The sequence below is a fragment of the Dipodomys merriami genome, unplaced genomic scaffold (assembly GCF_024711535.1).
Source record: "Dipodomys merriami isolate MVZ:Mamm:240054 unplaced genomic scaffold, mDipMer1.0.p SCAF_323, whole genome shotgun sequence".
NCBI lineage: Eukaryota > Metazoa > Chordata > Mammalia > Rodentia > Heteromyidae > Dipodomys > Dipodomys merriami.
In genome coordinates this window covers 390232-462103 of record NW_027204749.1, presented here as the reverse complement: position 1 = coordinate 462103, position 71872 = coordinate 390232, and the positions used below count along the sequence as shown (strand labels likewise).

Below are 71872 nucleotides of genomic sequence, written 5' to 3'. Positions count from 1 at the left end.
CCTCAAATGGATCAGGAGCCCAAGTGGTAGAGTGCTAGTCCTGAATAAAACAGCTGAGGGACAGCACCCAGATCCTGTGTTCAAGCTCTAGTACTGGCACCAAAAAAAAAAAAGAAAAGAAAAAGATTTCTGACCATCCCCCAAGACAAATTCATAGTTTCTTGCCCCTTTGTCAGAACCTCCTTTGCTAGCAGCCAGGGAATAAGCCTGGCATCCTGTGTGACACCCCAGGCCTGACCCAGATCCTTGGTATATATTGACTTCCTACTAGGTGGCTTGAGCTCCTGGAGGGGCTGAGTATAAGGTCCACATGAAGGAAGAACAGCCAGTGTCTTTGATTTCTCTGGAAACAGAACCAAGATGTCATATATGTGTCATATGACAGTGACTCATGCCTATAGTTTGAGCTATTCAGGAGGCTGAGATTTGAGGATCATGGTTCAAAGCCAGAAAGTCTTATCTCCCACACACCAGTCAAAACCTGGAAATGAAGGTGTATTTCAAGAAGTACAGTACTAGTTTGAGGCAGAATAAGCTAAAGGGAAATTTACATATGCATGTGTATCATACATGTGTATATACATGCATGTGCATATATGTAGATTGGGGGATATCAGGCCTGATAGCTCAACAAGAACTCATGTTGCATCATTAATCTGTAGATTGGAAACGCAGGTAGAATTTCTACTTTGCAGCTAAGTGACAGAATTTGGGTAACTTCAACTTCCTTCTGAAATTTATCGAGTCATTGAGTAAAGGCCATTCCTTTTAGGAAAGGTAATCACTCTTCTTTACCCAAAGTTTAAAATTACTTGGACTTACCCATTTAAACTTTACCCATGTGATTAAAATGGTAATCACATCCAAAATATTTTCATAGCAACATATACTGATGTTTGCCTCAAAAATGAGGTACTACAGTCTAGCAGAACTAATATGTTAAAATTCATCATCACTAGCCAGGTGTTGGTGGCACATGCCTGTAATTCTAGCTACTCAGGAAGCTTAGATATGAGGGCTGTGATTATCCCCATTTTACAGATATAGAAATAGAGACAAACAAATTCAAATGACTTGTCTTTGATGTCACAAATTAGTATATGCCAGAGCTGGGTCTTTTATCCTGGTCTTTCCAATTTATCCTTTCCAATTTTATCCTGGCCTTTCCAATTTGCTCACCCTCAAATAATACTCCATTTGTGTGTGTAGCCTTTGTCATCCCCTACCCTCACCCTCCTTGCTTTCTTTTTTTTTTTTTTTTTGCCAGTCTTAGGGCTTGAACTCAGGGCCTGAGCTCTGTTCCTGAGCCTCTCTTTGCTCAAGGCTAGCACTCTCCCACTTGAGCCACAGTGCCACTTCTGTTTATGTGGTTCTGAGGAATCGAACCCAGTCCTTTATGCACACTAGGCAAGAATTCTACCACTAAGTCACATTCCCAGCCCCATACCCTCACATTCCTCTATCATGGAATCCACAACACCCACAGTTTTGTGATCTTGGCCCTGGGTGATCATTTTTTCTGTGTTCCAATGGCCAAGGTAATCATTACCTGTCTCTTGGGTCTGTTAGCAAGTTCACATAGCAAAAGGTGAGTTGGTTCCTGGCCTATATAGTCAGCAACCCATTAAAGTCAGCTGTTATATTGGGTAAAGATGGCAACCTATGGCTGGGTGTCTCATTTAGTGGTAAAGCCTATATTTGTTTAGCATGGTGAGGAGGAAGAGGGAGGGGAGGAGAGAGGAGGAAGAACCAAGAGGAAGAAGAAGAAGAGGTGGAAGGTAGCTAGGCTCAAACCTATAATCCTAGCTACTCAAGTGGCTAAGGTCTGAGGATGTGTTTCAAATCAGCCAGGAAGGGAAGTCTGTGAAACTCTTACTCTAATAAACTATTCAGGAAAAGCTGGAAATGGCACTGTGCCTCAAGTGGTAGAGCACTAACCTTGGTTGAGCCCAAAGAGGCTCAGGGCCAGTGCTCAGTAACTGAGTGCAAATCCCATAACTGGCAAAAATAAATAAATAAATAAATAAATAAATAAATAAATAAATAAATAGAAGGAAAAGAGGCAGATTAGGTTGTGTTAGTCATATGTTTTGATGTTGTTGCCATAACAAAATACTTGACCCAAATAAGGGAGAAAGGATTTATTTTGCTCAGTGTCAAGAGATTTCAGGCAATCAGGACAAAGCAGAACAACTCATGGAAGCCAGGGAGCACTGGGAGGGATAAGAGGGAAAGAGAATGCCTGGATTGCAGGCCCCTTTGAATTCCATATGGAACACCAGCCTAAAGGATGGTGCCACCCGCAAGCAGGAGCGATTTCTGCTTCAGTTAATCTGCTAGGGAAGGTCCCCTTCCCCAGATTGGTGCTTTACTAATCAGCTGGGTGCATCTAAATCCAATTAAATTGATTCCAATTAAGTTCAACCTCAAGGTTAACCACCGCAGAGGTCAACTTCATTTGTTTGTATATTTACCTTCCTTGTTCTTTCAAAACTCACCTATCATATGTCATTCTGGAGGGTTTTTTTTCACTATTAGACTACTTTATATGTGTATGTATGCATGCATGCATGCATGGACATGTGCTGATTCTGTGGCTTGAACTCAGGCTCTAAGACCTCTCCCTCAGCTTTTGTGTTTAGATAAGGTTGATGCCCTACCATTAGAGCTAGGCTTCCACTTCCGGCTTTTTGGTGGTTCATATGAGATAAGATAAGGCTATAATGGCTCACACTTGTAGCTACTCATTAGGCTGAGATCTGAGGATTGAGGCTCAAAGTCAACCAGAGCAAGCCTCTTATCTCCAATTAACCACCAGCTGTAATTGAAAGTGGTAGAGCACTAGCCTTGAGGAAAAGTTGTTCAAGGCAACACCCAGACCCTGATTTCAAACCCCATGATTGACAAAAAACTAAAAACTCACTAACTTTCCTACCTGAGCTGGCTTTGAACTCTGATCCATAGATCTTAGTCTCCTGTGTAGCTTGGATTATAGGTGTGAGTGAGCCACTGGCACCCAGCTTTCAGACTCTGAGATAATGGATGTTCCTAAAATTGCCAGAACTTTTTGTCTTTAATGGAGCCTGCAAGATGCAGAATAGGGTCAAAGCTGGGTGTGGAGTGGCTCTGCCCAGTGAAGAGGGTAGAGGGGAAAAAATAAAAGGTCAAAGACAGTTCAAAGAAAGGAACAAAAGAAACTGAATATATTAGTTATATACTTAGGGTTTCATTATGACATTTTCATATATGTTTATAATGTATTCTATTCCTTATTCTCTTCATCATGATGTAAAATAATTTGGACGTTTCATTGTTTTATTTTTTTTTATTTTTATTTTTTTGCGTATGTGGTGCTGAGGAATCGAACCCAGGGCCTCATGCATGCAAGGCAAGCACTCTACCACTGAGCCACCTTCCCAGCCCTCATTGTTTTATTCTTATACATGCAAATAATATGTTTATTCTCTTTCTGTCAAAGTATATAGAACCATTTACAAAAACAGTGCAATGAAGTAGGTTAAAATTATTTTAGGAAGGAGAGTGAATGAGGGAGAATGATTGAGTGGGGCTGATGAAGTAAATTATATTATTGTATTGAAATATCACCATGAAGCCAGGCACCAGTGGCTCATGCCTGTAATCCTAGCTACTCAGGAGGCTAAGACCTGAGGATCATGGTTCAAAGCCAGCATGGGCAGAAAAGCAAGAGCAGGAAAGTCCAAAGAGACTCTTATCTCCAATTAACCACCAGAAAACAGGAAGTGGTGCTGTGACTCTAGTGGTAGAGTGCTCACCTTGAGCTGAAGAGCTCAGGGACAGCGCCCAGGCCTAGAGTTAAGCCACATGACCGACCAAAAAAAAAAATGTTACCATGAAACTCCCTGCATAACTGATAGATGTTAGTAAAAATATTTGTTTTTTAAAAAGAACAGTTGATAGCCATACATAATGATACATAATGGTGAAACTACAAGTAGTAATATCCTAAAATAAATATATATACTCTCATCAATTTTAAGTTGCACTGTACTAGAGTTCCTTGTAAGGTCAATTTGACAATAGAAATGTAAGTATCTATGTAGAAAGGAAGGGGTGTAATTATCTTTTGTGCAGATAAAATTATCTTTTTATTTGTGCAATCCTGGACCTAAAACTCAGGGATAGTGTGTTATCCCCGAGATTTTTACTCAAGGCTAGAGTTTTCCCACTTGAGCTGTTGTTCCACTTCTGGTTTTTTGATGGTTAATTGGAGATAAATCTCATATACTTCTTTGTCCAGATTGGCTTTCACTGTAGTCCTCAGAAGTCAATCTTCTGAGAAACTCAGATTATAGGCAACAGCCACTGGTGCCTAAAGCTAACATTTTCTTTTATTTAGAAAATCACAAAACTCATTAAAAGTAATTATGGTCAATAACTGAATTCACTGAACTAACAGGGTATAATGTATGTATAAAAATAATGAACTTGCTGGGAAAGTGGCTCAGTGGTAGAGCGCTTGCCTTGCATGCATGAGGCCCTGAGTTTGATTCCTCAGCACCACATAAGCAAAAAGAAAAAGCCGGAAGCGTTGCTGTGGCTCAAGTGGTAGAGTGCTAGCCTTGAGCTGAAGAGCTGAGGGACAGTGCCCAGGCCCAGAGTTCAGGCCCCATGACCGGACCTCCCCCCAAAAATAATAATGAACTTTCCTTTGTGAGCAATGAACAATTTTAAAATAATGTAGGGAGTCAGTTCTGTTTATACTAGTATAAAAAATAAAACATTTTAAAATAAATTGATCTAAAATGTAATCTCGAAAAATGAAAACTGCACTGTATAGCTAGTCTTCAAAGCACCCTGTTTTTACCTGATCCTTGCCTCCTTGCCTCTCAGTAATTTACTTTTATAGAAGGAAATTATTCTTTCCTTTATATTAGTATAGATGCTCTCAATTTGAAGCTTATACTTACAAATATGCCCTATGATCTCCATTTTTATGAGGAATAGATAAGGTCCACAAAAGAGACATGGAGATCCCATACACTGGAGGACTGAATATCAGGCATGAACGTTTCCTATCCAGTCTTTCCAAATCATATTTTATCATCCAAAATCACAAGAAACCTTTAAGAGAGCAGCATGGAAACTCAGATATGAGGGAGGGAGACAGTAGATTTATTGCTGATTGATAAGGTCTGGGAAGACTAGTTAGAGGTCCCTTAGATATATAGCCTGGAGTTACTGAGTGGAACTTTTAGGATCAGACAAGAGGTAGGAATTCAAAACAAAGTAGGGCGTGCAAAACAAGACAAAAACAGACTGGATTGAGGCAAGTGATAAAACGTCACCACAACTCAGACCTACCCTAAACTTCATTCCTCTACTCAAACCCATATTCACCCTGATTACAGCAATCCAGCATTTCTTGAAGGGCAATAGAAGTAATATACCATGCTCTGAGAAACTCCTGTAGGAGTTTCACTAGTTAGCTGAAGAAATTAATGAAGAAAAGGCAAGTAGAACACAGCAAATTTGCCAAAGGTCTGAGTTCAAGCAACAGGACCAATAGCAACAAACACATTAAAGGAAAGTCAAAATTCAGAAACAACCAACCAAAAATGCCTTATTGTTTCATTGATGGAATTTGGTAGTTTCTGGGAAATTAATTAATAGATTTTTGAGAAATCTAACGACACAAGCATTGTGTTTTATATCTACCTAACAGTCATACCGTTTCATTCCAGTGTATACATTTGAGCAGTGGAAAATGATCCAAGAATCAATTTAGTGGCTGTGACTATCTTTACAGTGAGAGGGTAGTTATTCCAAAATTTAAGGCAAAACAGAGACATAACTTACATTCAGCAGAACATATGTGTTAAACAAAAATAGAAAATGGAAACAATAGTCTCATAACCTCAATTACATTATTAGAACAAAGAACTAAAATGCCAACTCATTTAATGCTCCCCAAACATTTCCTTTCTCTGTTTGGTCTTGGAATTTTTCAGGAAGCAAACTGATTTTTCAAGAAGAAATTCAACTTACAGTTGGGAGAGGAAGGTCCCCATGCATCTAAGCAAGCCTAGGGTCAAGCATTGGTCCAAGCTCTGCAAGGAGCCTACTTCCTCAAGGATGGCTCATCACTTTGTGGGAATTATCATCTCAATTGCACCTAGATAGTTTGAGAGGAGAGAGAGAGAGAGAGAGAGAGAGAGAGAGAGAGAGAGAGAGAGAGAGAGAGAGAGAGAGTGTAGATCCTTCTGCATGTGGGCCTCCCCACCCATGATTGGTGTTTTCCATTTATAAATTGTGGTTCCTGGCCCTTTGCATTGCTGTTGGAAGTGCTCTGAAGTGCAGTTTTGCATTCAGTAGGTGAAAGCCCCAAGGCAGGCACTCAGCCTCTCTTCAGTGGACTTTGGGAGTTGTACCTGTAAGGGATCTCAAGCTACAGATACGATGTCAGGCACTAACTGCAAGTTGGGCACAGGACCCGGTGATTCTACCTTGCAGGTGTTCCTATAGTCTGGGGTTGATGATTTGTTTGGGAGTCATGAACTTGTGCTGCCATTTGCCTGTGTGCTTCCAGACACCAGAATCTGGCTTCTGAAGCTCCAAGAGCAATTTGGGTGTTTCTCCAGACTAGGAGACCCTGGAACTTTATGTTTATTATTTATTATGACCTAGAGATTTTGTTGTTAACCCATGTGACTTTAATTCACTTTGCCCTGCTGTAACATGAGCATGGTAACAATTGCAGTAAAATTGTAAAGTGTGTGCCTTGAATCTTCTTATATTGCAGCTCTATTTTGGGGTTCTGTGTTGTTTATCTGAGAGGCATTTTTACTCTGCTTCTGTTTGTTAGCCTTCTTAGCACTTCTGGCTTGTTTACTCATGTTTGTACGTAACCTTGTTTTTAGAGAAAGGTCTACATGGGATATTGGAGTAGTGTGTGCTGGTCCTATAGTTTCAGGAATGAAGCCTAGCAAGGAGGGCACCCTACAAATAGAAATCTCCCTCCTAAAGAACAGAGGCAGAAAAGCACAGGAAGGTGAAGATGTTTTTAGCTTTCCTTCCCCTAAGCAATAATTGGTTCTACTTCTTAAAGCAATCACTTGATGCTTTGGAAAGGAGCAATCACTTGACGCTTTTGAAAGGTTTAGACCAACTTTCAGGAGGGAAGGTGAGCTGAGCTGAGGAATAAGCCAGAGCATAGTTATCAGAGGGTACAGGAGGGTATGGTTTAGGGTAGAAGGAAAACTATCACAACTGAAAGTATCAGTCTAGGTACTAACCCCTAATCCAATTCTCAATGATTTATTCAGCCTCTTTCCACAATTATTTATAGTATGTGATCTGTCATACTTATCTTCAGTGCCCCATCTGTGGATTTGCTGATGCTAGCTCTAACATGTTGGTACTTCCTGGCAGTTCAGGGAGTTGAAGAGACCTTTGGCCTTCTAAGAAAATTGTAGAAGAAACCTTGAGAAAATATATATTGCTTGAGGTTGTATGCTTTGTAGATGTTATATATCCTGAAGATTTAGCTAGTATTACCCATTTGTCACAATCTTCTTAAAAAAGTAATAATTAGGAAATTCCTTTTGGAAATTGAAGTTAATAAGGCATAAACATTCCTTAAAATACCTTATAGGAACATGTTGGTCCTATTTTTGTGCACTTCTTATGGCATTTGCAACTTTAAAATGTTACTAACATGGATATTCTCTACTTTCTGTTTTTTTTGTTTTTTGGGTTTTTTTTGTTGGGGGGGGGGGTTGGTCGTGGGGCCTGAACTCTGGGCCTGGGTGCTGTCCCTCAGCTCTTCAGCTCAAGGCTAGCATTCTACCACTTGAGCCACAGCGCCACTTCCAGCTTTTTTCTTTTTGCTTATGTGGTACTGAGGAATCTAGCCCAGGGCCTCATGCATGCAAGGCAAGCGCTCTACACTGAGCCATCTTCCCAGCTCCTCTACTTTCTGTTGTTGATAAATTACAATTTCTCCAAAAGAATAATGAGCATATTTTACACCACTTAAAATGAGAGAGTGCCTAAAAATATATTCCAAGACAATTGATAAACTATAATTAAAATACAACGCCCTCTTTTTGTGTGCTAGTCCCAGTTCTTGAGATCAAGGTCTAAACACTATGAACTTCTTTTGCTCAAGGGTAATGTTTGCCACTTAAGCCACATCTCTACTCCCAGCTATAATTGGTAGTAATATGTCTAATAAAATAATCTGAAATAGAAATTTTTTAATGAATATAAATTAAAGGTTTATTACAAAATGCAGAATGTTAATTTCTCATTGTCATTGATTCAAGAAAACAAAGTCATGACCCCTGGATGCAGCTGGGGCCAGTAGAGACCAGTGTGCAGGCTGGGAGTCAGAAGCCAAGCTTAAGAACGAGCTGACAGACACTGATTCACAACCTCTAGTAGGTGGGTGTTCTCCAGGGTAGCTGCTACTCGCTCCTTATCTGTAAGCTGTTTGTTCACTGCATGCTCCGAGGCGTGGGTTCCTGGGGTAATGTGCACATCCATCTTGAAACGCTGGGGAAGGGATCGCAGAAGCTTGACTTTGATAGACAAACCAATAAGGGTGGCCATGCTGCAGTGCAGAATGGTGGGCGTGAAGGCCACCGCCACTGTGATCTCAGGGTCACTAACCTGAACCCGAACTTGCTCTACTACGTTCAACTCCTCTAGGGTCAGGGGATGCCCTGGGTCATTGATGGAGCGAATAAGATCGAAGATCTCTGGTGCGTCAATTCTGTCAGAAACCTCCCCGTCCTCCTCCCCTGCAGTCATGGGCCGCTCCCCAGAGCGCTCATAGATGAGGGGGTTTGCATTCTCCAGCAGGCCACAGCCACCGCCTACCATCCAGCAACTGCGGCCAACCTGAAATAGAAATTTTTTAATGTTTAAGGAGTGATCTTCAGTCACTTATGTTTATGATGATAGTCCAAATCCCAAAAGAAAAAAAATGCCCACCCTGAAATATATTTCACTCCCGGTGTCAAGCATTGTGAATATAGACACATTGCCAATAATTAAATCTTTTAAAGTTTTTTAAAGTATGAAAGCATTCAGGTGATGCGGACAAAACCAGTAGTAAGATACAAACATTGCTTTAAAATGATTCATATTGTCTTTCCTAAAACATCCTCACTGAAATCTGCAGAGTAGATTCTCATTCTTGGCAAATATCACCGTAAAGTTCATTTTTTTTTCACCAATAGAGAATTCAACATAATTATCTCTAATTTTATTACCAAACATTTATATAGGTGATCAAGGACTTTGTAGGTCTATGTGTTTCTGTGTTTTCTCACACAGAGCAATTATGTATGGTCAGTAAGATGGTGTTTCAGATTTTACTTCCTTTTTTTTTTCCTTTTTTATTGTCAAGGTGATTTGCAGAGGGGTTGCAGTTACATAAGTAAGGTAATGAGTACATTTCTTTTCAAACTTGTTCTTCCTTCCCTCAATTTTCTTTTACTTTCCCTCCCCTACAACCCAGTTCATGTTATTTTAGATTAGCAAATTTCCATTCTAAGTAATTGTGTAAAAAAAAAAAAACCAGAACTGTGGATAATAGCAATTCCTATGTGATAAACCAACAAGTATAAGCAAAAGTTCACAGCTATTTAATTCATTATATTTAACTTTTATGAATCTAAAATTTGGGGTGTCCTCAGCTTAGTATTTAGAGTTAATGTTGTTTAAGTAACATAGAAAACTTTAATATTCTGTGTCCTTTGCTGAGGGTTGTTGGTTGGATTGTGTCACTCCTATGAGCAGTATTTTAGGTTGCATCTTTATTAGGCCCTGTATCTCCAGCAGGATGGCCAAGGTTCTTTTTTTGGGGGGGGGGCGGTTGTGGGGCCTAAACTCTGGGCCTGAGCGCTGTCCCTCAGCTCTTCAGCTCCAGGCTAGTGCTCTACCACTTGAGCCACAGTGCCACTTCCAGCTTTTTTCTTTTTCTTTTTTTTTTTTGAGACTAGAATTCTGTTTTATTTAAAGATAGGATTTTAAAGGATTGGGACTTCTGGGTGTGTTTTTTTCTTTCTTTCTTTTTTTTAACTGTAAAATGGGGTCAAAGTTAGTTTCATATTGAGCTGGAAGATTTTCCTCCTATGAACCTAATGCAGGCTGAGTTCTCTGTTACCTCCTGACCAAGCAATTCTGACGTGGTTGCTGTTCCATGGCTTCATGGAAGGACGTGTATGCATGCATGCATGTATGTATGTATGCATGTATGTATGCATGTACGTATGTATGTATATGTATTTATTTTTGTGCCAGTCCTGGGCTGAAACTCATGCACTGTCCCTGAGCTTTTTTGCTCAAGGCTAGTACCACTTGAGCCACAGCACCACTCCCAGCTGTGTGTGTGTATGTGTGTGTGTGTGATTAATTGGAGATATGAGTCTGAGTTTTCTACTCAGGCTGACTTTGAACTGAAATCTTCAGATCTCAGTCTCCTAAGTAGCTAGGATTATAGGCCTGAACCATAGGCTCCTGGCTTTACTTTTTTTTTTTTTTTTTTTTGGGTCCGGTCATGAGGCCTGAACTCTGGGCCTGGGCACTGTCCCTCAGCTCTTCAGCTCAAGGCTAGTGCTCTACCTCTTGAGCCACAGCATCACTTCCGGCTTTTTTCTTTTTGCTTATGTGGTGCTGAGGAATTGAACTCAGGGCCTCAGGCATGCAAGGCAAGCGCTCTACCACTGAGCCACCTTCCCAGTCCCCACTTTTTTTTTTTTTTATCTACAAATGGGGTGACATTTTTGTTCTTTGTCTACAAACATTTCCTCTTTCTGCCTATGTTTACAACATGTGTCTCATCGAAGGCCTGCTACCTGGAGTTGTCCTATAGACATGCTATGTTACAATCCCTTGTATCCTATTTCACAACCCTTAGAGGATGCCCCAAACCACAAACGGAACTGAGCCTTGAAGGACCAATGGTTTTCCTATCCATGTACACCTAGGATAATGTTTCGTTTCTAAACTAGACACAATAAGGGATTGGCAAAAACAACAATCACAACAACATACTGTAAGAAGTTAGTTAATTTTTGGAATCTTCCACTTAGTATTTTCAGACTGCGTTTGCTTGTAGAAGCCGAGAAATGAGGTCATGTGCTCTAGGGGCTGCTTCCAGCCAATAGCTGACCATTAAAACATTCTTCCAGTTCCTTCCATTTTCATCCCCAAATTGAAAGCAATGGTAACAGCCTCAGGTAGTTGACCACATTTTCCTTTGCTCTGCTTATTGAATCAGTTGGGGAATCTCTAAATTCAATAGAGTATTAAAAGGAAGAGTGACAGCCAGGAACTTCTCACTGATGAGTAACAGACAGACCAATTTCACTCGTAAGTCTTCATTCACAACATCCACCAGATCTTGTAGCCAATGCAACTTCATCTACAAACTGCTGGCCCATGATAGGTGCTGTTGCGGTTTGAATGTGCAGTGGAAACTTAAATCCCCAAATGGTTTCATGCTCATTATTAAAGAGCTTGACGTTGTGAGTTCAAGCTCTTTCTCTCTCATTGTCCCTTCCTCTTCTGCTTTCTGCTATGAGATGATGCAGCATGAAGGGCCCCTCTATCTTGCATTTCCCAGCTTAACTCCACGGCTGGTCTTCAAAACCCCAGGGCCTGCTTCCAATCCGGGCTTTGACAGCATGAGCCATTGACAGGCTGAAGGCCTTGTCATTGCTCCCTTTCCACTTTGGACATGTTACTTCTCCAGGACTTGAAATGTGCAACTTAGAATCTCTTTCCAAATAGGGAGCATCCTCAGTGCTGGTAAGTAGTTTGCAGGGTCCCTAAGAATGTTCACTTCAGCAGGACCAAGGCTTTGGCGGTCAGTGGCACTTACCCCAGGCCCTTCTGCATACCCAGATGACAAACATACAACCAGTCTAATGGAACTGTAGGGTGTCAGGGAAGCTATCCCAGGGAGGTGTCACACCTTGGAATCCACCACAAAGTCCAACAGGAGGTGCTGGAGGAAGCACTGCTTTCTGGAGACTACATCCCACTGCCCGCTGCAGAAATCAGGGTACTGGGGAGTGCGCGCGGCCTTTTGGGCCGGGAGGTGAGGCGAGGCCGGGGCTGGGCGGGGCCGTGCTCCAGGCCCCGGAGTTCTCTGAGTTCTCTGTGGCCAGGCCCCCCCGCATCCCGCTGCTGCCGGTGGCAGGGGTCGCCCCAGCTTTTTTCTTTTTGCTTATGTGGTGCTGAGGAATCAAACCTAGGGCCTCATGCATGCAAGGCAAGCGCTCTACCACTGAGCCACCTTCCCAGCCCCCAAGGTTCTTAATTTTACTGTTTAGGAAAGAGAATTAGGAGCTTCTCAAACCTGTGTTTGCATCATCTTTACTGGTGTCAAGCAGGTTCAATGGCAAATAGCAAGTCATTGCACAAGGGTGCTCTGAGTATTTCGATACAGGGAATTAGGCCATTTGGCAACCATTATTGGAACACTATAACATTAGAAAAACCAATTGTATATATTTTTTCCGGTATAACTCTGGGTGAGAAAAATTAAGTTATAACATACATGCATTCCATGGTGTCTAAGTATGTATGAGGTAGAGCACAAATGGTCACTGGAGTCCTAAGATGGATACCTGTGCATTAATAGATTAATAGCTCATGTGTCCCTAAGTGTATTTCAGTAATAACTAGTTTTAGTAAAAATGTGATATAATTTTTTTTGGTTTCAATTATTCAATTATTTTGTGGGAACATTAGTTTTTATGAATTCTACATGTATATTAAACATAGACATGAATTGCTTTTATACTATACCAACTAATGGACTGTGGATTTGTCTTTAGTGTTCAATGCTTTACTTCACACTTGAAACAATCTTCCCTTATAAGAAGGCTTTATGCTTTTCCAGCTTATGTATAATGGTTTGAGCAGGAAAATCTGGGGCAAAATCACACAGGTTTTTTCCTGACTCTGTAATTTGGCTTATCTTCCAGCCATGCTTCCAGAATCATCTGTTCATTGTCAACAGCAAGAAAGAATGAACGGATCTCTGGTGAGTTGCTTTTTATTCCTCTTTACTGTACATTCCATTTTATGAACCTAAGTATGTCTAAGATTTAAAAACAGAAAAAACAGGTCCAGCTTGAGGAACATGTTCATAAATTAATTAAAAATTGCTTATAGATTTAGTAGTTTATAAAATCTCACCTTTTGTCTTGAGTGCAGATTTGCTTGTTTCCAATGTTTTAAAATTTATTTATTGAGATGAAGTGATTACTTAAATTTCCACAATATTTTGGGATAGTTAGCCAAAGTCAAAACACATTTTTAACTTTACAAGGCTAATTGTCATCATCATGGTCTATGAAGCTTGTGAACTCTACAAACTTTGACAATACAACTATCTCTTCCATGTCGGGTGATATGCACATTTCTTTCTTTGTGCTTAGTGTAAGCTATTCCCTCTTTCTCTCTCATTCCCTCCCTTGCACCACTGCCCTTGAGTTGTGTATGTAGTTCACTTTCATGGATGTCCAGGGCAGCTGATAGACCCCTTTGCTGTATTTTATCACTTGTTTCTTTCTGATTCTATACCCTCCTCCTAGATTTCCTCATATGTGCACTTGTATATCAGGGAGACCATATGTCAGCTTGGCTTATTTTGCTCAACATGATTTGTTCTAGTTCTATTTTCCTACAAATGTCATTATTTTGTCCTTTCTAATGGCTACATAAAAAATTCCATTGTATATAGGTACCACAATTTTGGATCCATTCATCTGTAGTGGGCATCTGTGTTGTTTCCATATCTTGGCTATTGTGAAAAGTGCAGCAATGAACATGGAGGTGCATGTGTCCTTGTATCCTGGTTCCTGTTGCTCAGGGTAGATACCTAGGAGTGATATAGCTGGGTCATAGGTAAGGTGTATGTTTAGTTTTCTGAGGAACCTCCAGACTGCTTTTTCCAGAGTGGTTGCATTAGTTACATTCCCACTGCTAATGCATTCCCACCACTAATCTTTCTCCACATCCCCACCTTCATTTGTTGTTGTTTGAATTTAGGATCTAAGCCATTCTGACTATGGTAAGGTGGTACCTCAGGGTTGTTTTTATTTGCATTTCCTTTATGCCCTGGGATGATGAACATTTCCTGTGTTTAATTGCCATTTTTATCTCTTCTTCTGAGAAATTTCCCTTTAGATCCCTTTCCCATTTAATTATTGGTTTGTTAGATTTGGGAGAGATTAGTTTCTTGAGTTCCCTGTATATAGTGGATATTAGGCCTTTGTCTGGTATATTGCTGGTAAATATCTTTTCCCAGTTGTTTGGCTGTCTTTCTAGTTTGGTAGCTATGTCTGTAGCTGTGCAGAAACTTTATTTTAAGGTAGTCCCAGTTGTCGAGTCTCTCTCCAATTGTTGTGACCCTGGGACTCTCTGTTCAAGAAGGTACTGCTTGTGTCTTTAAGTTCCAGTGTCTCTCCTACTCTGTCCTGCGGTAGTTTCAGAGTTTGAGGTTTGATGTTAAGATCTTTAATCCATTTTGAGTTGATATTAGTGCATGGTATTAGGCTGGGGTCCACTATAGTTTTCTGCATGTGGCTGCCCAGTTTTCCCAGCACCAATCGTTGAAGAGACTATGTTTTTTCCAGTGTATGTCTTTAGCTCCTTTGTCAAACAGCAGCTGATGGTAAGTATGTGGTTTTATTTCTAGGTCTTCTAGTCTATTCCATTGGTTTTCAGGTCTATTTTAGTGCTAACACAAAGCTGTTTTGTTATTATGACTCTATAGAAGAGCTTGAAATCTGGTATTGTGATACCTCCTGCTATGCTCCTTTTGCCTAGGATTGCTTTGGGTATTCTAGGTCTTTTGCAGTTCCCGATGAATTTTTGGGTTGTTTTGTCTATTTCCATAAAGAATGTCATTGGGATTTTTATTGGAACTGCATTGAATTTGTATACCATTTTTGGCAGGATGGCCATTTTCACAATATTGATTCTGCCTATCCAAGAACATGGAAGGTCTTTCCATTTCCTGATGTCCTCTTTAATTTCTTTCTTTAGGCTTTTATAGTTTTCACTAAATAGGTCCTTTACATCTTTGGTTAGGTTAATTCCTAGCCATTTGGAGGTTATTATGAATGATGTTGTTTTCCTGATTTCCCTTTCTTCTTGTATATTGTTGATATACTGAAAGGCAACTGATTTTTGTGCACTAGTTTCATATCCTGCTACTTTGCTCAAGTGACTTATAAGTTCTGTGAGTTTGGGAGTGGAATTTTGGGGGTCGTTTAGGTATAAGATCATGTCATCTGCAAATAGGGATAGTTTAATTTCTTCCTTCCTTTTGTGGCTCTCTTTAATGTCCTTTTCTTACCTTATTGCTCTGGCTAAGGATTCCAGAACTATTTATTCTAGATTTTCTACTCACTAGCTTTCATTATTTTTCTCGCTCTCTCTTTTTGTATCTATTTTTCTATCACTTTTTCATTTTCTTTCTCTCAGGGCCTCTTCCATCCATCTGTCTCTTTTTTTCTTTTCTTCAACTGATCTATCTGGGAACTAGTTTTTCTTACTGATCAATTTAATTTGCTGATGTGGCTCTTAGAATTCAGATTTTTATTATCCATTATATAGGGAAAGTGTTGCCTAGATAGTTCTATGGGATTCCAGAGCCAAAGAAAATTAGAAAAACCTAAAGACATATACACATAGAGAGATTGTTAGTTATTTCATTATAATTTTGATATGAATTTTTCTCATTACTATTATTTACTATTTGCATATATTCTTCAGTTTTTTTCCCATTTTAAAATCAGATTTTCTGTGCAGTAGTTTTGGATTGGTTTTATATTTTCTAATGCATTCCAGTAATTAACATATTTAGAAATATTTGAGAACATTTTCTTTTATACCATGTTTTTTCTTTTTGGTTCATTGTACCTTTTGAAGGAAAAGTTTTAAGTGTATGAATTTAAATAATGTTTAGCTTTGTATCAGATACTTTTGGTGTCCTATCCAAGGAGTTACTGTCAAATCTAATGTCATGAAGCTTTTCTTCCCTCCTCTCTTCTTTTCTTCCTGCCCTTTCCCTCTCTTTCCCTCCTCTCCACACCTCTCTTGCCCCTCTTCTTTCTTCTTTTCCCTACCCCTTTGCTCCCCTTCTCTCCCTGTTCCACTTTTTCTTTTCTCTTTAGCTCTGAGATGAGGATTGCTGTGTTGTCACAGTTGGTATCTAACTTGGAAACTCATTTGATATTCCTACCTCAATCACCATCATACCTTTCTTGGGCTAGTACTGGATCTTGAACTCACAGCCCTCATAGTCAGTTAGCTTCTTCATTCAATGTTGGGCCCATCACTTTAGCCATGAGTCCAACCTGCTTATTAGCTGCTTAAATTGAGTTGTCTACTCAGGCTGGTTTATAGACCTCAGCCTCCAAAGTAAGTAGGATAGGATACCAGTTGAGCCAGAAGCAATTGTTTTGTTTATTCTTACCTGAATATTTAACATTAACAGTTAATTGGATATTACAATGAAACAAGATTATTGTTATTGGTTTATGCAGAATTAATATTCAACCTAAACTCAAATATTTCATGATTCAAATTAAGTGTTGTATTTTATTTCAAATAATCTTTTCAAGAAATATTTTATTACTCCCTCACCTATAGTCTATATTGTAGGAGGTAGGCAGTGTTTACAAAAATTCATGCTAGCAGTTCTTTTTTACTTAGGAAGGAAGTATCAGAATATCTATGACCTTACTACATTCTTTAGAAAATTAATAACAAAAATGATTGACATAGGATATTGTTATTGTGGGAACTAAGTCAAATCTTGTATGGCCTTATCAATCATTAGCTACTTTCTTGAGTACTATTACTCCATTTAACATTAACCTGGACACTGTGCTTTTTGTAGATCTACTAAAGTGGTATGTAGTCCATGTGATGTCCTTAATGTGTTTTGATTGCTTACAACAATACTTTTTAATAGAAGATCTAAATAGGCTCTTCACTGGGAAGAAAAAGTAATTTTTTTTACTATATTGTTACCCTAATATGTAGTAAATTTTATCAAAACATCTTTCTGGTACCTACTTATATTTAATGTTATCATGTCAGGTTATTAGCTCCTTAGAATTGTTATCTTCTTTCTCTTGCTAGCACCAAAAATGTGTTCTGATTTATTAGGGAATCTTTGTATTTTAATTAGTGTTAACATAGAGGCAAAATATTTGATTTTTAATTCTCCCAATGTATAGATGACACAAAATACATGTTAAAAGGGTGAAATTCCGGACCTACTGTTCCCATGACTGAAGGCTAATTATTTGATGGAAATATACCCTCACAGAAGCTGGTGTCATTTGATGATTTGTCTGTGGACTTTAGCTGGGAGGAGTGGATGGACCTGGACACTGCTCAGAGGACCTTGTATAGAGATGTAATGCTGGAGACCTACAACAACCTGGTGTCTTTGGGTGAGCAAAAGTCATACTAATTTGCAAAGTCAAATGATTTGTTTTCAGTAGATATCTGAATATTTCTCAGATTTTCAATAGTATTTAAATGTAAAGTTCCAGTGTGTGAGAAGTATCATGTCTTCCAAAGGAAAACTTCAACTTTATCATGTAACTCTTGAGGCAATTTTATTCTCATTCTTCAAGGAGCAAATCAGAAATTTGACAAAAGTTTTAAACTATGCTCCACTAACAGGAGACTGTCTTCCAAACTTGAGGTGATTATTTTAGGTGGTATACAGTAGAAGAGGTATGACTATTGGAAATATGAACTGGAAATCACTAGTTGAAAGTGGCTATTTATAATCCAAACCTGTCCCTGGGTGCAATGGTTCAGGCCTATAATCCTAGCTACTCAGAAGGCTGAATCTGGGGAATTTCAGTTTGAAGCCAGCAATGGCTGAATAGTCCCCATGAGACTCTTATCTCCAATTAACCACTCAAAAATTAAAAGTGTAGAGGGGACTTAAACTTTTACAATGCTATCATAGAGCACAAGGGCCGAGATTAAGCAACAAAACCAGTAAAATAAATCCAAAGCTGGGGGAAAGTCAATCATGAAGCCAGTGAAAACTGAGAAACAACATTTAAGAGCAACATTGTGAACAGGATGTCTGAGATGTTAGAGGAATAATGAGTCAGCATGAACAATAGTTCTGCACTGGTTCTTATTAACAGAGCACTGTGTTCCTAAACCTAACTTGATTGTCAAGCTGGAGCAAGGTGTAGAACCATGGATAGGAGAAGCCTCAGACAAGAATTTCTCAGGTAAGTTAATGCACCTTGCATAGTGACATTGGATCCAGCCCCCAGTTGGTAAGTTCATCTTGTGCTGAACTGAGCAATAATGTTCCTAGTCAGAGAATTATGTGATCCTTTATCTCCTTTGTGAATCAAGAATTAATATGGAGATACCCTGAATTCTGTGTGGCAGTTGAGTTATAGTTAGCAATTCTCTTTCTCTGTATGGAAATCATTCTGAAACAAACCAACAAAAAGTAATGGAGGAAATGAGATATCATTTTCTTTGAAACTAGCACAATCCGGGTAAGTGGAAATAAGGAGTACTTCTGGGCTACTATCCTTTGAGAAAGCAAATTTTTTTTTTTTTGGGGGGGGGGTCCAGTCGTGGGCCTGAACTCTGGGCCTGGGTACTGTCCCTCAGCACTTCAACATAAGGCTAGTGCTCTACCATTTGAGCCACAGTGCCACTTTCCGGCTTTTTTTTTCTGCTTATGTGGTGCTGAGGAATCAAACCCAGGGCCTCATGCATGCAAGGCAAGCGCTGTACCACTGAGCCACCTTCCCAGCCCCAGAGAAGGCAAATTTCTTATCAGTCATGGTTGGCAGAGACTGGGATTCAGAACCAAAGATTTTAGTATAGAGAGGATAATTGAGTGATCTTTACCTGGAGGATATTTGGTCTTCCATGAATCTAAAAGGCAGGAGTGTTAGAAAAGGAATTTTGATGAAACTTTGTTAAAGATGGAGAGAAATGGTTTTTAAAATTCTCAAAGGGACCTAAAAGTAATTCTTACTAAGAAGTTAGAACTGAAGAGATATAGGTATGAATCCTTACTTCTGAGAACAATTCCTGTTTAAGTGAAAGGACAAGGGGTGTATAAAACATTCTTTTGGTCTCTGAATCTAGAAAATATTACTTTTCCTAACCTACTAGTTAAGAAAAAAGCAGCACAGTACATAAATTTTTTCAAGAAAAATGAAAAACACAGCAGCTATCCCCTTATGATCAAACAAAAGTATATTTGAGAAAAACAACACCGTAATTACTAAAGGCAGATGGCTAGTACTTGGCTTAAAATTCTAGCAGCACATAGTTGAGTGATTTGAGTAAATATTTCCTCTGATATAAAAGAAGAAAAAATTTAAACACAAAAACATTATTTTCCACTGGAAGTAATCAGTATTACTTCAATACATTTGAGAAAAAAGCATATATTTTCTATAAATCATTTCTGACTTTGATATTTTAAAATCTCTAACAGTTACAATGAAATAAATGTCTACACTAAGTGAACTTTGGATTTTACTTATTTTTTATCTTTTTTTCTATGACTCATCTTAGATGTCCCAGGAATTGAGGATGTGATTAAGATGTGCCAGAAAAGTCCAGATGAATGTCTGTGTGAAGCAACAGTCACGAAAATTAACACAGTGGAGGAAAGGGTGAGATTAGTAATGACCCTTAATTTGAGCTCAAAACATAAGCCAGAGGTGATTAGAAATAATGTGAACTCCTTAGAGATAAGGACTGAGGATTTCATTGAGTATCAGTATAGTGAGCCTGATGAGATGCATGCTGCATGTAGGCCTGGTGTGTCTCCTGTAATTGAAGAATCCTGCAGATATTCAGAACATTTTAGTCAAAAGTATGAGAACTCCAAATGAGCTGCAGAATTTTGAATATGGAGAAGGGAAGTATTAAACTCAGAGACCATATTCTTTTTTTAAATTTTTCTTATTTAAAAAGCTTTTTTGTCAGTTGTGGGGCTTGAACTCAGGGTCTGTGCACTGTCCCTCAGCTCTTCAGCTCAACGCAGTGCTCTACCACCTGAGCCACAGCACCAATTCCTGTTTTCTGGTACTTTATTGGAGATAAGAGTCTCACAGACTTTCCTGCCCTGCCTGGCTTTGAACCACAGTTCTTAGATCTCAGCCTCTTGAGTAACCAGGATTACAGCATAAACCACCAGTGCCTGGGTTAGAGATCATATTCTTTTTTTTTTTTTGGTCATGGGGCTTGAACTCTGGGCTTGGGTGCTGTCCTTGTGCTCTTCAGCTCAAGGTAAGCACTTTACCGCTTGAGTCACAGCACCACTTTCGTTTTTCTAGCAGTTTATTGGAGATAAGAGTCTCATGAACCTTCCTTCCTGCCCGGGCTGGCTTTGAACTGCAATCCTCAGATCTCAGCCTCCTGAGTAGCTAGGATTACAGGCGTGAGCCACCAGCGCCCGGCTAGAGATCATATTTTTTAGATGTAATTGGGTTTGTGTGAGAGAGACCTTCCACTTAGTAAATATAGAAAAGACTATAAGTCAGCTCTCCTTGTCTAAGAAATACTTCAGAGAGTAAGGAGAGCACCTGAATGTATGGTCTGTACGAAAACATTCTACTTTAGCCTTATAGTCACTACACATCAGAAAATATACTCAGGACAGAATCCTTGTCCATGTAGTGGACATTAGTCCATTAGTCTTTCACTAAAGCAATATACCTTACAAAACCTCAGAGCAAAGCTCCAGAGGAGTAGTCTGATGAGTTTCCAATTTGCAAAATTTATCTTTCAGAAGTCAGACCTGACTTTCCAGCCTGAAACACGCACAGTAGAGCTACCCTATGCATATGAGGAATGTAGGAAATTTCCTACCCAGAAGTCATCTCTCAGCAGGCATCGGAGAACTCACACAGAAGAGAAAACTTCTGAATGCAAGAAATGTGGAAAGACCTTCAGGCAGTCATACCTCATTTTTCATCAGAGAACACACACAGGAGAGAAACCTTATGAATGTAACAAATGTGGAAAATCTTTCAGACACAAGGCAAACTTTACTGTCCATTGGAGAATCCATACAGGAGAGAAACCTTATGACTGTGACAACTGTGGAAACTCCTTCAGACATAAGTCAGGCCTCACTTTGCATCAGAGAAGACACACAGGAGAGAAACCTTATAAATGTGACAAATGTGGAAGGTCTTTCACCCGTAAGACACACCTTCATGTTCACCACAGAATACACACAGGAGAGAAACCTTATAAATGTGACAAATGTGGAAGGTCTTTCACCCGTAAGACACACCTTCATGTTCACCACAGAATACACACAGGAGAGAAACCTTATGCATGTATAAAATGTGGACAGTCTTTCACCCGTAAGGCATCCCTTCATGTTCATCAAAGAACACACACAGGAGAGAAACCTTATGAATGTGACAACTGTGGAAACACCTTCAGACAGAAGTCAGACCTCACTTTGCATCAGAGAAGACACACAGGAGAGAAACCTTATAAATGTGACAAATGTGGAAGGTCTTTCTCCCGTAAGACACACCTTCATGTTCACCACAGAATACACACAGGAGAGAAACCTTATAAATGTGACAAATGTGGAAGGTCTTTCACCCGTAAGACACACCTTCATGCTCATCAAAGAACACACACAGGAGAGAAACCTTATGAATGTAACAAATGTGGAAAATCTTTCAGACACAAGGCAAACTTTACTGTTCATTGGAGAATCCATACAGGAGAGAAACCTTATGAATGTGACAACTGTGGAAACACCTTCAGACAGAAGTCAGACCTCACTTTGCATCAGAGAAGACACACAGGAGAGAAACCTTATAAATGTGACAAATGTGGAAGGTCTTTCGCCCGTAAGACACACCTTCATGTTCACCACAGAATACACACAGGAGAGAAACCTTATGCCTGTATAAAATGTGGACAGTCTTTCACCCGTAAGGCATGCCTTCATGCTCATCAAAGAACACACACAGGAGAGAAACCTTATGAATGTAACAAATGTGGAAAATCTTTCAGACACAAGGCAAACTTTACTGTTCATTGGAGAATCCATACAGGAGAGAAACCTTTTGAATGTGACAACTGTGGAAACACCTTCAGACAGAAGTCAGACCTCACTTTGCATCAGAGAAGACACACAGCAGAGAAACCTTATAAATGTGACAAATGTGGAAGGTCTTTCGCCCGTAAGACACACCTTCATGTTCACCACAGAATACACACAGGAGAGAAACTGATGCCTGTATAAAATGTGGACAGTCTTTCACCCGTAAGGCATACCTTCATGTTCATCAAAGAACACACACGGGAGAGAAACCTTATGAATGTAACAAATGTGGAAAGTCTTGCAACTGGAAGGCAGAACTTACTATTCATCAGAGAACACACACAGGAGAGAAGCCTTATGAATGTAAGATGTATGAAAAGTCCTTTACCTGAAAGTCAACCCTCAACAAACAAAAGAATTCACACAGGTGAGAAACCATATAAATGTAACGAATGTGCAAAGTCTTTCATCCAGAAGACAGAACTTCATGTCCATCAGAGAATACACACAGCAGAGAAAGCTTATGAATGTAAGATATGTGAAAAGTCCTTTACCCAAAAGTCAACCCTCAACAAACAAAAGAATTCACACAGGTGAGAAACCATATAAATGTAACGAATGTGCAAAGTCTTTCATCCAGAAGACAGAACTTCGTGTCCATCAGAGAATACACACTGCAGAGAAACCTTATGAATGTAAGATATGTGAAAAATCCTTTACCCAGAAGTCAAACCTCAAGAGGCATAAGAGAATTCACACAGGTGAGAAACCTTATGAATGCAATAAATGTGGAAAGTCTTTCAGCCGGAAGTCACATGTCACTTTGCATCAGAGAACACATACAGGATAGAAACCTTATGAATGCAACAACTATGGAAAGATTTTAAGTGGAGGTCACACATGATAGAATTCACACAGTTGAGAAACCTTATAGATGTAACAAATGTGGAAAATCATTTAACCAGAACCTCCCAACTCAGCAGGCATAAGTGAATTCATACACATGAGAAATCTTAGGAATATAACAAATGTGGAAGATCTTTCACCTGGAAAAAACTCAATTTATATCAGAGAACCCACACTGGATAGAAGCCTCATGCATGTAGCAAATGTGCAGTTTTTCACTCAGAAGGCACAGCTTAGGATTCTTCATTGACTACCCACAGGAGAGACATATTATGAATACAACAAATGTGGAAAGTTTTTCAAGAAGACATAGGTCAGTTTGTCTCAGAAAATACCCAGAGGACAGAAGCCATATGAATGTAACAAATATGGAAATTCCTTAGCCATTAAAGCATAGCTGAGCCCTGGATTCAAATAGAACATGACATCTATACAATGAATAGATTATTCTATGCCACAGTTCCATGTTGGTTGTTGTGGACATGTTACTCCTGCCTATGTTATTCCAATTGTCTAACCATGGGAAAGTCAAGTGAGCCTTAACTCTACATCCTTTATATTGCAGCTCATAGATAATATCTACTGTTTCCTGTGATCTCAACCCAGCCCTGAGGGAAGGGTAGATTGTTTTTAAATACTTCCTCAGAATCCCAACACTCCTGAGTAATGGTAATGAGAAAAGAATCTAGTTGAGTGCTGGAGAGCTATCTCCTGGAACCCTTCATTCCTCTGTATAATGTCATGGAATCCAAAGCCAGAGCAAGTTTTTTTCCCTTTCTTCAAATCTTCATCAACTTATCCTGGAAATACTGATGCTCTAGTAGATAGCCTAAGCCAGGAAAAGATTCAAATCATGAATGCCTACCAAGTCTACATTTCCACTCCTGGCGAAAAATAGGTCACCTTCTTCGAAATGGACTTTTTCTGAAGGACATGAGGAAGAGCACACTTGTACAATCCACTCACCATCTTGCTGTCAAAGACCTCTAGGGAGCCTTTCTGATCAGTAGGTGACCCCACCTGTGACCATTGTTCTACGTGGCTCCCAAGATGGTTCACAGATCAGAACATCCTGAACCAATTACCAATTGATATCTGTGCCAAGAATTCACTTTTCCTTGACTGATTGGCCCCGGTTTGTCTTTTGTCCTACTGAAGTGATGCTATGAAGGGAATGACAACTTTCTGCTGATTACTGATGTGAGTCAAACACGCCAGGGGTCAAGGTCAGCTGAGAAAAGTTATCTGCCTCTTCAGGTACTCCTCAACAATCAGGGGCCCAGTCAGTCTTACCCTCACCAGGTGCTTCAGGATAGATACCCAGTCACTCCCACAGTCCTTAACTCACTGAGAACCATCCAAGCTATTTTCCCTTCATCATCCACTATGCACTCTACTGACCTGATGACACTACGCCTTGTGACTACTTCCTCAGGATCCCCCTAGTCACAGGGACAAAGTTATCTTCTCTCTTTCAGGGACAGTTATCCTCTCTCTCTCTCTCTCTCTCTCTCTCTCTCTCTCTCTCTCTCTCTCTCTCTCTCTCTCTCTCTCTCTCTCTCTCTCTCTCTCTCTCTCTCTCTCTCTCTCTCTCTCTCTCTCTCTCTCTCTCTCTCTCTCTCTCTCTCTCTCTCTCTCTCTCACACACACACACACACACACTACTCTGAAAACCCATGTAAAATTTCTGGATTTCCATGTCTAATGTTTTCTATTTGGACATCAACACAAATAAGATGATGCACAATTTGTTTCATGATATTCTATTACTATATTTATCTTTTTTTGTTTGTGCTCATAGAGAGCTTTAAACTCATGGCACATTAGTCTTTGGTTTTTATGCTCAAGCTTGGTGCTCTACTCCTTATGCCACATATCAAATTTTGATATTGTTCTATTTTGTATCACGAGTCCTTCTGATAAGGGCAGTGAAGGTGTGCCCCCTGTTACATTTTCTCTTCTAAGATGTTTACAAAAAGATGTTTACATTCAAAGAACTACAATATTTTAAATTAGAAAAGTATTTTTAAAAATGGTTTCATTGCAGAACCTTAAGTCAAAATGTAGTATTTTGTTGCATATTTAAAAATAAGTAAAGATATTGTTTGTTTTTTTTTCTTTCTTCCTTTTTTTTTTGTCTTTCCTGGGCCTGGGCACTGTACCTCAGCTCTTCAGCTCAAGGCTAGCGTTCTACCATTTCAGCCACATCACCACTTCTGGCTTTTTCTGCTTATGTGGTGCTGAGGAATCAAACCCAGGGCCTAATGCATATAAGGCAAGCACTCTACCACTGAGCCACCTTCCCAGCCCCTATTAGAGAATTTTTAAAAAGATGAGGAATAGCTGGGCACTGGTAGCTCACACCTGCAATCCTAGCTTTTCAGAAGGCTGAGATCTGAGGATCATGGTTGAAAGCCAGCCCAGGAAGGAAAGTCCATGAGACTCTTATCTCCAATAAAAACCACTCAAAAACTGGAAGTGGCGCTGTGGCTCAAGCAGTAGAGAGCTCCCCTTGAGCTGAGAAGCACAGGGATAGAGCCCAAGCCCAGAGTTCAAGTCCCACGACTGACCAAAAAAAAAAAAAAAAAAGATGAGGAATATAGATTAAGTAACATTGAGCAGTCTCTTGTAAAAGCAGCATTCAGAAACTCTAAACATACCTCCATAACAATAGTAAAGATTTCCCATTTCTCAGAATTTTAGAAGGAACCTGAGCATATCCCAACTGTTCACAAATGTGAACCTCTTGGCTCTCAATGACAGTTGGAGTTGAAGGCAAGACTTCATTCTTCATCTCATTGTGGTAAGAGGTCATAGAATGTTCACATTGAGCACCTGCCAACATACACATTGACATCGTATTGTTTCAAAAATAAATCCCACAACCACATGTTACTATAATGTCTGGATATGAAATCATTTTAAAATGGCAAAAGAGAGCATCAATCAAAATGTACTTTCATTGATTGAAAATTTCAGTGTGAATTAAAAAAAAAACAATAAAATTGGATTGGAGGAAACGCCATCACTGGAGCCCGTGAACTTCAAGATCCAGGGCCAAGTCTCAGCCTTAATGCCACTCCTGCCACCACCCAGAAGCCACTGAAACCCTGTCTGTCCTCCACCACCTACTCAGGACACAAAATCCAGTCATGGGTACAAATGAGCTGGTACAGAAGGCCAAACTGACCTAGCAGGCTGAGCAATATGGTGACATGAAGTCTCACTGAGCAAAGAGCTGAATTGTCTAATGATTAAAGGAATCTTCTCTCAGTTGCTTACAGAAATGTTATAGATGCCTATAGGTCATCTTAGAGGGTCATTTCAAGTATTGAGCAAAAAAATGGAAGGTGCTGAGAAAAACAGCAGATGATGAAGAACATAGAATCAAGAATGAGCTAGGAGATAGCTACAATGATGCACTGTCACTTTTGGAAACGTTCTCTATCCCTAGTGCTTCACAAGCAGAAAGCAGTCTTGTATTTGAAAATGAAGAGAGACTACTACCACTACTTGGCTGAGATTGCTGCTGCTGATGACAAGAAAGGGATTGTGAATCGTTCATAACCAGCATACCAAGAAGCTTTTGAGATCAGCCAAAAGGAAATGCAAGCTGAGTGCTAGTGGTTCACACCTGTAATCCTAGCTACTCAGGAGGCTTAGATCTGAGCATCACCGTTCAAAGCCAGCCCAGCCTGGGCAGGAATGTCTGAGAGACTTTTGTTTTTCTTGTCAAAATAGTGTACAGAGGGGTTACAATTACATGAGCAAGGTAATGAGTACATTTCATATCAAGCATTGTTGCCTCCTCCTTTGTTTCCCCATCCCATCCCTTCCTATCCCCCCCTCACATCTCATCACACCCTCCACCCCCATGTGCCAAAATTGTAAAATTCGTTTTTCGGCATAACGTGTTGTACTTCATATTGTTGCAATGGGTCCACCTGTATCCCTATTTAAACAATTTGTTTTTTCCTTTCCCCTCCACAAATTATACAACATCAAATACAGTGAAAACAGGGGTTATACCATCAGGGAGGGACATACAAAGCAATAAAGAAATCTTATAAATATGTTAGAAACAATAGCAAGATAGAAACATTTGAGACTCTTATATCTGATAAACCTCTCAGAAAACCAGAAGTGGCGCTGTGGCTCAAGTAGTAGAGCACTAGCTTTGAGCTGAAGAGCTGAGAGACAGTGCACAGACCCAGAGTTCAAGCTTCACAACTGATAAACCTATCAGTTTGGGTCTGCCCCTTAACTTCTCTGTGTTTTATTATGAAATTCTGAACTCCCCAGAGGAAGCTAGCTTTCTTGCAAAGACAGCTTTTGATGAAGTCATTGCTGAACTTGATACATTCAGTGAAGAGTGGTTCAAAGACTGCACGCTAATAACGTAGTTACTGAGCGAAAAGTTGACATTGTGGATATAAGATGAAGTGAAAGCAGGAGAAGGAGGGGAAATTAAATGGCTTTCCAACTTTTGTCTGCCTCATTCTAAAATTTATACAGTAGACCATTTGTCATCCATACTGTCCCACAAATAGTTTGTCGTTTATGATTTATGACAGGTTTACGTTGCTTCTATTTGAATTTCTATATTTCCCAGGGTTTTTTTTTGTTGCTTAATATTAGGGGAATAGATATTGCCCATTAACATTTAGTAAGCTATCTGTTTTCATCTTGAGATGACCAATATGAGGATGTAGAATTTTTATACAAGTTGTAAATGTTTGGCATGTACTTTGGTACATGGTGACTTCACAAAGGCCAGTGTTAAAACTGCTTCCAGGTCAAAGTGAAGAAAATTTCCTACATATTGGTTTGTACTGGTGGAGAATAAAAGGGAAAACTGGTTCCAGGCACAGGTGTAGTTATTCTGGATATTAGAAAGTTTGGGCGCACTTGCAGGGCTGTGGTACAAACATATTCCATGGCTGTTACATGCTGGAATCATGTATTTCTGTGGAAGAGTTATCTCAGTGTGCACAACTTAGAGTACAGCACTAGAAGTATTCTTTGACACAAAGTTGCGTCTCAATTAACTCTGGATAAGGGCAGAAATGGTTCACATTCCATTATTTGTAATGTTTGCTCATTATTTTTGCTACACATTTTATTTGTATTTAAATGTTTTAGGCAACCTACGAACAAATGTAAAAGTAAAGATGCAGTGAAAATGAACTGTTTGGTAATCATTATTACTACTTTCTCTACAACTTTCATGTAAATTAGTCTTTTGGTTTTGAAACACCTCAAAAGAAATTGTACATTATTATAAACTTGTTCCTTACTCCCTTTTGGCAGCTAATGGGCTTTCACCAAGTTTAAAGTGCAAAGTTTATCACAATAGCAAAAATACTAATCTATCTAATGACCATCTCCTACAGAGCCAAGTTTTTCCTTTGGGAGGGGAAAATTGATTTGAAAAGTAATATGTTCCAGTTAAAATTTTGATATATAGCATTTTCTAACTTAGGAAGCCACAACGTTTTTGACCCATCATGACATTGGTTAGCATTAACTATAAATTCTGTTTTGGTTTTTGAGAATTTCTTGATTCTGTTTGCCTTCTGATTTTGGTCATCTTATTTGTCAGGTGCACAGGATTACCTTCCTTTTTTTTAGTCTTCTGTCTTGTCACCAAACATTCCTCCTTGGTGGCCATGTGCTTTGGAAAAGGTCACATGACTTTTCTGGCTCTACTTACTGTCTAAGATCCCTTGCTTTCTTTGCTTGCATCCCACAAACTATTAACCTCATCCTCTACTGCAGCATATCTCACCTTACTTGATGAGACTGTATATCTCCTATAAACTCTATCCCAAATGGTCTGCCATTGTTTGCCTTTAAATCTTCTCTAAGTAATGATGGGTCTGAGTTATACCAAATCTCACCCTACAGAGTATTTCCTCAGAATGTTACAGAAGACACCAAATAAAAGTGCCATTTTAAAAGACAGGTGGGGCTGAGAAGGTGGCTCAGTGATAGAGTGCTTGCCTCACAAGCATAAGGCCCTAGTTTCTATTCCTCAGCACCACATGCACAGAAAAAGTCAGAAGTGGTGCTGTGGCTCAAGTGGTAGAGCACTCACCTCAAGCTGAAGAGCTGAGGGACAGTGCCCAGGCCCCACGACCAAGAAAAAAAAAAAGATATATTTTTTTCTTTCAGAATGTAAGATCCTCCAGAGCAGGGACAATATTTTCTGTATGTTCTATTATGTCAGTACACTGTAAATGCTCAATAAATATTGATTATTGGAGGCAAAAAAAATCTGCTGTCATTGGAAATATCAACTATACCAATTACTATTCTTGAGTTTGATATAGTTCTAAAATAAAAACTGCCATTCTTTCAAAGAAACAGACACATATGTGTATATAAACACACATACAATGCTTTGGAGTAATCAGATTACATTTCATTAATATGAAATATTAAATCAGTGTTTTGTATAAATCAGTACAAACTCATCCAGTCAATTGAATCCATCCAGACTCCTTCATAACACCTGTAAACTTATCAGATCTTTTGCACAAGCATTAGTCCTCCTGAGTTAGCTGGTCAGGAGAAGCCACAACAGGACACAAGGTGTATTATCAGGGCCTTAAAAATAGGCCCACAAAAGAGGTGTGATCAGTTTTGAAAGAAGGGATTATTAAATTATTTGGGATTGAAAATCAAAGAAATGAAGATCTCTACAAAGAAGGGGACTAAAAAGAAAGGAAACACCTCTGAGGTCCAATCAGTCCAGTGTTCATGTACAAGTCTTCCAGGGGTGATGGGCCACAGTGTGATGCCCAGGGGCCCACATGCTTAACTGCTCAAGGCAGGATGAGATGAAGTCTGGGAGCCTGTATACAGGAAGGCTGAAGGTCAAGGTGATAGGAGGCAGAACCTCTATAAGAGGGGCCCTTTGTGTGTAATCCTCGTTACTCAGGAGGCTGAGATCTGAGGATCAGGGTTCAAAGCCAGCCCAGGCAAAAAAAAAATCTATAAAACTTTTTTTTTTTTTTTTTTTGCTACTCCTATGGCTTGAACTCAGCATCTGGGAGCTATCCAGAGCTCTTTTGCTCAAAGGTAGCACTCTATGCCACAGCACCACTTCTAGATTTTTCTGTAAATAATTGGAGATAGGAAACTAACAGATTTTCTTGCCCAGGCTGGCTTTGAACTGACATCCTCAGATACCAGCCTCCTGAGAAGCTAGAATTAAAGGCCTGAGCAATTGACACCTAGCTCATACGAAACTCTTATCTCCAAGTAATCACCAAAAGGCCAGAAGTGGAGGTGTGGTTCAATTGGTAGAGTGCTAGCCTTGAGCATATATATTAAGGGACAGCACCCTGGCTTGAGATCAAGCCCCAGGATCAACAGAAGGAATAGAAAAGAAATAATCTGAAAATCACAAGCCAGGAAGATGCAGGATATGGAGCAGAAGGAGTCTACTGTGTTTATGTAGGAGATAGACAAGGTGAGACCCAATGAGACCAGAGGTCTGTGGAGCAGGTAAGACACTTGCCTAAGTGTCTCCTAGAATGGCAACATGCAGCATTTTGCATCTTTACCAGCAGGTGGCACTAAAACAACAAGGTTAGGCAGGCCTAGTTGGTTGGATCTGAGTAATGAGCAGGTGATTTTGTATATTTGTCAGGTGTTGGGGGTGGAATGGGGTGAACTGAGGCCCTTCAGGATTCCTTCATTCTTCCATTATCTTGCTCATCATTCCATTTTACAGATGAGGAAAGCTCTGAGCTGATTTTTTAAATTAGTTATTTGCCTGATTTTTGCTAGCATTGGGGCTTTAACTCAGAGTCTGTCACTCTTACTTGGCTTTTCTTCTCAAGGCTGGCACTCTTCCCACTGGAGCCATATGTTCACTTTTGGGATTTTGCTGGTTCATGGGAGAAAAGAATCTCTCAAATATATCTGCTGGGGCTGGCTTTGAACTGAGATCTTCAGATCTCTGCCTCCCCGAATAGATAGGATTACAGTCGTAAGCCATCAGTGAGTTGTTTTAGAGATGATTTTTTAAAGTAATATTTTTTCTTTTTCTTTTTATTGTGAAAATACTGTACAGAGGGGTTACAATTACATGGGCAAGATAATGAGTACATTTCTTATAAGATAATATTTCTGTGTTCATCCATGGTGTGTGTGTGTGTACCCTCGTGCACACATACACACACACACACACACACACACACACACACACACACACACACACACACACACACACAGAAGCAGGGACATTGTCCAAGCCCAGTCAAAGGACAGAGCAATGTTCACACCAACCATTTATTGTCCAGTGGTCTTAGATTTTGGGTGAGGGGAGGGGAGTGTTCTGTTACTCCCTGCCTTTTGGGCTATTCCTATTCCTTCCTGGTGACTACTTTGTTTCTCATCACAGACTCCCAAAACTCTCCTAGGGAGAACATCCTTTCTACCAGAATGGGAGTTCAGGGCTGCCACCCCCAAGATCTCATGTCTTTCTTTCCAGCTGTAGGCTTTCTCATTATGGGAAGAACATGGGCTCACGAGCCAGGGATCATAAATTAGCCACCTTTACTGCCTTAACCTGAAACCTGCCACATCCCTAGATGGAGGCTGGACACACAGACTTCATTCCTTCATTCTGCAAGCCATTCCTTTGCCATACTGCACATGGCAGCATGCGTGATCTGGGAAGGGTCTCAGATCAGCTTTCTGGACAAAAGCAGATAAATAGTAACAAACAGATATGGAAAAATAACATAGGAAGGATTCTGGAGGCGGAGAACTAAGGATCTTGGTTCAAAGACAACTTGGGTAGGAAAAGTCCCTAGACTTACCTTCAAAGAACCAGCAAATATTCCAAAGTTGGGCTGTGTTTAAAGTGGCAGAGTTCCAGCCTTGATCAAAAAAGTTAAGGGATAGTGACTAGGTTCTGAGTTGAAGCCTCATTACCAACAATAATAGATAGATAGATAGATAGATAGATAGATAGATAGATAGATAGATAGATAGATAGATAGATTTTCTGTGTACTGGTATTAGCTACTCAGGAGACTGGGAGTGAGGCAAGAATCATGGTGTGCAGCCAGACAGGAAAGTCCATAAGACACTTATCTCCAATTAACTATCAAAAAGCTGAAAGCAGAGCTGTGGCTCAAGAGATACAGAGATAACCTTGAGTAGAAAAGCTGAGGGACAATGTGCAGGTCCTAAGTTCAATTCCCAGGATGAGCGTGCACACATGCACACATGCATACATACACACACGTGTGCATGCGTGCATACACACACACACACACAGAGGAAGATACAGTAGTATGACCATGGGGTATGGGGTATAGAGGGGGTGGCTGACTGGGAGCCGTGTTTTGGGTGTGGTGCTGGGGACAGAACTGGAGGAAGGGTCTCCTAAAGGCCTAAGAATGGGGACTTCAGTAACAGGAAGAGCCAGCATCCAAATCTAAGGGAGAACAGCAAACGGGGAGGAGACAGAACTCTCTACACAGTTCTAGATTGTTCTGCAAGGTCCTAGTGTGGTAGGCAGGTGAATGAATGTTCTCTTCATGGCCTTCATCACTCTGGCTGTTAGTGGACCCCCTTGGTGTGTATGCAGGTCCTTGGTGTGTATGTATGCAGGTCCTGGGGCTTGAATTCAGAGCCTGGACATTGACCTTGAGCTGTTTATGCTCAAGGCTAGCATGCTACTTTTTGAGAAACATCTGTGCTTCCAGCTTTTTAGTAATTAAAGGGAAATGAGTGTCTCATAGCTCATGCCTGTAATCCTAGCTACTCAGGGAGCTAAGATATGAGGATCATGGTTCAAAGCTAGCCCAAACAGGAAATTCCATGAGACTTTTATCTATAATTAACCAAACGAAAACTAGAAGTGTTGCTATGGCTCCAAGTGGTAGAGTGCTAGCCTTGAGCAAAAGAGTTCAGGAACACCTAGGTCCTGAGTTCAAGCCTTGGTACTGACTCCCTCCTACCCCCTGTAGTAACTCAAAAAAAGAAGTCTCACAAACTTTCATGCTCAGGTTGGCTTTGAACCATGATCTTCAGATTTCAGCCTCCTGAGTAGCTAAGATTACAGGTGTGAACCACCAGCATCTACCTCACTTGACTTTTCACTCAAGACAGCCCTCTACCACTTGAGACACAGCTCCACTTCCAGGTTGTTGTTGTTGTTGTTGTTTTTTTGAGTAACTGGACATAAGAGTCTGTTGGATTTTTCATCATTCTCTGATCTCAGCCTCCTGAGTAGTGAGAATTACAGGTGTGAGTAACGAGCACCTGGCTACAGCTCTCTTCTTGTCCATTTTTCAGTCCCGCCAACCTCCCTAGCTTCCTGCCCTGGCTTTTCACTCCCTTGCTATCATTGGTGTTGATTGTCACTCCCTCCTATTTTGAATGAATCACTCAGTATCTGGTCCTAGGAATCTACTGCAATGCTATTATGATGAGTAGGGCAAACATAAGGAAATAAGCCAGGGATAGACAGTATGGAATCTGAGCCTGCTACCTCTTACATCTGCCACAGTATGAGTGATCTTGGGGCTTCTGATAATGCCACTGCCCTCTTGGAGACCTCTAAGGAGTTAGATGAATGCCCACTCACTGCAGACATGCCAAGTCCTGGGGTGCAGGGCACTAGGCTCCTCCTGTACCCCACTGCCACCACTGGGACTGTGAGAGGTCACCTCTGTCTTCTGAGCCTTCATTTCCTCCATAGTTCACAGACATTGTCCTTAAACCCTTGCATTCCAATCCCTTCTCCTTTCTCCTGGATCTTTGCCAGAAGTCTCAGACTTATGATTTTTGGGCTTTGCTTTCAGCTAAGCCGATCTGTCTGGTGCCAGCCTGGAAATCACACCATTATCATCATCCTTTCTTCATAGAGAAGAGAATGAATGGGGATTAAAGGTTTGTGATGATGAGATGGGAAAATGGAGACCCAGTCTTTGAATCAGGAGTTTGTTAAAGAATATTAAAAACATGGAAGTGGCTCTGTGGCTCACGCGGTAGAGCACTCGCCTTGAGCTGAAGAGTGCAAGGACAGTACCAGGCCCAGAGGTCAAGACCCACTACAGACAAAAAAAAAAAAAGAATATTAAGAACAAGCCAGGCACTGGTTCCTGCCTGCCATTCAAGCAACTTAAAGAGGCTGAGATCTAAAGACCTTGGTTTGTAGTCAGCCTGGGCAAAAAAGCTTGTGAGATTCTTACCGACAATTAAGTTTTAAAAAGTCAGAAATGGGGGCTGAGAAGATGGCTTAGTGGTAAAGCGCTTGCCTTGCATGCCTGAGGCCCTGGGTTCGATTTCTCAGCACCACATAAGCAAAAAGAAAAAAGCCGGAAGTGGTGCTGTGGCTCAAGCAGTAGAGTGCTAGCCTTGAGCTGAAGAGCTGAGGGACAGTGCCCAGGCCGAGTTCAGGCCCCACAACCCGAACCAAAAAAAAAAAAAAAAAAAAAAGTCAGAAATGGAAGTGTGGCTTAAGTGGTAAATACCAGACTTGAGCAGAAAATCTAAGCAAGAGAGCAAGCCCTATTATCAGAGCACTCGCACATGCATGCATGCATGCACACACACACACACACACACACACACACACACACACACACACAAACACACACACACATCCATACACACACAATAAAATGTGTTTTAAATACTGACCCATAAACCAGCACTTCCAGGTGAATCTATTCTTTTTTCAAAACCCTTGGCTAAGGCTTTGGCTTCATCAGCTTGAGGTCCCAGAATAAATAGCATCAACACTGAAGATCCCTAAAAAAGCCAAAGTAAGGACACCTGGTAGGAAATTTTGTATCCCACCAGGAAGGTTGAAGACACAGACCACAGTTTGTTAAAATAAATACTTAAATAAAAAGGGACGAGGATGTTGGTGGCTCATGCTCGTAATCCTAGCTACTTGTGGGACAGAGATCTGAGGATCACTATTCGAAGCAAATCTGGGCAGAAATGTCTATGAGTTTCTTTTTTTTTTGGGTCCAGTCGTGGGGCCTGAACTCTGGGCCTGGGCGCTGTCCCTCAGCTCTTCAGCTCAAGGCTAGTACTCTAACACTTGAGCCACAGTGCCACTTCCGGCTTTTTTTTTTCTTTTTGCTTATGTGGTGCTGGGGAATCGAACCCAGGGCCTCAGGCATGCAAGGCAAGCGCTCTACCACTGAGCCACCTTCCCAGCCTGTCTATGAGTTTCTTTCTTGCTTGCTTGCTTTCCTTTTTATTTTTTGCCAGTCTTGGGCCTTAAACTCTAGGCGTGGGCACTGTCCCTAAACTTTTGCCTAAGGATTGCGCTCTATCACTTGAGCCATATAGCCACATCTGGCTCTTTCTGTGATTGACTGGAGATAAGAATCTCCTGAACTTTCCTGCCTTTACTGGCTTTTAAACCCAGATTCTCAGATCTCTGCCTCCTGAGTAGCTAGGATTACAGGTGGGAGCCACCAGGATAGGCTTGTCTGAGACTCTTTTTTTTTGTCGGTCGTGGGGCTTGAACTCTGGGCCTGGGCGTAGTCCCTCAGCTCTTCAGCTCAAGGCGAGCGCTCTACCACTTGAGCTACAGCGCCACTAGTCTGAGACTCTTATCTCCAGTTACCCACCAAGAAAACTGAATGGGGAGGCTGTGGTTCAAGGGGTTGAGTGCTAGCATAAGCAATAAAACCTCAAGGACAGGACCCAAACCTTGAGTTCAAGGCACAGGACCACACAAAAATAATAAAGAGAGAAGTAGCAAGGGGACAGTGGGAGGAGAGACTTACCATTCATCAAATACAATAGTCTAGAAGCTGACAAGGTGCTGACCCAAGTCACAACCAATCATCTATTTGAGGAAGCACAGTGACAACCAAGTAAATAAACAAATATGTGAAGCAACCATAGCAAGATCAACAGTGCAGGTGAGAGGGCTTTAAAGGGGTCATTGTGAGTCAAGTGCTGGTGGCTCACACCTGTTATCCTAACTACTCAGGAGGCTGAGATTTGAGGATCCTGTTTCAAAGCCAGCCCAGGCACTAAAGTGTAGGGAGCCGAGGCGAGACTCCGCCCACTCCCTTGCAGCTTTGAGGTTTCCACCCCAGACGGTGCTTGGCGGGAGGCCTGGGCTGTGCGCGTGCACGAGCCAGGTAGAGTTCCCAGCCAATCCCATGACACCTGGTGACGGTGAAAGGCAGGCGACCAACAATAGAAATACCCGTGTTCCAATTCCCTATATAAGCGGCTGTATTTCGGGTGCACGCTCTCTCGCGCCCAAGCTCTCCTACAACTAAAAGGCTCTCCAATAAAGCGTGATCTGAGAAGACTCCTGGTGTGGTGGTCGTTTTTCCTCACTGGTCACTACAACTGGTGCTGAAACCCGGGAACGAACCTGGGACGGGACCCACGCGAGAGGCCGAATTGGAGCCAGAACTCAACACGCGGAGAGGAGACGTCGGTAAATATCCCCCGGTATGCTGTTCACTGTAGATTTAGATATTTATTGGTTGCTTGCATTGCTTCTTCCTTTGTGGCTTGTCTTTTTGATGGTGCGCACTTGCCTCGAGGAGGGAGGGTTTGATTTAATCCAGGAAGGACGCAAAGTACTAACGCAGCATCAGGATAGTCTATCAGAGTCAGCATACAGTAAGGGGGAGGAAAATAGGCCTAAAAGAAAAAGGGAAAAAAGAGAAAAGGATCCTAAAGAATTAAAGCAAGAGGGGCTGCAGCCCTCACAAAAGGAGAAGGGTTTCAGAGAGGAGGGGGTCTCAAGGAGACTCCCTTGCCCTTCTTTAAAAGCAAACCGGTTCTTAGCCCTACATGTGGAAGGGCGGGACCAAGAATATAGTAATCTTGTGAGTGACTCAGAGGAAGAAATGTTAGAGGAGGAGGGAGAGCAGCTCGATCCAGCTGATAGTGAAGACTTAGAAGAGGCTGCGGCGGAGCACGGGGCAGACAGATATGGAGGGTGGCGCCCCCTAGGGGTGGGAGTACCGCAGCAGCCAGGGAGAGGAAACGGAGCTGCCCCTCACCCGTCGGCCCCCCCGCCGTGCCCGCCGGCAGGGAAGAGTCACTTTATAAAAGGCAGCACCTGGTCGCCGTTAGCGGCCGCCTTTCCAGTTTTTGAAAATCCCATTACTAATGAGAGAATTCTTGAGCCGGTTTCCTACTTCCAGCTTAAGGATTTAGTTGAGGCAGTCCGGACTTATGGAGTGACGGCCAATTATACCACTGCCTTGCTTCGAAGGCTAACTATTAATGCTATGATTCTGTGGGAACAAAAACTGTTCAATATTTTCCTAAATTAGTGGCTAAACAGGCAATTTTGATCTGAGAAAAAAATAAAATAAAATAAAAATTAAAAAAAAATAGAGGCAATTTTGGGTATAAAGTATTGTTTGATGCACTTTGCAAAAATTCCAGATAAATTAATTATTCCATACACCCGTGAGCAAGTTGAAATTTTAGCAGCCACAATGGATATGTGGGCAATTCTTGTTTGCTCATTTCCAAATGTAATTGATAATCATTATCCTAAGCATCCTCTGCTTGCCATAGTTAACAAAAATTTAGTGTATTTTCCTGTTGTCACTTCAAAGGAGCCCTTGGTTGATGCTCTGACCATCTTTACGGATGGATCAAAATCTGGACAAGGTGCCTTTTTTGTTCAAGGACACAAACAGCCGGTAGTTTTTAATTTTCGGCCGAATGTCCCACAGGCTGTTGAATGTTTAATTGTGCTTGAAGTTTTTAAAAGATTTGATCAACCTTTTAACTTATTTTCTGATTCATTATATGTTGTAAATGCTGTTGCTTCTCTTGAAGTTGCTGCTTCAGTTAAGCAGGCCAGTACAATTTCTAATGTTTTGTTACAGATTCAGTCCCTTATCTTAAACAGAAAACATCCTTTTTATATTGGACATATTCGCGCCCACTCTATGTTACCGGGCCCAATGGCAAAGTGTAATGATTTGGTGGACCAGGCAACTCGGGCTGTGGCTCTGGTCGCTGCTGATCCTGTAGAATTGGCAAAAGACTTTCATAGATTGTATCATGTACCTGCTAATACCCTTAGGAAAAGATATAATTTGTCCAGGCATGTGGCAAGAGATATTGTTAAAGCCTGTAAATCTTGTGTTACCTTTCTTCATCCTCCCCATGTGGGGGTAAACCCCAGGGGGTTGAGACCAAACGCCCTATGGCAAATGGATGTTACTCATCTGACGGAATTTGGTAAGTTGAAATATTTACATGTGTCTGTGGACACCTTTTCCGGTGTCATTCATGCCACACCTTTGGCAGGAGCAAAGGTGTCTCACGTCAGAATACACTGCTTAGAAGCTTGGGCAGCTTGGGGAAAGCCCCTTAGACTCAAGACGGATAATGGCCCTGCTTATACTTCCCATGGTTTTCGCGCCTTTTGCGCACAAATGCAGGTTGCCCACACCACCGGATTGCCCTACAATCCTCAAGGACAAGGTATAGTGGAAAGAGCTAATAGAAGCATAAAAGAAATGCTTCAAAAACAAAAAGGGGGAGTTGCTGAGTCCGCGTCCCCCAGGGAAAGACTTTCTCTTGCGCTCTTTACCCTTAATTTTTTAATTCTAAATGACAACGATCAGTCTGCCGCAGATCGGCATATGACAAGAGACTCCATGGATACTAAAGACATGGTTATGTGGAAGGATGTTATTAATAATAAATGGTATGGACCGGATCCGGTAATAACGAGATCCAGGGGAGCTGTTTGTGTTTTTCCACAGAGTCAAGAAGTACCTCACTGGGTGCCAACGAGACTGACCAGGCCGGTGGAGACTGCAGAAAAACCCCCTCTTGAAGATGCAGCTGATCTTCTTGCTGTTAGCAACAGTGCTAATAGCAATCCCTGTGATAGCTAAACCAATGATGCTGTGGGCTGTTACAATTTACTGACTGGATTGCCTCTGTGGTGTCCTTTGTCAAAGAGCTGGTGGGAGTCGGAATGTTTTTAGCCTGCTGCTTGGGAGGATGCGTGGTCTGCCTATGGTTGGTCTGTCGCCTTCGAGCCCAAACCAGAAGGGACAAGGTTGTTATCTCGCAAGCATTAGCCGCTTTGGAGAGTGGATCCTCACCCCAGATTTGGCTGTCGGCCCTAAGAGGCAGTTAAGCCTTACCATTCTGCATAGCCTTAGCACCCCGAGGGATCAGGGGATCCCATTGCACCGGGACAGGTATGCAATTTGCAATTTGGGACAGGGTGCAAGGCAAGTGCACTGTACTTGAGGAGATGGTTCTCATCTCCTCAAGAAGAGCATGCTGGGTTGCAAGTGGGTTGATGCCCAAGATCCCACCTCTGCAAAAAAGGCATCTGACGGGCCTGGTCATCACTGGGGAAGGCGCGCCCCTCAGGCGAAGGCCAGTGCAAGGTCCTCTCATTAATGTCTTAGACAGAGGCCCAACCTCTACTCTTACCTGTTGCCATAAAACAAAGAAGGGGGAACTGTAGGGAGCCGAGGCGAGACTCCGCCCACTCCCTTGCAGCTTTGAGGTTTCCACCCCAGACGGTGCTTGGTGGGAGGCCTGGGCTGTGCGCGTGCACGAGCCAGGTAGAGTTCCCAGCCAATCCCATGACACCTGGTGATGGTGAAAGGCAGGCGACCAACAATAGAAAGACCCGTGTTCCAATTCCCTATATAAGCGGCTGTATTTCGGGTGCACGCTCTCTCGCGCCCAAGCTCTCCTACAACTAAAAGGCTCTCCAATAAAGCGTGATCTGAGAAGACTCCTGGTGTGGTGGTCATTTTTCCTCGCTGGTCGAGTAGACGGTCACTACACTAAAGTCCATGAGACTTTTATCTTCAATACACTACTTAAAAAAGCTGTGGCTCAAGTGGTAGAGCACTAGCCTTAAGCTCAAGGACAGGGCCCAGGCCCTGAGTTCAAGCCCCAGTCCTCAGACTTCAGCTTCCTGAGTAGATAGGATTACATATGTGAGCCACCACAGCCAGGCAACCTTTTACTATATATTATCTCATTTAATGCCCATGGCTGCCCCAATAGGAGGGCTCAGTCTGAAAGTATCAGTTCTCATTTACTTTCAGTCAATGATCAGGTCTGTTTTTCCACTGAAAGTAGTCTTGTCTCTGGGAGGAGGATAAAAATCCCTTGTTTGGTGCATCCTATATTACAAAAGTGATGAAAGGGGCTGGGAAGGTGGCTCAGTGGTAGAGTGCTTGCCTTGCATGCATGAGGCCCTGGGTTCGATTCCTCAGCACCACATAAGCAAAAAGAAAAAAGCCAGAAGTGGCGCTGTGCTTCAAGTGGTAGAGCGCTAGCCTTGAGCTGAAGAGCTGAGGGAGAGCGCCCAGGCCCAGAGTTCAGGCCCCATGACCAGAACCAAAAAAAAAATAAAAAAGTGATGAAAGGGCATGAGATTAAATCTGGGTTCTTAAAGTATTGTGCGGAAGCCTGGCCTGGTTTGCAACTTTGATTAAAAAGTGACTCTGTGAAGATAAAAGGAAAACAAAACACACCTCAACTCCAATTTCCTTCAGAGTACTCTAGGAAGCTAGTTGAAGAGAGGTGAAGGGGAGAGAGACTAAATAATTTCCTTCCTTTTATGACTTTGACTGCTATACTTCCTTCAAGCAGTAATTACTGAATACAATAGCTACAATGTACCTAGCTGGGGAAGGTCCTCAGTTTACTTTCCCAAGGTGGAGAAGTATATGAGCTAAAATCTTCAGGTCTCAGCTTTACTTTGGCTGCTTGGCTCAGGGAAGAGGGGGACCTTTTCTGCAAATTCTTCTGTCCAGAAAGAGCTCTAGTTTATTCTCAATAAACAGTAGCAGGTGCTGCTAGAGATAAGGATGGTATAGAATAGTTTGTGACCTAGGAGCTCACATCCTCAGGAGGGAGGCCCAAACTGAGACCTGCTCTGTGGAGAAATCAAAGAACTAGTGAGAAAATGAATATTTTAGGTCAGCAGGCAAGGGAAGGGGTTGCTGAGGTAGAACTTCTGCTCCTGTTCCTGAGAAAATGGAGAGAACTACACAAAGGTTTTTTGTGTGTGTGTGTGTGTGTGTGTGTGTGTGTGTGTGTGTGTGTGTGTATGCATGCCAGGGGGCTTGAACTCCAGGTCTCATGCCCTTGCTTAGCTTTTCGTGCAAGGCAGATCCTCTACCACTTGAGCCAAACCTCCACTTTGAGGTGTTTTGCTAGTTTATTGGAGATAGGAGTCTGTCAGCTTTGTCTGCCCAGTCTGGCTTTTAACAAGTATCCTCAGATCTCAGCCTACTGAGTAGCTAGGGTTATAAGCAGAAGCCTTCAAGTATCCAGGTCCACACAAAGGTTTAGAGAAGAAATTTCTAGAAGTTTGCAAAGGCCCTGCCTGATTTGTTAACTTTTTGGGTATTTATTTAGTTAGGAAAACAGCAAGATCAGCCTAACTAGGAGAAAAGCAAAAGGTGTAAATCGGTCATATCATATGGACCTTGCAGGCTGTAAGGATTCTTGTGGATTGTTAATGTGAAGGAAAAGTACTGGTGAGTCCCCACAGTTCACCTGGGGTTCTAGCCGCTCCTCTGGCTACTCTGTTACAGCAGTGTGCCCAATATAAAAGAACTATAATATTAGTCATCGCATCATTCACAGTAGTGGAAAGGTAGGAGCAACCCAAATGTCCATGGATGAATAAACAAAATGTGATCTATGCATCCAATGAAATACTATTCAATCTTAAAAAGGAATGGCATTCGGACCCATGCTACATGAATGAATCTATATATTGTAAGTGAAATAAACCAGATATAAAAAATGACAATTTGTTTCCACATCCATAGTTAAACAATAGTAAAAATAAATAAATAAAAGTCAAATTTGCTGGGTACCCATGGGTCACATTTATAATACTAGCTTCTCAGTGGGCTGAGAACTGAGGATGGAGGCTTGAAGCCAGGCTAGGCAGAAAAATCTCTGGGGCTCTTAACCCAATTATACCAAAAAGTCAGAAGTAGAAGTGGGACTCAACAGTAGAATATCAGCCTTGCGCAAAAAAAATTCAACTTCGAGTGGAGAATGAGTCGGTCAGTGCGGGTGAGAAAGAGCAAGCTTTCTGGGTGCAACAGCACTGTGGCAGAGCAGAGCACACAAAGCCAGCCCTAGGCTGATGAGCAAGGGCAGAAAAGACAGCAGAAGTTTGATTACTTTTATTGGCCAGCCCTGTGGGTTGACCCCAGGGCCTGGGTCCTGCTCCTGACCCTCATTGTGCTTAAGGCTAGTGCTCTACCACTTGAGCCACAGCCCTGACCTGCTTTTGGCTTTTTCTGAGTCTTTATTGGAAATAACACTTTCATGGACTTCCTGCCAGACTGACTTCAGAGATTGATCCTCAGATCGCGACCTCCCGAGTAGCTAGGCATACAGGCATGAGCTACTACTTCCCCCCCATTTCATTAACTCTTGTGTGTCATCCCCAGGAATGTGCACTGGAACCAAGGTGACCCAAGCCTTCAGGGGAGCCCCAGACCCCGGGGGCTGAGCAAAGGTGCGACTCCAGCATTATCTCCAAAGCCCAAGGAACTCGATTCCAGTGACCATTAGCAGCAGCAGAGGAGGCAGGGATCAGACTGGAGTGCACTCCAACTGCACCAAAATGCACCAGGAGCACCAATGCCCAGCGAGCACCAATTAGCTCCCAACAACCCAACTCCGCCTCTTTCTCACTGCCCAGTGGGTGAGGGAGCTACCGGGGAGCAGGATGCACGGTCGCAGCTTCAGAAGAGGGACTGAAGAACGCAAAAAATCATATATATATATATATATATATATATATATATATATATATATATAATGACAGCACCTAACAGCCATTTTTGCTTCTGTATGAATTGCTTTGTACTGGATGATTGTATGGTTTTTGTATGATTTTAACTGACTGGTTTTAGTTACTTAGTAGTGGAATGTCAGCCTGGGAGCCTAGAGTTGCTTAGTAAAAGACTTCAAAGGGTTTACAGCCCTGACCAAGGGGCAAAGTCCTCAGAATTATCCCCACAGCTGCAACGCCCCTCCTGGAGGCTGAGGCAGTAAAGCCCTAGGGAAGAATTATAATGTTTTAAGAAACCTAAGCAACTCCATTTTTGTTTAACACTCCATCTCAGTTCTGCGACTTGACTCGTGATCCACTTTAGCCCCAATGCTAGGAATTTATGACAGAAAGCCATGTACAATTCTTGGAGCCATAGATGGCATTTGCTTAAGGCAGGTGTTAGCCCCCAAGTGGTGTTGCCCCCCACCCACCTAGGACTAAGAGTTGTTAACCAACCCATTCTTCAGTGCCCGGGGCAAGGCATGCCATGCATTCTGTTGGTCCGGGTGTGACGTAACCTTTTTCGGTCAAGCTATGGACCAAGGACATTTTTTTCTGTAAAGGTCAACCAATCATTATTTGCCCAGTTTAGCTTGCTTTAAATGTAAATGTTAACCAATCATGTAATTTCTTATGTAAAAGTTCCTTAAAGTTGTTGGTTCAATACTATAAAAACGGCCCTGAGGCTCAGGGCCTCTTAGTGTCACCAGTTACCATGTGCGCGGAGGACCAAGCTCGAGCTTGCAATAAACCGGCTCTTTGTTGCTTGCATTGATCGTGGTCTCTGGTGGTCTTCTGGGGGTCCCCGAATTTCGGTATAATAGGACCTCTAATGTTGGACCCACAGTTGGCACCCAGATAGACTTGAATCTCCACGCGAAGGTGAAGGCGAGTGATACAAGCATTTGCTAGCAAGTGTAGAATAGGGAATCATGGGTCTGTAGTGGCTTCACAGTGCCCAACACTTGCATTGGCGGCGCCAACTTACCCTGCAGCTGTGACTCAGTGGTATGGCCCAGCTTGCTAGTCAGGCAGCGGTGGAAATGCTATAGAGTCAGAGTGGGGACAGCGCCATTGCTGTCTTGGGTTTGGTTAGTTGTTGCCGCTGCCACCACGTGGACACACGGTCAGGTCTGACTGTCCATATTGGCCACATGGTGATTGTAGAGTCTGGCATCTAATCTTCATGCTGGGGAAGGAAAACCAGCCTCCCAGATGAGAGGCGTGCCCGGATCCCTGGAGGCAGGGATGGGCACTTGGCTGATAGGTTATTGAACCTGTCAGTCCAATGCCTGGGACTGGGGATTTCCCGTGGATCTGCCCGTGCTCGGATCTTTTTAGGCCAGGTGGTGGGCGTGTCCGGATCACTGGGGTGAGCACTTGGCTGATAGGTTATTGAACCTGTCAGTCTAGTGCCTGGGACTGCAAATTTCCGGTGGATCTGCCCGTGCTCTGATCTTTTTAGGCCCGGACCAGCTTAAGTCTTGCCACGTGTGTCTCCCTAGTCGAGTGCTGGGTCCTGTCTCATCTGTGGTCATCATGCCATGGTAATTCAGATCTCCATGGAAGCTGAATTGCCTTGTTGGTATTGGTTTTATTTCTTTCCTCTTTAGCATGTTTGCTAGCTGGTTTATGTGTATTTGGGGGGCTGTGGGCCTTTGTAACAACGGGCGGCCTGCAGCCTGTTAACTGTGTAATAAAGACTCCAGTATTTCATATTCCAGAATGTGGCTTCAGGGATAGCTCACAACACAGCTAGTGCGGAGCAGGGCTGCCGGGCTCTGAAGGGGCTTTTTCAGGCGGTGGTACTGGTGGCCCTGGTCTTCCTGCCCAATGTGGGGCCGTGGGCTTTGGACCGTGAGAGGCAGCTCGGTGGCACCCGTGGGGGTTCAGAAAAAGTGCTGGTTCTAGCTGCGGGCAGGTGAGTGCCTCGGTCCAGTATGGCATGGAATGCTGCGCCCCCCCTTCTCCAAATACTTTTCTGCTGCCCCTTCTTGCTCCTTCTCCTCCTGTCGGAGTCCTCAGAGGTAGCATGGGAAAAGTCTGCACTTTTTCCCACTTTTTTCCCCCAGATGGGGCAAATTGAGGCTCCAAGGATGAAAATGTGTCTACTCAATTGAGTCAGAATTAGAACCCAGGGCCATTGGTGCCCCAGTCTGGGACTCTTATTTCAAATTTCCATGCTTTACAGTCAGTCGAGATGAAAGACCCCCGACGGCGTGGGGTGTCCTTCGATCTGAAGAGACCCTTCCCCAAGGAACAACGAGACCACTTGTGCGGATGCAAACAGCAAGAGGTTTATTCGGGCATGCCTAGGCTCCCAGGTGCACTCGACTTCGAGATCCACAAGGTTCGGGTCGAGTGGCTGGGAACCGGTTACACGGGTACCCGGGGCGACAAAGTATATCGGGAGACTTGCGCGCCGGGGTGCATGAAAGCACCCTCTTTTATGGGCAGCTGGAAGCAGGGTTACAGAAGCGAGATGCTTGGTTACAGGGTGTTGATTGGTTAATTTTGAATCATGCTTAAGGAGGGGATTTGTCAGGTTGAGTCAGGCGAGTGAGTTAGCTGACATGCCTCGACTTGCCCCGACATGCCTGGACTTGCCCCTTTTGATGGGGGCTTAGTTTTACGGGAAGGGAGGGGTTGGCCAGCAGGTTGGGTGGCCTAGTGGCGACACAATGCCTGCCCCAGAGGCAATGACTCAGAGGCCTGTCGTTTTGTTTCTCGGTTAGCGGCCTGACCACTGACCACCGTAACCTGCCTCACCCTTCTTGGCATAGTTTCGTGGGGGATGGGTGGCAGCTGTCCTAGGGGGCAAGCATGAACTGGGGTCTTTCACTCCTTTCTGTTGCCCTCTCTCGTCCCCTGACCTCATCCAATGTTCTCTTTCTGGAGAGAACCCTGTATCCCAGGGTATCATGCCTTCTGTAGGACTGGTTCCCTCATCTCTGCTCTCCTCCCTCATCCCCACCCCCCACCTCACCTGATCCTGTTGTTTCTGCTCAGGTCAGTCCCTTTTTCATTTTACCATTTGCACAGGGGCCCCTGGGCCTCCCTGCTCCCCTCTCCCTATATGGCTTTCCCCATTCCTATTTTTTTTTCAGATCCTGTGGATTCCTTGGGGAGTGAGTGCAGAGATCCTCTTGGAGCTTCAGGTGCCTTGGATAGGGCGAAAGGTGAGTTTCTGGTTCCTGAGGAACTTGCCACCTTTAACTCTCCAGGAGTATGGAAGTGTCCTGGTGGAGGGATTCCCAAAATGTCCCAAAGCACAATTCGTTGAGGGTAGAATGCCACATGCCTTCCTCCTCTCCTCTGAATTGACGGGACTTGGTATTTTTTGCATTTCAAACTGTGATCATTTTTGTTATTGCCTTTTTGAAACTTAATCATGTACCTGTACCTGTGTACATGCATTAGGCTAAATTTGCATTTTTCTGTGTGTGTGTGTGTGTGTTCAGATCCTGGGACTTGAACTCAGGGCCTGGGTGCTGTCCTTTAGTGTTTTTCACTCATGGCCCGTGCTCTGCCGCCTGATCCACAGCTCCACTTCTGGCTTTTTGGTGGTTCATTGGAGATAAGTTGTACAGATTTCACTGGCTTAGAACAAGGATTCTCATATTTCAGCCTTCTGAGTAGCTAGGATGGCATGTGTGAACCATTGGCTTTGACTGCTCCCTCACATCATTCCAACTCCCTTATCTCCTAGCAAGTCTATGGGTACTTAAATTGCTTCCTATAGTGGGGCATTTCAGATTTGCTTATGGGATTTTTCCTGGTCCCATAAGAAGTGGGTAATTTGTGTATCAGGATCTGACTTGACTGACTGTTGGCTGGACTCAAAGGAAGAGGCTGAATTTTTTTTTGTTGGGGGGGTCCTGTCGTGGGGCCTGAACTCTGGGCCTGGGTGCTGTCCCTCAGCTCTTCAGCTCAAGGCTAGCACTCTACCACATGAGCCACAGCACCACTTCCGGCTTTTTTTTTTTTTGCTTATGTGGTGCTGAGGAATGGAACCCAAGGCCTCATGCATGCAAGACAAGCACTCTACCACTGAATTTTTGAGGTTGATGCTTTTCCTTTCTCCTCAGTCTCTGGCTGATCTCTGGCCATTCTGGTGTGTTGAGTACAGAGGGCTCTTTGCCACAGGGCTAATCAGTGGAGATTAGCAAATGCTCTAGTTAATACCTTGAGGTTAACTTGGCAGCTAGAAGTATGTCCTGTAGCAGTTAATTGCCCTTGTCAGTGTTTGAATTGTGTGAGTGTGTGTCTTCTGTATTTTGCATATGCCGGACCCTCTGCATTTCATACATGTGTCAGAGTCAGAAAGACAAAGACTTAAATGAAACTGTTGCTTCCTAACAACCACAATGGAACTGGGAATGGAGGGAGCCTCTGTAGCATGTGCAGTGGAGTGGGGAAAGGAGGTGAGCCACAGATAACCTAGCCCGGATCTCTCTTTGAGACCTCTCCTCTTTCCCAACTTCATATGGGAACTGAAGGAAAGCTGGTAACCAGAGCTGCTAACACTAGCCCAGGGCCTGCAGGCAGGGTTAAGCTCCAGAGCTGCTAACACTAGCCCAGGGCCTGCAGGCAGGGTTAAGCTCTTCTCAGCAGGGATGATTAGCAGGTCTGGCCTTATTCTGGAGGAATGGAGCTGGCAGCAGGGGAGGTTCAGGAGCCTCTAGAGAAGCTCACCCCCACTTCAGGGTGATGGGTCCTAGGTATGAGCCTAGCTCCAAGGTTTCTCAGTGGGCCCTGGCATTATGGATTACCAGAGTGCTAGTTAATAAAGGAATATAGTTAGTTAGCTGGGCACCAGTAGCTCATGCCTGTAATCCTAGCTACTCAGGAGGCTGAGAACTAAGCTCATGATTCAAAAACAGCCTTGGCAGAAAAGTCTGAAACTTTGCTCTCCTATTAACTACCAAAAAGCCACAAAGTGGATCTATGGCTCAAGTGATAGGAGCACAGAAGCTCAGGGACAGGATCCAGGCCCTGAGTTTAAGCCCTAGGACCAGTCCCCAAAATAAAACAAAACTGAAACACAAAGTTACTCTGTGCTATGGCTGGCAATTCTAGGTGCTAGTAGGACTCTCATTCCAGAAACCTATAAGGAAACTAGGGTTCTGTGGGGCTTGAACTTGTTTAAGATCCCTACCATGAGCTAGATTACCATTGGCCTTCCTGGACTTGTGCCCAAGGCTATCTAATTATTGGGCATGTACAGCCTTTTAATTTAACTTTCATTTCCTTGCAAGTGAGCTGCGGCTAAAGTGGTAGAGCATCAGCCTAGAGAGAAAAGGTTATGAGAGAGCACACAGACCCAGACTTCAAGCTCCAGCACTGGCACAAATAAACGCACTCTCTTTTCCACCTATATGAGCCATGGAGAGACTGGTGTTGGAGTGAATGCAGTTGTGCTCTTTTGCTTACTAACTGGTGGGTCTTTATGTACTTTATAGTGCCAGCTGTGGCTTGAAATCATGGCCTGGGTACTATAAACTGAGCTTTTTTGCTCAGTTCTACCACTTGAGCTACAGCTCTAATTCTAGGTTTTTAGGTGGCTCATTGGAGGTAAGAGTCTCATGAACTTTCCTGCCCAGACTGGTTTGACCCATGATTTTCAGATCTCGGCCTCTCCTGAATAGCTAGGATAACAGATGTGGGCCACCAACACCTGGCTTAGCTGGCTAAAATTCAAAAACCACCTGGAGGCAGCCCCAGAGACTTGGATTTAGTTGGTCAGGTTGGGGCTGGCACTATGCTGTGTGTCTGTGTCTGTGTGTCTGTACGTGCTTGTGTAGTTGCCTAAACACAGGACCTCATATTCTATTTTGTTGTTGTTGATGCTGGGGTTGAACTCAGGAACTAGGGAAATATCCATGAGAGTCTTTTTCTCAAGGCTACCACTGAGCTACAGCTCTATTTCCAGCTTTTTCGGAGTAATTTACTGAAGATAGAATTTCATGGAGTTTTGTGCCCAGGCTGGCTTTGAACTGTGATCCCCAGCATCCTGAGTAGCAGCAGCAAGGATTACAGGTATGAGCCAGCAGGTCCCAGCTCATATTTGTAAAGAAGGATGAGGTAGTGATTATCTTTTATCATAAAGCTTGCCTCTGGGCATAAATAGTTTGTGTACTACTTGTTGTTGTTATTGTTGTTATCACGTCAGAGGTGGGGATGGAACTCAGGACCTTGTACTTATCAGGACAGGCTTCTCCAAGAGCTAAATCCCCAGCCCCACCTCATATTTTTTATTGTTTTTTTTCCCCTCAAAATTGGTGCTCTACCAGATGAGCCCCATCTCTATTTCTGTTTTATGTTTTTGATTTTTTTTCTTGTTAATTGGAGGTAAGAGTGTCAGACTTGCCTACCCAGGCTGGCTTTGAACTGCAATCCTCTCATCTCAACCTCAGGAATTAGAATGGTGGGCTTCCAGAGGCTGGGAAAAGGCATGGATTGGTGCTGCTAATTAAAAGGTACCCAATTTCAGTTTGGGATACTGAGAAAGTTCTAGAAGTTGGTATCAGTGAGGTTGCTTGAAATGTGACTGTACTTAAAGCCACTTCTACTTGGTTTGTATAGCATGTTTTATGCTATACTTATTTTCACACAATGAGAGAATAATTAACATTGCAGCCAGAGAGGGGCTGGACAAGAAGGGTTGGCAGGAGGTGTAAAGTTCACTCATTCAGTTTCTCACCACCAAATATCTGTTGTTGGACCATTTGTGCTGGGCCTGTGCCAAGTTGGAACAAAGGCAGTGGGTGGTTGCTTGGAACTGGTGGTCTATTACTTGAGCCACACTTATACTTCTGGCTTTTTGCAGGTTAATTGGAGATTAATCTCTCAGATTTAGCTGCCATGGCTGGCTTTGAACTTAATATACTATCTTAAACTCATGAGTGGAACCTGCTCTCTCTCTTTTTTTTTTTTTTTTTTTTTTGTCAGTCGTGGGGCTTGAACTCTGGGCTTGGGTGCTGTCCTTGTGATCTTCAGCTCAAGGCGAGCGCTCTACCCGCTTGAGCCACAGCACCACTTCTGGTTTTCTAGTGGTTTATTGGAGATAAGAGTCTCATGAACTTTCCTGCCCGGGCTGGCTTTGAACCATGATCCTCAGATCTCAGCCCCCTGAGTAGCTAGGATTACAGGCATGAGCCACCAGCTCCCGGCCTGCTCTTTTTTTTTTTTTTTTTTTTTTTGATGTTTTTGGTTATCAGGCTGGGCACTGACCCTGAGTTCTTCTGCTTAAGGCTAGTTCTCTACCACTTAGATCCACTGCACTACTTTTGGTTTTCTGGTGATTAATTAGATTTGAGAGTCTCACAGACTTTGCTGCTCATTAGCCTTTATCTTCAATCCTCTGATCTCAGCCTCCTGAGTAGTTAGGATTATAGGCAGGAGCCCCTGCACCTTGCTGGAGACCTGCTCTTCTATGAGGGAAGGGGCTCTGATTATTTCCATTTTACAGATGTAGAAACAGAGGCAAAAAAATTAAAATGACTTGTCTATGATGTCATGAGTTAGTAAATACCAGAGCTGGGACTTTTATCTTTTAGCAAAGCTCACCCTCAAATAATACTCCATTTGTGTGTGGCCTTTGTCATCCCATCATATTGCTGTACCAAGGAATCAACACCCACAGGTGTTATTAAGAACATGGCCCTGTCTGGTGAGGAGAGTGCCTGGGTTCGAGTCTCATGTTCACTATTGAATTTGGATTGAGATGTTTGTATGGCCAAGATTCAAGTTTTATGATCTTGGCCCTGGCCAATCATTTGTTCTGTGTTCCAGTGGCCAGGTCTGTAAGACTAGGATAATTTATTACCAAGTTCACCCATTAAAATCAGCTTCTTAGTTCATTTGAGTGAAGATGGCAACCTTGGGCTGAGTATCTCATTCAGTGGTATTCTGTACATTTTTAGCATGGTGGGAAGGAGGAAGGAGGTGAGGATAGAGGAAGAAGAACCAAGAGGAAGAGGTAGAGGTGGAAGTTGGCCAGGTATCAGTGTCTGGAGCCAGTAATCCTAGTTACTCAGGGGGCTAACATCTGAAGATGATAGTTCAAACCAGCCAGTACAGGAAAGTCTAAGATTTTTTTTGTTGTTGTTGTTGTCAGTCATGGGGCTTGAACTCTGGACTTGGGTGCTGTCCCTGCACACTTCAGCTCAAGGCTGAGCGCTTTACCACTTGAGCCACAGCGCCACTTCCGGTTTTCTAGTGGCTTATTGGAGATAAGAGTCTCAAGGACTTTCCTACCTGGGCTGGCTTTGAACCTTGATCCTCAGATCTCAGCCTCCTGAGTGGCTAGATTTACAGGCGTGAGCCACGAGTGCCCACCAAGATTTTTATCTCAAACTACTCAGAAAAGACTGGAAGTGGAACTGTGGCTCAAGTGGTAAAGTACTAGCCTTTTTTTGTGTGTGTGGGGTCTGGTCCTGGGGCCTGGGCGCTGTCCCTCAGCTCTTCAGCTCAAGGCTAGCACTCTACCACTTGGGTCCCAGCGCCACTTCTGGCTTTTTTCTTTTTTGCTTATGTGGTGCTGAGGAATCGAACCCAGGGCCTCATGCATGCAAGGCAAGTGCTGTACCACTGAACAACCTTCCCAGCCCCAAAGCACTAGCCTTCATTGAACACAAAGAGGCTCATGGACAGTGCTCAGGCTCTGAGTTCAAGCCCCAAGACTAGTGAAAAAGTAAGAGACAAAAGTAGAAAAGATAGGGTTTTGTGTTAGTAATATAGTTTGTTGTTGCTGCGACAAAATACTTGACAGAAATAACCTAAGGGAAAAAGGATTTCTTTTGCTTCATGTCAGAGGAAATCTTGGCAAAGCAGAACAACTCATGGTAGCCAGGGAGTTAGGGGAAGGGGTAAGAGTGGGAAAGAGAATGCCTGCCTGCATTGCAGTATTCTCTCCCCCACCCTACTTTAATTTCATATGGCAAGCCTGCCTATGGAATGGTGCGACCTATATGCAGGAGAGATTCAGTTAATCTGATATCCAGCCCAACCCCCCCCACACACACACAAAGGCATGCTTTACTCATCAGCTGGATGCATCAAAACCAATCGATCTCAATTAAGTTCATCCTCAAGATTTAACCATCACAGATGTCAGCTTCATTTGCCTCCAGATTTACCTTACTTGTTCTCTCACAACTCACCTATAATTTGTCATTGTTGGGTTTTGTTTTGTTATGTTTTGTTGGTTATGTGGCTTGGGCCTGGGCTCAGTCCCTAAGCTCTTCAGCTTAAGGCTAGCACTCTACCACCTGAGCCACAGTGCCACTTTGAGTTTTCTGAGTGGCTTATTGGAGATAGGAGTCTCACAGACTTTTCTGCCTGGGTTGGCTTTGAACTATGATCCTTAGATCTCAGCCTCCTGAGTAGCTAGGATTACAGGCATGAGCCACCAGCACCCAGCTTCATTGTTGGTTTTTTTTAAGCACTCTTAAACTACTATGTGTGTGTGTGTATGTATGCACCTGCACGCATGTGTACACATGCTGATACTGTGGCTGGAACTCAGCCTCTGTGAGTGAGTTCTTCCTTTTGTATTCAAGATAAGGCTGATGCTACCACTTGAGCCATGCCTCCATTTCGGTTTTTTTAGGCTAGGCTCAAGTGGCTCACACTGTAATCCTAGCTACTCAAAAGGCTTGATATCTGATGTTGAGGTTCAAAGCCAGCCAGAGCAGGGCTTTTATCTCCAGTTAGCAACCTACTGTGATTTAAAGTGGTAGACCACTTGCCCTGAGGAATAGGAGTTCTGGTGGGTACAGCAACCAGGCCCTGAGTTCAAACTCCACAAACAACAACAAAAAAAACCTGAAAACTCTCATGAACTTTCTTGCCTGACCTGAGCTGACTTTGAAACGTGATCCTTAGATCTGAGGCTCCTGAATAGCTAGGATTACAGGTGTATGTGAGCCACTGGCACCCAGCTTTTAAATTCTGAGATAATGGATGTTCCTAAAATTGCCAGAACTTTTTGCCTTGAATGGAGCCTGCAAGATGCAGAACAGGGTCAAAGCTGGGTGTAGAGTGGCTCTGCCCAATGGAAAGGGCAGAACTGATCATCTTTGCAAGCTGAGTGGCTTAGACAACAGTTGTTAACCCTCCCCTGGGGTCCACATCGGTCAGACCTTGGGGCCTTCCAGAGCAGCTCTGTAAGTCACAGGGGGGGATGTTGTATATAGAGTTATTCAGTCAACTAATCCAGTAAACAGGATCAGCAGGACCTAGCTGGATTTATGGATTGCCAGAGGGCCTTTCACTGAAGGAGATGTGCCTGCTTGTGGCTCTTCTGCTCACCACTGGCCAAGCTTGAACTCAGTATCTGAACACTGTTCCTGGGCTCTTTGGCTCCAGACTGCTACTCTACCACTAGAGCCATAGCTCCATTTCTGGTTTTCTGGTGGTTAATTGAAGATAAGAGTCTTAATGGACTTTCCTGCCCAGGTTGTCTTTGAATTGTAATCTTCAGATCTCAGCTTGCTGGGTAGCTAGGATCACAGGTATGAGGTACCAGCTCCCAGACATTTTTTTTTTGAGCCCAAGTTTTTCTGTTTGTAGAATAGTGATGTTCTGAGTACATTTGCAGTATTGTTATTTTGTGTTTCTGTGTGTCTCTGTCTAATGGTCCTGGGGCTTGAACTCTGGGCCTGAGTACTCTCCCTAAGCTGTTTTTTTGTTTGTTTGTTTTTGTTTTGTTTTGTTTTTTTTGCCCAAGGTTAATGCTCTACCACTTGAGTCTAAGCTCCATTGCTGGCCTTTTGGTAATTAGTTGAGTAGCTAAGAAACAGGCCTAAGCCACCAATGAGAAAGGTACATTTTACCAAAACAAATATGCTTACATCCAAAACAAGAATACACATGTCATGTCAGGTACCCATGGTTCATGTCTGTAATCGTAGCTCCTGTGTGAGCCCTGTGACAGGCTCTACCTTTTAACAGCAGTCATTTTTCCTCACTTACTTACTGTCTCCAGAATTCTTTCATTAGCTGGGCACCAGTTGCTCATGCCTGTAATCCTCACTACTCAGGAGGCTGATATCTGAGGATCACTGTTCAAAGCCAGCCTGGGCAGGAAAGTCCCTGTGAGACTCTTAGTTCCAATGAACCACTGTAAAACTGGAAGTGGAGCTTTTTGGCTCAAGTGGTAGAGTGCTAGCCTTGAGAACAAAAACTCATGGATAGCACCCAGATCAAGATTTTAAGCCCCAGGACCAGAAAAAAAATTCCTGCATTGTGCAGAAGTGACAGTACATACCACTAATCAATACTCAGAGTATTGAGTGTGATTAAGATTCCTTTCTAAGCCAGGGACCTGAGGTTCACGTCTTTAATCCTAGCTTCTCAGGCAGCTGAGATCTGATAATCAAGGTTTAAAGCCAGCCTGGGCAGGAAAGTCTGTGAGGCCCTTATCTACAATTAACCACTTTTTGAAAAGCCAGAAATGGAGGTGTCACTCAAGTGGTAGATCACTAGCCTTAAACAAAAGATCAAGGAGGGGGCCCAGTCCTTGAGTTCAAGCCCCAGAATTGGCACACATGCACAGTTTTTTCCTGTGGTCTCTCTGTTCTCTTTGGCCTCTGCATGCAGGCCATGAAGCATGGCTGGTGTAGATTCAGAACCACTGCTGCCTTGGTGGGTGCCAATGATGCCCATTGAGCAACGCCCTCTGACCCTTTTACCATTTCCATGGCTCTGCTCCTCAGCACTCAACACCTGTGGCTTTCTTTAGAGGAGAAAGCAAAATAGAGGGATGACCAAATGGATTAGGGCAGCAGGAGGAGATTGTTCACTGCAACTCAAGGCTCTCCAAGTTCAGGTTTGCACAGAACCCCATATCACCCCGTTATCCTTTTCTTCTGCTGCTGATCCCCTGGAACATCATACACCTTACATATAATCATTTCATGGACTCCCTGGAAACCTTGAGGAAGCATCACTCCTTCATTGCTGTCTATTCTTCTTCTCTGTCCACATACTGACTTCACTGAGTATCCCTCTTCCCCAGCATTCCTTCAGTCTCCATGGAAGGACATTGAAGGGACATAGGCATGTAAATGAGTCACTGTCTGACAGATCTATCATGTGTGTGTGTGTGTGTGTGTGTGTGTGTGTGTGTGTGTGTGTGTTTCCTAGGGTTTGAACTCAAATCTGAGTGATGCCTCTGAGCTTTATTGCTCAAAACTCGTGCTCTACCACTTGAGCTACAGCTCCATGTCCACGTTTTTGGTAGTTAATTGTAGATAAGATTCCAATTGCTTTCCTTCCCAGGCTGTCTTTGAACCATGATCCTTAGATCTCAGCCTCCTGATTCAGCTAGGTTTACATGCATGAGCCACCAGTGCCTGTCCCTAAGCCTTTTTAATTTACCTTCAAGGTCACTGAAAGCCCAAGAGTTCTTCAGACAATCTGACAACTCTCCAGGAATCATAACTGTCCTTGATTCTCTGCCCTCATGAGGGTGCTCTGAGTATGGTACAAGGAAATGTGCCATTTGACAATCATCATTGAAACAGTATAACACAAAAAATATGTGTTGTATACATTTTCCCTCTATAAATTTAGGTGAAAAATACTGTTACAATATTCGTGTTCTCCAAGGTGTTTAAATATGTAAATGAATGTTATAATACAAATGCTCAGTGGAGTACTAGGATATCTTTGCATTAGTAGAATAATAGATCATACATCTCTAAGTGTATTTGAGTAATAGCTAGTTTTAGTGAAGATGTGACTTTTTGATTATTCAATTATTTTTGTAGGAACATCAGTTTTTATGAATTCTGTTTGTACATTAACGGAGAAATGAATTGCTTTTGGACTATCTGTTAGGGTATATTAGACTTTGCAAGAGAACCATGCAAACATCCAGGTACAAAGAACAAAGAAAGGTTTATTGACAGCAGTGGAACTGGCAAGACCCCTTCTCACAAGTGAAGAGTGAGAAGAATTGCCGGCTATTGTTTGCAGTGACCTATATAACTAGGGGCTAGGAGGTGGAGACCCCAGTGTGGACATGTAGACCAAGGGATCCATCATGGTGGACTAGGATTTATGGCTGCTTGCCCAAATAGTAGATAAGGGGCTCTGCAGCTGCCCAGACCTTAAGATCACTCTAGGGAGTTCTTGCTGCCCTATATCATAGTATCTACCCCAGAAGAGTGCCATCTCAAGATAAAGGGGGCTTGGAGGGAGGCTGATTATTAACTGCCTAGTGTTGACCAGGAAGGGAGCATGCCAAGCTGTGGGAAAGGGAAGGAGCATGCTTAGCTATGGGAAAGAAGCTTATTGGGCTAACAGTATCTAGCAACTAAGGACTGTGGATTTGTCTTTAGTGGAGAGTTTGATGGTTTACTTGAGACATAAAAGATTCTTCTCCCATAAGAAGGCCTTTCCTCCCATGTATAATGTTTCGAGCAGGAAAATTTCAGTAAAATTACACAGGTTCTTTCCTGACTACCTCATTTGCCTTCTCTCCTAGCCATGCTTCCTGAATCTTCTGTTCATTGTCAACAGCAAGAAAGAATGAAAGACTCTCTGGTGAGTTGCATTTTATTTCTCATTTTGTATTACATTCCATCTTATGAACTTAAAGGTGTCCAAGATTTAAAAACAGAAAAACAGATCCAGCTTCAGGAACATGTTCATAAATCACATAAAGATGGCTATTAGGTTTAGCATATTATAAAAATCTGACATTCTATGTTAAGTGCAGATTTGCTTCAGCTTGTTTCTAGTTTTTCTTATGTGAGAAAAAGTATTCACACTGTTATGTGATTCAATAACCTAGAGGAGGTGACATCTCATCCTCATGAGTAACATTGAACTATTTAATGAAGTCTTTGGTCACACACACCTTTGAATGTTTTAGAGGACTGAGTAAGCAATATGTACTTAAATTACTCTTCATACCTTATTGGACTGCGTCATGGTCATTTTCTTACTTGAAACTTAGGCTATAGATGATGATATGGTCTATGATTGTTCTAGAAATCCCTCTATTTTTTCTAAGGTGTCCTCACAAGATTCCCCCCTCCCCCTACTATTTTCTGTTTCATTCTTTGTTTTCTGCTCTCTAGCTTTGCTTATTTGTATCTTTCTTTATGTATCTATTTTTCTCTCTGTATTTTTTTTTCTCCCAGCCTTTCTTCCCTCCATCTGTCTCTCACTTTTTACTTTTCTTAGAATGCTCTGTCTGGGAACTAGTTTTTCTTGCAAATTTTCCTTTGCTACAGTGGCTCTTAGAATTGACATTTTTCTTATGGTTTGATTTTTTCCGTATTCTATTTGAAGACAGGTCTTGCTATGTAGTCCAGCTTGCTCTTGAAATTTTATGTAGCCTAGGCTGGCTGGTAATCCCAAACTCAGGGAGTATAGGTATATTCCATCCTTTTTGGCTACATTAACCATTACATATGGCCACATTGTTTTATGGTCATACCTTCCATCCATCTACAGCATTTTTTACCTTTCATAAATGAAGCTGTAAAAATCATTAAATACACAGCTCCTACCAATCTTTGGAACCATTATAGTTACTGGGTCTATGAGTTTGTTGATCCATGGAAGAGCAGTAAGGGAAATCATACCATGGCTGATACTTGATGCCTGGTATATTTTATTTAGCTTATTGTATTCAAGATTTATCCCTGCTGTAAAATGCATTAAAGTTTTCTTCCTGTTAAACACATTTATCTATTCTTTCCAGGCTTTTGTCTTTTGGTTATTGTGAGTAGTTGTGTAGTGATTCTCCAAATAATTGTTCTAGTCCCTGCTTTCACTTCCATTGGTATAAATCTAGAAATAGAAGTGCTAGACCATATTCCTATGTAATTCTATATTTAGTTCTTTTAGAAGTCTCCATACCATCGTTGATTGTTTTACATTCCTGCCAGAAATGCTTCAAAATTCACTTTGTTTTCACAGCTTTCTCAACAGTTGTTAGACTTTGGAAACTTTTTTGTTTTTGTTTAATAAAAGTGTGTATTAAGAAGTAGATATTTCATTTTGATTTGAATTTTTCTAATAACTAGTGACATTGAACTTTTTTATATTTAATGAGCTACCTGTATACTTTTTAGAAAAGTCTCTTCAGTTTTTTCCATTTTTAAATTAGATTTTGTGTCATGGGAGGATGGTTAATTATAGGATTTTGTTTTATGTGAACTCTGGGCCTGGGTACTGTCTCTCAGCTCTTCAGCTCAAGGCTAGCACTCTACCACTTGAGCCACAGCACCACCTCTGGCTTTTTCTGCTTATATGGTGCTCAGGAATCAAACCCAGGGCCTCAGGCATGCAAGGCATGCACTCCACCACTGAGCCACCTTCCCAGCCCTGTTGTTTTATGTTTTTAATTCACTTTGGTTAGTAATCTATTTAGAGAAAAACTAATACCATGCTTTCTCTTCCTTGTTGATCACACCTTCTGATATACAATGTTTTAATTATATGCACTAAATCTGATTTTGTTTAGTATCAAACACTTTTGGTGTCCTATCAAAGGAGTCACTGGCAAGTCTAATGTCATGAAACTTTCCTCCCTTCCTCTCTTCTTTTCCTTTCCCTTCCCTTCTTTTTCCCTTTTTTCCACTACTGTCTTGTCAGCTCTTCTTTTCTCTGCCCCCTTTCTCTCCTCTCCCCACTCCACTCATTTTCATTTCTCTTTATGTCTGAGGACTTACTGTGTTGCCACAATTAGTGTCAAAGCCCCAACCATGCTTTCTTGTGCTAGTACTAGATCTTGAACTCAGTCAGTCAGCTTCCTCAATTACTGTTGACAAGCTCATTTAAGCCATGCCTCCAACCTGTTATTAGCTACTTAATTTGAGTTGTCCACCAAGGCTGCTTCCAGACCTCAGCCTCCTTAGTAACTAGGATACATTCTCGTTCATGAAGCACTTGTTTTTGTTTTTCTTACCAGCACATACTGTTACTGGCTTATGTGGAATTAGTATTCAACCTCAACTCCAAAATTTCAAATGAATTTGAGTTGTCTACCATGCTGGCTTCCAGATCTCAGCCTCCTTGAGTAGCTAGGGTCTGATAACAGTCTTGAGCTAGAGCACTTGTTTTGATTTGCTTTTCTTACCTGAACATTTAATACTAACAGTTAATTTGATACTAAAACAAGGTTATTGTTACTGGTTTATATAGAATTAATATTCAACCTCAATTCCAATATTTCACGTTTCAAATTAAGTCTTGTATTTTATTTCTAATAGTTGTAACTATTCTAACTGGTATATTTTCTTCACTAAGCAAACAGTTTAGGCTAGCACAACTACATGGAAGGATTGTTTTATAATTAATTTAATTTATTGTTATAGAGATACAGAGAGATTACAATTACATGAGTCAGGTAATGAGTATATTCCCTTTCACAGAGGGTCTTCCTTTCCTTACTTTCACAATTCCTCCCTCCCTTCTCTAATCATGAGTTGTATAGTTTATTTTCATTTGTGTCTAATGAATTCCACTGCTGTACTTTTTCCCTGTTTCCCTGGAGTTCTATGACTTTCCCCGACCCTCCAGAAAATATACCTGTGAATAGATCATACATAGTTAAAAGCATTTGTTTTTAGTTCAAAGGCGAAGTAACAAAGTGACTGCTTTTCATAGCCTATAAAACATAGTGATAATGTACATTTCTCTCATATCCATGCTAATTTCCCTGTGTTTATTTCACTCATAGATTTTTAGAAATATATTACTTAACTGTAATGTGTTTATAACCTAGCTTTATATCTCATTTTTTCCTAGGAAGTTTGTCTTGAGAATTACTCTCATTGTTTTGGTCTTCGTAAAATTAACACTGCAGTACTTTATAAACAGCATTTAGTTTGAAATAATGCCAGTGATATGTATGTTACTGCTGATGTTTTGTCCTGATGTTTATAAATTAGAGGAGTATTACTTTTCCAATAGTAATGGAAGATTAAAAAATTACAATTCTGTGGCCTTTTTTGCACAGTTCCTTGATCTCAGGCATTCATTCTCTCTAAGCTTCTTTCCCTGAAGTCTAGCACTCACTGCTTGAGCCACAGCACCACATTCAGCTTTTTTTGTTCATGTGGTACTGAGGAATCAAAACCATTACTTCATGCATGCTAAGCAAGCACTCTTTATAAGCCATGTTCCCAGCCCTAAATTTATTGCCTTTTTATTTTCTTTTGGTAGAATTAATTTGGTGGTCTCAGGCCTTCATATTTACCAAGCAAGTAAAGTATTAATTGATACATATGCCTAGTGCAAATACTTTGTGTATAATACACTTGTGCATTTGTATTTTGAATCTTAATAAATTAGTTTTCTTCCATGAATCATTTCAGAAAGATTACCTAAAACCTAACATATGTTCTACAGATTTCCTTTTAATGACCTTGTCCTATGTGTACATGCATGTTGGCATCTTATTCTTTTGAAGCAGGATAATTCTTAAAATGCAGATGTGTTATTAATGAATTATCTTTCCATTTAAATATCTCCAATCTACATTTTCTGAAGAGTTCCGCTACCCAATGGATTATCTATTGAAGATTATTTTCTTTCAACACTTTACACATATATTTCCTTTTTGTGTGCTAGTCAGCATTCACCACTGGTATTGTCACACACGGCTGGATTGGTAGGATGATCGTTGGCCATTCTTCCTTTGTAATGGGGTTCAAAATGGGAATCAAAAGACTTTCCTTTTAGCCTCTGCAAAACAAATTAGTACTATATTTCATTCCAACTTTTAAAATTTCTTTCTGTAGGTTTTAGGTAGCATCACTTTTTATCCTTTTTGTTCTCTGTTGTGCTTGTGGTCATATTTCACATTTTTTTGTCATTTTTTAATGTTACATAAGCCTTTTGCCCTTTGCCTCCATCCTTCAGTAAAGGACTGATAAAATGCAATTGTAGTCAAGGAACATTTTATTCCTCTGCCACCTAAATTTCTTATTGTAGGAGGTATGCAGTGTTCACAAAAGTTCATGTAGCAGTTCTTACAGAGGAAGGAAGTATCAGGGTATCTATGACCACATTTCAATCATTAGAATTTCTTCAGACTGGGGAAGCATCAGCTGCTGCATGGGGAGGAGGCTGAGGCCACTGCTTCATGAGCCCCTGCCCCCTCTGTGCCTGTGTCTGGGAAAGCCAGTGTAAGATGAAGATAGTCTTTCCCCAGCCACCTGGATATTCAAGAGTTTGGGACAGATTCTTCGATAGTGAGGAGCCAGGAGAAAAGCACAGAGTATGGTGTTGAAATGGATTAATAAGGAATAATGTTCTCTTATATTCTGTTATGTAATGACAGCCCATATCATGGAGGTGTATTTTTTTAACAATTCATTTTCCTACAGACTACCCAACAAACCACCTGAGGTTGCGTTTACAACAAGAATTTAGCATCCAAATATTAACAATATTGACAGTATTTGTCTTGATATTCTAAGGTCACAGTGGTCTCCTGCTTTAACTATTTCTAAAGTTTGTTTATCCATTTATTTACTGCTATGTGATCCGATCCTAGAGATTGCATGGACAATAAAACAGACAGAGACAAATACAACAGAGTATCTTGGAAATAGAATTAAAAGTATGTCATGTGATGATACCTAAAAGTCAGAATAACCTGCATTATAGCTGGAATGAACTTGAAACTACTGTTCCTTTTTTGATTTCTTATCTGGCTGCTCCCCTATTAGACGTCATCTTTTCTTTTAAATTTTATTTTTCACTTAGCTCCCTCCCTCCATTCATTTAGATTCTCATCTGAGTAGACTTAAGTTTTTCCAGCTTTGGACAATAACTGCTTTTAGAAACTGTAGTTACAAGAAAGCAGTTGCCCAAGACTCAAATTTTTTTTTAAAGTTCAGCATTTGTATTATACAGCCAGTATGTTCACTTTTTTTTTTTTTTTTTTTTTGTCGGTCATGGGACTTGAACTCTGGGCCTGAGCACTGTCCCTCAGCTCTCCAGCTTAAGGCTAGCACTCTACCACTTGTGCTACAGCTCTACTTCCTATATTCACTCTTTTTTTTCTTTTTTTGTGCTTTTCTTTTTTTATTGTGAAAATATTGTACAGAGGGGTTACAATTACATGGGCAAGATAATGAATACATTTCTTATCAAGCATTGTAGCTTCCTCCTTTGTTTCCCCTTCCCATCCCTTCCCATCCTCCCCCCAACCCCCACCCAACCTATATTCACTCTTAACTTGATTATGAAACCAAACCATTCCTCACTACTCTAACATGATGAAGAAGCCACCTGAGGGGGCGGGAGCTGGATTCTCAGTTGTCACATCAAAGGAAACAACATTCTAGCAGCATCCATTCTTGTTGAAGCCTTCCCAGTTAGAGATTTGAGATTACATGTACTTTATGCTCCTAACTGATGTGGCTGGAGAATTGATATTGAATTTATAGTATCAGCAGAACAGAAAATGTGGTGTATTTTATACAGGTCAATAAAGAAGTGAGCTGTTCTTCTCCAGAGAGTGGAAATTAGAAGTCAATCACCCTTTGTATTTCAAAATAGGGTGTCAAACATTTTGTAATTTTCATTTAAATTCTTAGGAGGCTTGGCGCTATTAGTTAAACTGTCTTCCAATACACTGCTTAATATAGCACTGAATAAATGATGCAAGTTGTTACTAGATAAGTGATGGATAGCTCTGCTAGTAATTGATTTATTTTTCTTCAATAAAGTTTCATAAACCAGTTAGCTGCCTGAATTAATCAGTATGGGGAATATATTTTGTAAATGGAAAGCTGTTTTTATTGTTTTCCATGTACATTCCCTAACTAAACCTCTTTATCATGTGCATTTGAAGCTGGGGGGGCGGGGTAAAGGGAGTAATAGTGGGTTACAGTTTACAAAATAAAGTACTGTTGTGGGAGTCGTAATGAGGCTGTGTTGAATATAACCATGAGATATTGGGCATCCGTGGGTTTGTTCAGCCATTTGCAGTAATGAGCATTAAATGCAGCAGATATCATTTCAGGTGAGTTAACATGAATAAATAAAAGTCAATGCTACTATAAAAATTTTTAATAACAAAAACAGTTAACAAAAATATTTTTATGTGCTAAGTCAAATCTTAAAATGTCCAAATCATTCATTAGCTACTTTCTTGAGTACTGTTAACTCTCTTTTACATTCACATGAACACTGCTTTTCATAGGTTGATGAATATGGTATATATTCGATATAATATCCTGAATGTGTTGTGCTTGCTTATGTGAGAGCATTTTTTAAGTGAGGCAGAATATGAAAATGCAAGAAAAGCTTCCTGTTTACTTCATTGTCACCCTGATACATAGGAAATTTTATCAAAGTAAGCTAAACATACTCTTTTACTACCTAGACTTAATGTGGGCATGCCAGATTATTATCTCCTTAGAAATGTGTGGTGATGTATTAGGGAAACTATATTTTTTTTATTTTTGTTGTCTGTGGGGTTTGAACTCTGGGCATGGGTGCTGTCCCTGAGCTCTTCAGCTCAAGACTAGCACGCTACCACTTAAGCCACAGAGCCACTTCTGGCTTTTTCTGCTTATGTGGTGCTGATGAATCAAACCCAGAGTCTCATACATGCAAGGCAAGCACTCTAATACTGAGCCACCTTCCCAGCAGGAAACCTTGTATTTTAATTACCAAGTTAATACAGTGGCAAACATTTCTACTTTGATCATTCTTTCTCCCACTGTATAGATAACACAGCAAGCTCCAAACATTTTTATATAAGCTAAAATGCATACCTGTAGATGAATGAAATTCCAGCCTTGGTGTTCTCATGACTCAGGGCTAATTACTTGACAGAAATGTGTCCTTACAGAAGCTAGTGTCATTTGATGATGTGGCTGTGGACTTCAGCTGGGAGGAGTGGCAGTACCTGGACGTTGCTCAGAGGACCCTGTATAGAGATGTAATGCTGGAGATCTACCGTAACATTGTGTCCTTGGGTGAGCAAAAGTCACATTAACTTGTAAGGTCATGTGCTTTGTTTTTAGTAGATATATGAATATTTATGTTATTTAGATATAGCATTCCAGAAGACTGTCTTCCCAACCTTGAGCATATTATTGTAAATGGTTATACAATCTAGAATATAATGTATATTACTGTTGGAAAGATGATCTGGATACCACAGATTTAAAATGGGTATTTATACTTCAAAACTGGCAATTAGGTACAATGGAGCTGGCTTGTTATCCTAGCTACTCAGGAAGCTGAACTGAGGATGTTGATTTGAAGCCAGAAATGGCAAAAAAGACCCCATGACACTCATTTTCAATTAACCACTCAAAAAGTGAAAGAGGGGCTGGTACTCTAACTGGTAGAATGCTAGCCTTGAGCAAAATAACTGATTTCAAACCACACAACCAGAAAATAAATCCAAAGCTGGAGGAAAGTCAACCATGGAGTCATTGAGAAATAACAAGATTTAGGAGCAACCTTGTGAATAGACTGTCAAATCTTACAGCAAAGATGACCTGATCAATAACTCTTCACTATTTATTAAAAGGGCACTGTGTTCCTAAACCTAACTTGATCGTCAAACTGGAGCAAGCAGAGGAACCAAGGATAAGAGAAGCCTCAAGCAAAAATTTCACAAGTGAGTTAAAGCATCTTGTGTAGTGATATTTTTGCCAGAGCCCTGTTGGTAGATTCATCTTGCAATGTTCTGAGCAATAATCTTTCCAGTTCTAAGTCCTGTGTGGCAAAGAAATAGATGATCCTTTGTCTTAAAGATTAGTAAATCAAGAATTCATGTGGACACAAACTGAATTTGTTGTGGCTATAGAGATAAAGTTTGCAATTCTCTTTGTCTTTGTGGAAATCATTCTGAAACAGAAAAACTAAACAAGAAATGTAGAAAATAAGATTTTATTTTCTTTGAAACTAGGATTATGTAGGTATGAAGAAATAAGGAGTACCCCAGGCCTGTTCTCCTGATGAGTAAAATAGATCATCAGTGCTGGAAGACATACACTGGGATTCAGAACTGCAGCTTTTAGTCTAGAGAGGATGATTATTTGGCTGATGAGCTGAAGAATCGTTGTTCTTCCATGGTTCTGACAGGCAGGAATATCAGAAAAGGAATTTTAAAAAGACTTTGATCCACAGTGAAGACAAAGAAAATTTAAAATTCCCATAGATACCTCATAATACTTATTAAGAAGTTATAACTTAAGAGATGTAGGTGTAAAACCTTACTTCTAGGAACAATTCCTGCTTACTTGAGAGGCAAAGTGATATATAAACAATATTATGGTTTCTGAGAATGGAAAATATTTTTGTTCCTCACCTAATGATTGAGAAACAATAAAACAAAATATATAACTTATTTCAAGGAAATAAAAAATAACTTCCCTTATGCCAAACAAAATAAAAATTGAGAAAAACAACCCCAGGAATACTAAAGGGTATAGTTCGTACACAGCTTACTACTCTGACAGTACATGGGTAAGTAATTTAAGGAAATATTTCCTCTGTTATAAAAAGAAGAAACTTGAAACACAAACATTCTTTTCCATTGTAAAACATCAGTATTACTTTCTTAATTAAGACATTATGGAGAAAAGCCTATATTTATCACCAATCAATTCCTACTCTGATATTTTAAAATATGTAATAATTAGAATGAGAAAAAATGTCTTTACCTTTACAGTAAGGAGTCTTTGGATCTTATTGGTGTTTTGTCTTTTTTTCTGTGACTTATTTTAGATATTCAAGAAATGGAGGATGTGAATAAGATGTGCCAGCAAAATCCATATGAAAGTCCATGTGAAGTCTTAGTCACAAATAGTAATACAATGGAGGAAGGAGTGAGTTTAGTAACTTTTCATATGGCAGAATGAATATAACCATAATGAATATAGAGAATGCTATTATAACTCTGCTCTCTTTTTCAGAAAATACTTCAGGGAGGAAGAAAAACTCCTGAGTGTAGTCTATGTGGAAAACTGTTCAACTTAAGACCTACAGTCACTACACATGAGAAAAGATACACAAGAGAGAAACATTGCACATGTGGTGCATGTGACAAATCTTTCAGTCAGGAAATAGACCTCATGAAGCCTCAGAGCAAATATCCAGAGAATTCCAATGAGTATATCCAATGTGCAGAATTTACCTCTCAGTTGTCAGACCTGAATTTACAGCCTCAAACCCCAACAGAAGAAAAACTCTATGAATATGAGGAATATAGGCAATTTTCCACCCATAGAAATCACCCAAAAGAGAAACGTAATGAATGTAACAAATGTGAAAAGTCATTCAAAAAGAAGTCACAACTCCTTTTACATCAGAGAATACACACAGGAGAGAAACCTTATGAATGTATCAAATGTGGAAAGTTGTTCAGACAAAAGACACACCTCACTTTGCATCAGAGAACTCACACAGGAGAGAAACCTTATGAGTGTAAGGAATGTGGAAAGTCTTTCAGACAGAAAAATAGCCTTGTTTTACATCAGAGAAGACACACAGAGGAGAAACTTTTTGAATGTAATAAATGTGGAAAGACTTTCTTGCGGAAGTCACCCTTCATTTTGCATCAGAGAATACACACAGGAGAGAAATGTAATGAATGTAACAAATGTGGGAAGTCATTCAGACAGAAGTCAAAACTTCTTTTGCATCAGAGAACACACACAGGAGAGAAACCTTATGAATGTATCAAATGTGGAAGGTCGTTCAGACAGAAGATACACCTTACTTTGCATCAGAGAACTCACACAGGAGAGAAACCTTATGAGTGTAAGGAATGTGGACAGTGTTTCACCTGGAAGTCACAACTTGCTGTTCATCACACTATACACACAGGAGAGAAACCTTATAAATGTAACAAATGTGGAAAGTCTTTCGGACAGAAAGAAAACCTTGCTTTACATCAGAGAAGACACACCGGGGAGAAACCTTATGAATGTGATAAATGTGGAAAGGCTTTTATACGGAAGTCACCCCTCATTTTGCATCAGAGAATACACACAGGAGAGAAATCTTATGAATGTAACAAATGTGGGAAGTTGTTCAGACAGAAGGTACACCTCACGTCACATCAGAATATACACCAAAGAGCAACATGAATGCAACAGGTGTGGAAAGTCTTTCATGCGGCAGTCACATGTCACTTCATATCATAGTTTACACAGGAGAGAAACCTTATGAATGCAACAGGTAGAAAGTCACCTACAAGGCAGACCTTACTAAACATCAGAGAAGTCACACGGGAGAGAAACCTTGTGAATGTAAGAATTGTGAAAAGCCCTTTACCCAGAAGTCAAACTTTAATACTCATGTGAGGACACACTCGTGAGAAACCCTATAAAAGTAAAAAACTGGACAGACTTTCAGACAGAAGTCATAACTCACTTTGTATCAGAGAACACACACAGTAGAGAAACCTTATGAAAGCAACATATGTAAAGACCTTCAAACAGAGTTCACACCTCAGCAGGCATAACAATTTACATAGGTTAGAAACCTTAGGAATGTAGTATATGTGCAAATCCTTCACCTAGCATTCACACTTTAGCAACTCATGTGAAACCTTTGGAATGTAATATATGTGGAGAATTTCTCACCTGAAACAAAACTCAGTTTGCATCAAAGAACTCACACAGGAGAGAAGCCTTAAGAATGTAGCCCAGTGTGCAGTCTTTCACCCAGAAGACAGTGCTCAAGCTTTATCATTGGACACCCACAAGAGAGAACTGTTACAAAAGAAACAAATGTGGAAAGTTGCAAAACAAGAGTTTCACAAAACTAAGTTTGTATCAGAAAACACAGCAGAGATCATACGAATGTAACATGTGGAAAATCCTTCATCAAGAAAGCAGGCTGTCATTTTGAAGAGAAGCATGAGCACAAATGTAGAAAGTCACCTGGATGGCATTCCTATTCATTAGAGAACTGACTCACACTAGAAAAAGAACTTTACAAATGTGTAATTACTAAATCAGAAGTCAATCTTCACTGAATCTGAGAACACATACAGCAGAGAAACAATTGAGTATAACAAATATATAAAAACATTTAGCCAGAATTCATATGTCTACATGTAGCAAGGTTCTTTGGTATGCAGAAAAGCTTGTTTTATGCAATCCCATTTTTCTGGTTTTACTTTGATTTGTTTCAATTCTGGATCTTTAGGAAGTTTTGACCTGTGCCACAGAGACTTAGTGTTTTCCCTATCCCTTCCTGTAATATATTCAAGGTATCTGGTCATCCATTTGATCTAATTGTTACTAATCTGGTGCAGGGTGATATAGAAGGATTTAATTGTTTTCTGCATGTATAGCTAATTGTGCCAGCATCATTGGTTTCTTGTATTTTGAGATTTTGTCTCCCTTACCCACAGGTCTGTGGGTTCTATTACTAGTAGTAGTAGTAGTAGTAGTAGTAGTAGTAGTAGTATGGCTTTGTTAGAGAGTTTGAGGCTTGGTATTGATATTCTTCCACCACTGTTTTTCCCGCTATGGACTGCTTTTGCTATTCAACATCTCCAGTAATTCCATATGCATTTGGGATCATATGTAATTAAAAAATATTGTTGAGATTTTGAAGGGAATTGTGTTGAATTTGTAAATAGCTTTGTGTAGTATTGCCATTTTCATGATGATGATCCTCCCAATCCAGAGGCATAAGTTTTTTCATTTCTTTCAGTGTGCTTTAATTTCCCTTCAGGTTTTAAAAGTTTTCATCGTAGAGGTCCTTCACATCTAAGTAAGTTAATTCTTAGCTTTTGTTTTTATGAGGCAGTTACAAATGGGGTTGCTTTACTGATTTCAGCCTCACTCTTCTCATTGTTGGCACACAGGAAAGTTACTGAATGTTTTGTGTTAATATTATAGCCTGCTGCTTTGCCAGTTTCCAATCAGCTCGAGTAAGTTGGGAGAGGAATCTGAGTTTCTTTCAATGCAAGGTCATGTCATCTGTTCCTGAGAAGAATGTATATTCTTATGCTGCTGGGTGAGATATTCTGTAGATGTCTGTGAAGTATAGTTGGTCAATGCAGTTCTTTAATACTAAGTTTTCTCTGATTAATTTTTGCTGGGTTGATCTATCTATAGGTGACTTTGGTCTGTTAAAGTCACCAAAAATCAATGTGTTTGAATCTGTGCATATTATGGGGTAAGTAGTATCTGTTTGATGAAGGGGGTATTCATTTGGGGTATAGCTATTTAGGATTGTTATATCCTCCCATAGGAAAGGTCCATTTATTAGTATGTCATGGCCTTCTTAGTCTCTTCTTACTAATTATAACTTGAAGTATATTCTATCTGATATTAGTATTGCTATTCTGGCCTGCTTAGGGGGACTATTTCCTTGATAGAATTTATTCTACCCATTCACATTCAAGATACTTGTTTCTGTGGGCAAGGTGTGCCTCCTGAAGACAGATAGATGGGTCTTGTTTCTTGATTCAACTTATCAATCTATTTCATTTAATTGGGAGTTAAGTCCTTTTTTTTTTTTTTTTTTTTTTTTTTGTAATTTTTTTTGGTACGGTCATGGGGCCTGAACTCTGGGCCTGGGCACTGTCCCTCAGCTCTTCAGCTCAAGGCTAGCGCTCTACCACTTGAGCCACAGAGCCACTTCCGGCTTTTTTCTTTTTGCTTATGTGGTGCTGAGGAATCGAACCCAGGGCCTCAGGCATGCAAGGCAAGTGCTCTACCACTGAGCCACCTTCCCAGCCCCGGGAGTTAAGTCCTTGAGTATTGACAGGAGTGAAAAGTTTTGGCAATTCCTGCCATGTTACCCACCTTTCTATGGCCTGTGCCTTCTCATTCTTACTATGTTTATTTGGTTCTCTGGTAAATAGCTGTTTCTCTGACTATATTAAGCCTGGGCTGGGTGCTCTTCTTTTCATTTTCATTTTATTGTATTGTAAAAGTGCAGCACAGAGGAGTTATAGTTACATGTGTAAAGTAATTAGCACATTTATTGTTGAACATCGTTACCCACTCCTTTATCTCCTACTATCCCTTCCCACCCCCACCTTGAAGTTGTCAAGTTCATTTCCAACATACTGTCTGTGAGTATCTTCGTTGCAATGGGACATCCTGTGTCTTTGTTTCCTCTACATTTTGTTATTCCTCTTCCTCTCCCCAAATTAGATAAATGTATATACAAGATGCAGGATACCAAAAGGTAATACAGTGACAACAGGGGATAGATATACTATAGGGGGAAGAACATGCAAAAAAATCACAGTATAACAAAGAAAAACTTTGTTAAAAAAAGAAAAGCTGTATCCATGTCTTGGGGCTCATTGCACTTAGCATCTTCTTATCTGTTCATATGCATATAGCTTTTGAGTGTTTCTGCTCTGATGGAGGCATAGAATTCCATTGTGTATGTATGTATGTATATATATATATATATATATATATATATATGTAAAAATATATATACACACACACCATATTTTCTTCATCCATTCATCTACTGAGGGGCATCTGGGTTGGTTCTATATTTTAGCTATGGTGGATAATGCCGAAATAAACATAGTTGTGCTGGTAGTTTTAGTATAGCCTTGTTTGTGATTCTTTGAGAAAATGCCCAAAAGTGGGATTGCTGGGTTATAGCGGAGCTCTATGTGTAGTCTTCGGAACTCTATTTGTAGTCTTTGGGTGATCTTTTTGAATCCTTTTCAGGCTCAGGGCAGTGGAGCATTTGTGGACAGGTCTGGAGGTATTAAGGTGTGCAAGGGAAGTCTGTGGTGCATCCTTTTTCACATTTCAGAAAGAAGCTGGGCTGTATGGGTCACCCCTTTAATCCTATCACTTTTGGTTAAATTGACTGTTTGAATTAATCTGGAGTACAAATTCCAACCGAGGTGTAATTGCTGTGGTTCAGAAATCCTATCAGAAGCTACTCTCTGATTGGTTCATATGCGATGTTCTGTGTGGGGTTGGGTTATAAAGATGCCAGTGAGCCATCCTGCTCTCCATGAGCCAGTGCTCCCAGCTCATTCATTTCCTATGGAACCGACATCTCCATGTCCTCCCTGCAGAACCTCTTGAGCCACGCTGGCAAGCTAGGCCATTTGAGATGAGGGCTTTATCCTGCCTCTCTGGAGAGCTACCAATGTTCAGTGTGGGTGGAAGAGCCAGGATGTCTGAGCTTTTCAATTCAATCATTGCTCTAGAACCCCATCATGGCACTTTTGCGGTACACGTGTCCTATGCACACTCCATCAGGAATCTGGAGTAAATTCAGCCTAAAAACTGGAACAAGATCTTGTTTTTACAACTAAATGGTGTGAGCATACCTCCATGTCTTGGGGTAGTCCTTGACTGTAATTTACTGTGCAAGCAATAAGTTGGTTTACAAAAGAAAGAAATTAAGTAGATGTCATTTCTCAGGTCCAAAAATAACAAAAAGCAAAAAAATAAAGAGTATTACTTGTGCCTAGAATCCAAGCTACTCAACAAGTTAGAGAGCAAAGGATCACAGATCAAAATGATCCTGAACAGGAAACTCATCTCCAGTGAATCAGAAGAAATCCAGAAGTGGAACTGTGGCTCAAAATAGTAAACCACTTGAGTAAGACAGCTTAGGGACAACACCCCAGCTCCAAGTTCAAGCCCAGAATTGATCAAGAAAAGAATAAATCATCCCTCAGGTTGGTGATTCACACCTGTTGATGAGATCTGAGGATCACAGTTCAAAGCCAGTCAACCCAAGAATGACAGATAGTTATTTTCAATTGCCCAATGAAAAGTTGGAAGTAGAGTCTTTGGGTCACCTGGTAGAGTGCCAGCCTTGAATGGAAAAAGCTGAGGGTGGACAGTGACCAAGCCATGCATTCAAGTCCCATTCTTGGCAAACAACACAGACACACACAGAAGAAGCAAAAGAGAAACAGAAAGAAAAATAACCGTCTCACTTTCTAAGAGACTGAGAATGTTTATTGACTGAATAAATAAACAATGTATACATGGGTTCTGCTATGTGCACATGATTTATAACGAGCTAAACTTAAATAGCTTCTTGAGATTGGAACATCAGTAAAA

The 71872-nt window shown here is 41.4% G+C and overlaps 2 protein-coding genes and 1 pseudogene across 2 annotated transcripts; 2 read left to right on the top strand and 1 right to left on the bottom strand.

Moving 5' to 3' along the window:
• Positions 1 to 8382: 8382 nt before the first annotated feature.
• On the bottom strand, positions 8383 to 8865 carry LOC138841602 (cytosolic iron-sulfur assembly component 2B pseudogene; annotated as a pseudogene).
• An 8575-nt stretch (positions 8866 to 17440) lies between these two features.
• On the top strand, positions 17441 to 22955 carry LOC138841618 (zinc finger protein 84-like). Its single transcript, XM_070042394.1, has 5 exons — positions 17441 to 17474; positions 18192 to 18281; positions 19600 to 19700; positions 20822 to 22191; positions 22691 to 22955. Exons 1-5 carry the CDS (start codon positions 17441 to 17443, stop codon positions 22953 to 22955), a joined length of 1860 nt encoding a protein of 619 aa, XP_069898495.1.
• A 22090-nt stretch (positions 22956 to 45045) lies between these two features.
• LOC138841616 (zinc finger protein 25-like) lies at positions 45046 to 66937 on the top strand. Its single transcript, XM_070042393.1, has 6 exons — positions 45046 to 45246; positions 45953 to 46024; positions 63682 to 63808; positions 64372 to 64461; positions 65574 to 65674; positions 65762 to 66937. Exons 1-6 carry the CDS (start codon positions 45046 to 45048, stop codon positions 66935 to 66937), a joined length of 1767 nt encoding a protein of 588 aa, XP_069898494.1.
• The last annotated feature ends 4935 nt before the right edge of the window (positions 66938 to 71872 follow it).

What these genes read in the sequence shown, in the direction of transcription:
- LOC138841618 (XM_070042394.1), top strand. Translation starts at nt 17,441, where the DNA reads ATGCTGGAGACCTACAACAACCTGGTGTCTTTGG. An exon ending in CTCAGACAAGAATTTCTCAG is followed by an intron (nt 18,282 to 19,599) that starts GTAAGTTAATGC and finishes GACTCATCTTAG; the next exon opens with ATGTCCCAGGAATTGAGGAT. An exon ending in CTCACTTTGCATCAGAGAAG is followed by an intron (nt 22,192 to 22,690) that starts ACACACAGCAGA and finishes AAACAAAAGAAT; the next exon opens with TCACACAGGTGAGAAACCAT.
- LOC138841616 (XM_070042393.1), top strand. Translation starts at nt 45,046, where the DNA reads ATGAAAGACCCCCGACGGCGTGGGGTGTCCTTCGATCTGAAGAGACCC. An exon ending in TGCCTTGGATAGGGCGAAAG is followed by an intron (nt 46,025 to 63,681) that starts GTGAGTTTCTGG and finishes GTGTCCTTACAG; the next exon opens with AAGCTAGTGTCATTTGATGA. An exon ending in GTAATACAATGGAGGAAGGA is followed by an intron (nt 65,675 to 65,761) that starts GTGAGTTTAGTA and finishes TCTCTTTTTCAG; the next exon opens with AAAATACTTCAGGGAGGAAG.